Consider the following 60,948-nt stretch of genomic DNA (forward strand, 5'->3'; position numbering starts at 1 on the left):
GGTTAAGTGCCTTGCTCAAGGACACAACACGCTGCCTCAGCCAAGGCTCGAACTAGCAACCTTCAGATCACTAGACTGCCTTAACTATTTACATATATTTGCAAAATTTACATATTATTATTTAATTATTTATGGTTTTATAGTGCTATATTTATACTCTATTCTTGGTTGGTGCAATTGTAATGAAACCCAGTTTCCTTCGGGATCAATAAAGTATGTCTATCTATTTGACCACGCGCCAACACAAGAACCTATCAATCTCTGCTTTAAATGTACCTGATGACTTAGCCTCCACAACGGTCTGTAGGAATGAATTGCACAGGTACAGCACCTCTGACTCAAGAAATTCCTCCTCACGGCTGTTTTAAAGAGACAACCTTCCATTCTGAGGCTGTGCCCTCTGGTCCTAGACAATCCCACTATTGGAAACACCTTCTCCGCATCCACTCTACCTAGGGCTTTCATGGCTTATGAATAGTCATATTCCCAGCAGTGCTAAGGTCAATAACCAGATTTAGAATAGTTGGCAATAATATTAAAGGGAAAAAGAAGAGCATCACACACAAAATGCTGAAGGAACTCAGAAGGTCAGGAAGCATCTTTTGAAATGAGTAAACAGTTGATTTTTTTGGCCAAGACCCTTCTTCAGGACTGAGATAGAAGGGGGAAGACGCCAGAGTAAAAAGGTGGGGGAAGGGACAGAGGGTAGCTGGAAGGTCCTGAATTGAACAGCTGGTCACATGAGGAGCATCTGAGGGATCTAGGTCTGTATTCACCAGTATTCAGAAGAATGAGGGGTGACCTCATTGAAACCTATTGAATGCTAAAAGTCTTCAATAGAGTTGATGTAGGGAGGATATTTCCTATGGTGGGAGAGTCTAGGACCAGAGGACACAGCCTCAGAATAGAGAGGCGTCCTGTTAGAATAGAGATAAGGTGGAATTTCTTTAGCCAGAAAGTGGCGAATCTGTGGAATTCTTTGCTACAAGCGGCTGTGGAGGCCAAGTCTTTATGTTTATGTAAGGCAGAGATTGATAGATTCTTGATCGGTCAGGGCATGAAGGGAAACGTGGAGAAGGCGGGAGACTGGGTCTGAGAGGGTAAATGGATCAGCCATGTTGAAATGGAGCAGACCCGATGGGCCAAATGGCCTAATTCTGCTCCACTATCTTATGGCATTTTGGTCTCTGAAGTGATGGGTGAAGCCAGGGGGTTGGGAAAGGTAAAGGGCTGGAGAGGATGTAATCTGACAGGAGAAAGGGAAGGAGGAAGAGACAGGGGTGGTGATAGGCAGCTGGGAAGAGGTAAAAGGTCAAAGTGGAGAATAGAAGGAGAGTCTTATTTTCCACAGTGAGCTGGTGTGATGTGGAATGAGAGTGCCATCTCAATGATGAATACATACTCAATATCAAGCATCCCCGGAGGGAAGGCCCCAAAATCCCCGGCTTTGCCTGCTGCTGGCGACGGAGGCTGGGGTTGAAGCGTTCCGCAGAGATGGTGCTCGGTACTCGGTGTCGGAGGGCTGATCGGAGGCTCAAAGTTTTCGGACGACTCAGAGTCGGACTGTGGTCGGGCATGGCAGGGAGAGTTTTCTTTCTTCTCCCGTCTGCGTGAGATGAGGGACTTTTGAGAGACTTTGAACTTTTTCACTGTGCCCATGGCCTGCTCTTCATCAAGTTATGGTATTGTTGCACTGTTATAACTATATGTTATAATTATTGGTTTTTGTTAGTTTTTCAGTCTTGGTCTGTCCTGTGTTTCTGTGATACCACACCGGAGGAATATTGTATCATTTCTTAATTCATGCATTACTTAATGACAATAAAAGAGGACTGCGTGTCCTCATAATCTAATCTAATAGTAACTTCCAAAGTAGCTGGATAGATATTTAAAATATGAACCGTGAGGCTATGCAGGGGAATGTGACCAATTGGAAGGTCCTGCAGAGACATGATACAGGCACAGAGACTCACTGTCTCACATTGACCAGAGCAGTCTTCTGGCTTGGGGAATGGTCTGGGCAAAGGCCGTTGAAGGCTTTGACTTAGTATTTCATTTGGATGGACCACAGGTGAATATTTTCCATGCTTCAAAAAGTGCTTTGGATTCTGTTAGTCCAGCGAATGAGGGCAGAGGGAGGAAGGCTGAGGATAGAGGAAGGTGGGCTCATTCTGTCTGATGGTCTCGATTCAAACTTGAACTGTCTTGGAATGACCTTTTATATTCAGGAAGATGTCCTTTCTGCATTGGCTGACCCCGCACTGCCTCAGATGATCCAAAACGCAAGAGGTTTTGCAGATGCTGGAAATCTTCCACAACGCACACAAAATCGAAACAGTGAGCTGTTGACCTTCCCTCTTGCTGTGGTAGGAGTGAGACCTCTCTCTCCCTTGTTAGTGAGAGAAAGAGAGAGTCTGTCGAACTGTTGGATAGACAATAGTTTTTGAGGGACTCTAGATCATGGTGTCTGGGGGACTTTGCTATTGTTTGCTTGGTGGGTGTGTGGTGGTGGGGGTCGATGCTTTGGTTGAGGCAGATGGAGGAAGGGGAGGGGGGCTTTGGGGTTTTAATGCTTTCCTGTCATTCATTCCTTGAGTGTCTCCCTCTGTTTCATGGATGTCTGCAGAGAGTAAGAATATCAGGTTGTATATTGTATATATTCTCTGATATTAAGTAGAACTATTGAATCATTGAAATCCTGTTGAAGAGTCTCCGTCTAAAATGTTGACTGTTTCTTTTTCTCCATAGATGCTGCCCGACCTGCTGTGCTCCTTTAGCATTGTGTCCGAGCACCCAGAAGAAACCCATGTACACATGGGAAGAACGCGTAAACACGCTGACGGAAGACACCTGAACTGAACTCCGATACTCTGAGCAGTAATGGCAACGGGCTAACCTCTCCACTACCGTGGCTGCAGATTTCCAGCAGCTGCAGAATCTCTTGTTTTAAAAGGTGAGAAGATGATTTTGTGCTACAGTATGTAAATAAAGCGATTTGGTTGGCATAAACTTCTTGTCTCGGGAAAGCCGTTGAATAAAGGAGCGAATATAACGATTGCTGGCAGAATTTCAGATGGTGACAAGAGGGCGTACAGGAGCGTGACATATCAGCTAGTTGAGTGGTGTCACAGCAACAACCTTGAACTCAATGTCAGTAAGACCAAAGAACTGATGGCGGACTTCTGAAAGGGTAAGATGAGGGAACACACGCCAGCCCTCATCGAGGGATCAGAAGTGGAGAGAGTGAGCAATTTCAAGATCCTGGGTGTCAACATCTCTGAGGATCTACCCTGGACCCAACATGTTGATGCAGCTACAAAGAAGGTATGACAGCGACTATATTTCATTAGGAGTTTGAGAAGATTAGTTATTGCACCAAAGGCATGCGTAAATTTCTACAGATGTACTGTGGAGACATTCTAACTGTCTGGTATGGGGGAGGGACACTATTGCACAGGATCGAAATCGATTGCAGAGAGTAGCAAATTAGTCAGCTATATCATGGATACTTGCCTTCATGGTATCCTCATCAGCTTCAAGGAGCAATACCTCAAAAAGGTGGCATCCATCATTAAAGACCCCCATCAACCAAGCTATGCCCTCTTCTCATTGCTACCATCAGTGGGGAGGTACAGGAGTCTGAAGACACACACTCAGTGATTCAGGAACGGCTTCTTCCCCTCTGCCATCTGATTTCTGAATGGACATTGAACCAATTAACACTACTTTGCTACTTTTTATTTATTTCTATTTTCGCACTACTTATTTAATTTAATATATATATTTAAAGTAATTCACTGTTTTTTCTCTATTATTATGCATTGCATTGTACTGCTGCCGCAAAGACAACAAATTTCATGACATATTCTGGTGATATCAAACCTGATTCTGATTTGAACGGCAACTTTAAGCAAACACGGGTGCCCTCTATTGACTGTTCAGGGTAAACCTCCCCAGACAAAACAATCTTTGCCTTCAGATTCTTGGAACAGGCTGACACATGCTGGGTAAAATATTCAATTCTCCAGCTTAGTCTTCAACAGTGAGTTTCACTGCAGAGCCATTATCAGAATCAGGTTTAATATCACTGGCATATATTGTCAAGTTTGTTGTTAAGCAGTAGCAATACAATGCAATACATAACAACAGTAAATTACAGTAAATACACACAGTGTCTATAAAAATTATTCACCCCCTTGAAAGTTTTCATGTTTTATTGTATTGCAACATTGAATCACAACGGCTTTGACACTGATCAACAGAACAAGGCTCTTTCGTGTCAAAGTAAAAACAAGTCTCTAAGGAGTGATCTAAATTAATTACAAATATAAAACACAAAATTATTTATTGTATAAGTATTCACCCTCTTCAAATCAGTATTTAGTAGATGCACCTTTGACAGCAATTACAGCCTTGAGTCTGTGTGGATAGGTCTCTATCAGCTTGGCACATCTGGACACTGCAATGTTTTCCTATTCCCCTTAACAAAACTGCTCAAGCTCTGTCAGATTGCATGGGGATCATGAATGAACAGCCCTTTTCAAATCCAGCCACAAATTCTCTATTGGATTGAGGTCTGCACTATGACTACCCACTGCAGGACATTGACCCTGCTGTTTCTAAGCCATCCCTGTGTCGCTTTGGCTTTATGCTTGGGGTCATTGTCTTGCGGGAAAACAAATCTTCTCCCAAGTCGCAGTTCTGTTGCAGACTGCATTAGATTTTCCTCCAAGATTTCATAGAAACATAGAAAATAGGCGCAGGAGTAGGCCATTCAGCCCTTCAAGCCTGCACCGCCATTTATTATGATCATGGCTGATCATCCAACTCAGAACCCCGCACCAGCCTTCCCTCCATACCCTCTGATCCCTTTAGCCACAAGGGCCATATCTAACTCCCTCTTAAATATAGCCAATGAACTGGCCTCAACTGTTTCCTGTGGCAGAGAATTCCACAGATTCACCACTCTCTGTGTGAAGAAGTTTTTCCTAATCTCAGTCCCAAAAGGCTTCGCCTTTATCCTCAAACTGTGACCCCTCGTTCTGGACTTCCCCAACATCGGGAACAATCTTCCTGCATCTAGCCTGTCCAATCCCTTTAGGATTTTATACATTTCAATCAGATCCCCCCTCAATCTTCTAAATTCCAACGAGTACAAGCCTAGTTCATCCAGTCTTTCTTCATATGAAAGTCCTGCCATCCCAGGAATCAATCTGGTGAACCTTCTTTGTACTCCCTCTATGGCAAGGATGTCTTTCCTCAGATTAGGGGACCAAAACTGCACACAATACTCCAGGTGTGGTCTCACCAAGGCCTTGTACAACTGCAGTAGTACCTCCCTGCTCCTGTACTCGAATCCTCTTGCTATAAATGCCAGCATACCATTCGCCTTTTTCACCGCCTGCTGTACCTGCATGCCCACTTTCAATGACTGGTGTATAATGACACCCAGGTCTCGTTGCACCTCCCCTTTTCCTAATCGGCCACCATTCAGATAATAATCTGTTTTCCTATTTTTGCCACCAAAGTGGATAACTTCACATTTATCCACATTAAATTGCATCTGCCATGAATTTGCCCACTCACCCAACCTATCCAAGTCACCCTGCATCCTCTTAGCATCCTCCTCACAGCTAACGCTGCCGCCCAGCTTCGTGTCATCCGCAAACTTGGAGATGCTGCATTTAATTCCCTCATCCAAGTCATTAATATATATTGTAAACAACTGGGGTCCCAGCACTGAGCCTTGCGGTACCCCACTAGTCACTGCCTGCCATTCTGAAAAGGTCCCATTTATTCCCACTCTTTGCTTCCTGTCTGCTAACCAGTTCTCTATCCACATCAATACCTTACCTCCAATACCGTGTGCTTTAAGTTTGCACACTAATTTCCTGTGTGGGACCTTGTCAAAAGCCTTTTGAAAATCCAAATATACCACATCCACTGGTTCTCCCCTATCCACTCTACTAGTTACATCCTCAAAAAATTCTATGAGATTCGTCAGACATGATGTTCCTTTCACAAATCCATGCTGACTTTGTCCGATCATTTCACCGCTTTCCAAATGTGCTGTTATCACATCTTTGATGACTGACTCCAGCAGTTTCCCCACCACCGACGTTAGGCTAACCGGTCTATAATTCCCCGGTTTCTCTCTCCCTCCTTTTTTAAAAAGTGGGGTTAATTAGCCACCCTCCAATCCTCAGGAACTAGTCCAGAATCTAACGAGTTTTGAAAAATTATCACTAATGCATCCACTATTTCTTGGGCTACTTCCTTAAGCACTCTGGGATGCAGACCATCTGGCCCTGGGATTTATCTGCCTTTAATCCCTGTATTTTGCCACATTCATTTTACCCTCTACCTTCACAAGCCTTCCAGGGCCTGCTGCAGTGACGCATCCCCACAGCATGATGCAGCCACCACCATGCTTCATGGGAGGGATGGTGTGTCTTTGATTATGCTTGTCCTTTGGCTTACACCAAACATAGCATTTAGTCTGATGGCCAAAAAGCTCAATTTTAGTTTCATCAGACTATAGAACATTCCTCCAGCTGACTTCGGAGTCTCCCACATGCCTTCTGGCAAACTCTAGCCAAGATTTCATGTGAGTTCTTTCAACAGTGGCTTTCTCTTTGCCACTCTCCCATAAAGTGGTGAAGAATCTGGGCAACAGTCGTATGCGCAGTCTCTCCCACCTCAGCTACTGAAGCTTGTAACTGCTCCAGAGTTGTCATAGGTCTCTTGGTGGCCTCCCTCACTGGTCCCCTTCTTGCACAGTCACTCAGTTTTTGAGGACGGCCTGCTCTAGGCAGATTTACATATTCTTTACATTTTTTGATGATTGACTTAACTGTATTCAGTGACTTTGAAATTTTCCTGTATCCATCTCCTGACTTGTGCTTTTCAATAGCCTTTTTGTGGAGTTGCTTGGAGTGTTGTCTTCATGGTGTAGTTTTTGTCAGGATACTGACTCACCAGCAGTTGGACCTTTCAGATTCAGGCGTATTTTTATTAGTCAATTGAAACATCTTGACAGGTGATCTCTATTTAACTACTTATGTGACTTCTAAAACCAATTGACTGCACCAGTGATGATTTGGTGTGTCATATTAAAGGGGGTGAATATGCTTTATAGGCACTGTATATATACACACTGTACATATATACAGTTCCTATAAAAAGTTTTCACCGCCTTTAATGTATATATAGTTAAATTAAATAAGTAGTGGGGCCGTGTTCATGGGTTTAATGTCCATTTAGAAATCAAATAGCAGAGGGGAAGAGGCTGTTCCAGAATTGTTGAATGTGTGTCTTCAGGCTCCTGCACTACCCTGATGGTGGCAATGAGAACAGGGCATGACCTGGGCGATGGGGGTCCTTCGTGATAAAAGAAAAGATCCCAGCAAACAACATTACGACAGAGGAAAATAAAGCTGAACTTCGGGGGATGACCTGTTCTTATCAAGATGGGTGTACTAATAGATGTCGAAGAGCCATATTGTTTATTCTTACTTTACTATGTAAAACTTTGACAAACTTCTATAGATGTGTGGTAGCCTGGTATGGAAACACCAATGCTTTTGAATGGAAAATCCAACAAAAGGTAGTGGTTTCAGCCCAGTACATCACAGATAAAGCCCTCCCAACCATTGAGCACATCTATATGAAACACTGTCATGGGAAAGCAGCATCCATCATCAGAGATCCCCACCACCCAGGCCTCTTCTTGCTGCTGCCATCAGGTAGAGGATTCAAGAGCGTCAGGATGCGCGCCACCAGGTTTAAGAACAATCACAACTCTGCAGCCGTCGGTGGACAACAGGGGATAACTATATGTACTCACTTCCCCATCCATTGAGATGTTCCCACAGCCACTGATCTCACTTCCAGGGCTCTTTATCCTATTATCTCATGTTCTTATTATTTATTGCTATTTATTTATACTTGCATTTGCACAATTCGTTGTCTTCTGCACTCTGGTTGATCTTTCACTGATCCTGTTATAGTTACTATTCAATAGATTTGCTGAGTATGCCCACAGGAAAATGAATCTCAGGGTTGTATGTACTTTGATAATAAGATTTACTTTGAACTTTGAGCAGCTCATAAATGTTACAATACCAGTACAATAATTCTATTGTCCAGACAGCTGTGAATATACAGCAACACTAAGTGCTGGAGGAACTCAACGTTTTTGGCAGCATCTCTGGATGGAGGTGGACACAGCTGTGAGAAAAGTCCATACATCTTCAGAATTGTTTATTGCTCCTGCAGACGTTCAGTATCTCAGAAAGATGAAAACAAGATCTCACTGTTTTTTTTAATGTTTTCCATTCAGCCCAGCAGAGTAGTGTAATGGTCAGCACAACGGTTTGCAGTACCAATGACTGGGGTTCAATTCCCGTCACTGCTTGTGAGGAATTTGTACATTCTCCCTGTGACTGCGTAGGTTTCCTCAGGGTGCTCTGGTTTCCTCCCACAGTCTAAAGAACTACCAGTTGGAAGGTTAATTAGTCATTGTAAATCATCCCATGATTAGGCTAGGGTTAATCTGGGCAGCGTGACTCAAAGAGCCAGAAAGGCATATTCCACGCTGTATCTCAATAATTAAATACGATAATGTGGTTTTATTTACTTGCATTGTCTTCACTATTAATATTAAATACTCCCTACACAATAGGTAATCCCTGAAAATTGGTTTATTATTGTCCCATGTGCTTAAGTACATTTGGGGTGGCAGGGTGGAGATACGTCTCTACCGAAGGAGGTGTAAGGCACTCCTTCTCTCCGCTAGCCTGCAGGTCACCCTTCCACCTGCTTAGCCCCTGCGATCAGGGTCACGTGAAGCCATGAGAACAGGTGGTGGATGATCGTATCAGCAGCTGGTGCACATCACAAGTCCTGGTTACGCGACCACCGACTTCGTCGGCCACCTCTGCCCCAATTGCTTTTGGCTCGACGAAACGGTGGGTCTCCCCAATGTAGAGGAGACAAATTTGCAGGTGAAGTGTTGCCTCACCTGGAAGGACTGTTTGGGGCCCTGAATGGAGGAGAGTGTGCAGGCGCAGTGCTTTGGCCGCTTTCAGGGATAAGTGCTGGGAGGGAGATTATTGGGAAGAGATGAAAAAAACGATGGAATCACGGAGGAAGCAATCCCTGTGGAAAGTGGAAGTAAAGATGGCAGCAGCTTTGGAAATGAATAAACAGTCGACATTTCTGGTTGAGACCCTTCTTCAGGACTGGAAAGGAAGGGAGAAGACATCAGAATAAAGGTGGGGGGAGGGGAAGGAAGCTAGCTGGAAGGTGATAGGTGAAGGCTGGTGGGAAAGGTCAAGGGAACTGGTACAACCTGTAACCTGTGTACATACCAGATACCACAGACTCGCTCTTACATTCATTGCTGCCTCGGTAAAGCAGCCAACATAATCAGCCTAACCTATCTTGGGCATTCCCTCTTCTCCCTTCTATCAGGCAGAATACACAAGAACAAGAAAGTCTGCCGGAACTGGAAATCCAAAGCAACACACTCACTGAAAATGCTAGAACTCAGCAGCCCCCGGGCAGCATCTGCGGAAAAGAGTAAACAATCGACGTTTCAAGCCTAGACCCTTCCTCGGGACATGTTTTACTCTTTTCCATAGATGCTGTCTGGCCTGCTGAGTTCCTCCAGCATTTTGTGGTGCACTGCAGAAGATGAAGACTGAAAGCAAGTACCACTAGGCTGAAGGATAACTTCTACCCCACTGTCATAACGCGGAGGGACAAAAGTCAAGCAGCATCTGTGACGGCAAAGGGATGGTTGCTGCTTCGGTTTTAGTCTTAAAGCAGGATCACAACCATCCCCTTTGCCTCCACAGATGTTTCACCAGCAGTTTGAGAGGTTTGATTTTTAAGAGCACCCTTCAAAAGTACATTTTATTATCAAAGTACATATACAACCCTGAGATTCATTTTCCTGTGGAAAATCTATAGAATAGCAACAGTAAAGTAACAAGAGTGCAGAAGACAACAAACTGTGAAAATGCAATATAAACAAGGTTATAAATAAGAACATGAGATAAGAGTCTTTAAAGTGAGATCATTGGTTGTGGGAACATCTCACTGGTGAGCAAGTAGTTATCCTCCTTTGTCTCCTGATGGCTGCAGGATTCGAACTGTTCTTAAACCTGGTGGTGCCAGTCCTGAGGCTCGTGTGTCTTCTACCTGATGGCAGCAACAAGGTCTGGGTGGCAGCAATCTTTGATGGTGGATGGTGCTTTCCTACGTTTAGTGATGTGCTAGGAGGACTTTACCAGTGATGTACCAGGCTAAATCCACTACCTTTTGTAGGATTTTCCAGTCAAAAGGGCATTGGTGTTACCATATCAGGCCATGAAACAGCCAGTCATACTCTCCATTATGCATCTATAGAAGTATTTGTCATGCCCAAGTTTCACAAAATTTTAGGGAAATAATTCCAGAGGTTATATTCCAGAATACTGCTCATATTCCAGAGGTTTGCAATTTCCCCTCTAGAACATAAGACAGCAATAACCATCAGGCCTTTAAGCCTCACCCAGCATTAAATATGAACATGGCTGACCTCAGTTCCTCCCCCCGTCCCACTTCTCTGTATGTCATTATGTTTTACTTACTCCTAGTAATTCAGCTTCCGTTATTTCCAGGACAGAGAATTCCAGACTCCTGGTAAAAAAAAACCCTGGGCCAGTGTCCCCTTTGGCCTGATTAGACTAGTTTGATAGTGCAAAAGCAAAACACTATTGGTGTAGAATCAAGTGTATCCAATGACAAAAACACTCCAGAAGTACCAGCTGGTGCTCCATAAACAGCCACATATCTGCACCTTTGTTGTCCGCCTACTTTTGACAAACAATAGAAGGCATCTCATCTGGACGTATCATGGTTCAACATGGCAATTGGGTATGTCCCAGCTGCAAGCCTCAGGTCTATGGGCTCGTTAGTCCTGACGAAGGGTCTCGGCCTGAAATGTCGACTGCACCTCTTCCTAGAGATGCTGCATTCACCAGCAACTTTTATGTGTGTTTCTATGGACTAAACCTTGGTTCTGAAAGTTGTTGCTTGCTTTTATTTTTTTGCAGGGTTTCCAACCCCCCTCCCCAAACTCTGCACATTGGGGGTTGCATTCCCCCCCCCCCCAGTTCCTTTGTGGGTGCCTGGAAGCAGACAGATCTCAAGATTGTACAATTTACAGATACTTTAAACTGCTCAGCCTGTGACTGCAAGAAACAACATTCTCCCTCTCCGGACTGTATCTATACTGATGAATAGTCAGAGGCTTTTTCCCCAGGGCTCAAATGGCTAGCACAAGAGGGCAAAAGTTTAAGGTGCTTGTGTAGGTACAGATGTTGGGGTAAGTTTTTTTAAAAAATGCAGAGTGGTGTGTGTGTGTAGAATGGGCTGCTGGCAACTGTGGTCGAGGTGGATACGATAGGGTCTTTTAAGAGCCTCCTGAACAGTTATATGGAGCTTGGAAGAGTAGGCTAGGGGTAACCCTAAGTAATTTCACAGGTATGGACATTCAGCACAGCTTAGTGGGCCGAAGGGCCTGTATTGTGCTATAGGCTTTGTTTCTATATCTCTGCCTGAGTAATCAAAGACCCCTGCCGATCCCAATACCACCTCTCCTACTCCCCAATCAGGCAGAAGGTACAAAAGGCTGAAAGCAGACTCAGACAGCTTCTACCCCAGTTACAAAAAGTGACCAGGCCTCTGGTCACTTTAATAAGCAACACAAAAAACTGGAGGAACTCAGCAAGCCAGGCAGCACCTATGAAGAGTAAACAGTTGATATTTTTGGCAGAGACCCTTTTGGTTTAATAGGGTGGCCTTCTCTTCAGAAACTTATTTTGCACTGCTAGCTTCCTTCGCACAGCCTTTTGGCTAGCAGGTTGGAGATATTGTAGATGCACGGCATCCATCCCTCCACTAGCCTGCAGGTCATTCTTGGGCAAGATGCGTAGTACACTCACCTCCCTCAGATCAGGGTTGTGTGAAGCCATGGGAGAAAGTGGTGGGTGGTGCTATGAGCAGCTGGTGCAGATCACAATTCCTGCCTTATTTGACCACTGCAATCTCTAAAGAGTATTGATAATGGCCAGGGTCACCCACCCAACTTGTAGACACTGCCTAGAAGAAATATTTGCCAGAATGATTGTGGTCATGGAAAGACCATGACCACCTACTTAACAATGAACTACCTTAATACACTTACAATGAAAATTCTGTATTGATGGCATGCAGAACACTTTCTCACTGTAACACACACAATGTCATATAGTCAGTCATACTTTATTAATCCCAGGGGAAAATGCTGGTGGAACTCAGCAGGTAAGGTAACCACCTTTCTTCTGGCATCGTCCCCCTTTCCATGGATGCTGCCTGACTTGCCAAGTTCCTCCGGCATTTGGTGCGTTGCTTTGGATTTCCAGCATCTGCAGAATCTCGTTTGTCAACATTCTCACTGTACCCCAGTCCATGTAATAACCAATATACCAACCCGATCTAAATTCTTTCACGCTTTCTTTAACAAATTCCAGTTATTTTTTTGAACTCACTGGTATAAGTATTAAGTTCTTATTCCAAGTTAAAAACAAATCATTTTCTACTGCCGTGGTCTCAGCCTTTTAATGAGCTTGCTCTACTGCTCTGGAAGCCAAGAGAACCAGTGCAAGATTGTTACTCAGTTCCAGTAGAACAGATTCTGAATTCCAAACAAGTTCAGTTTGCATTATTTATTAGCACAACACTCTTTAACAGATGTACCAATTGCAAAGCAAAAAATAATTCAGGAAATTCAGCCACCATCCAGTCAGTGCTGCAGGTTAACAGCAGGTTTCAAGTGTGAACACACTCCATTCCGGGAATTGCTGCATACCTATAGAACCAAGAAAAACATGAGAAGTGAATCCAAGGCCACCATTCAGACAGTTTGCCTTTCTCTCAGATTTGAATCTGACTTTAAAATTATTCCTTCTGCAGAGGGCGGGAATGTGTAATGTGGAAGAAATGGCAACTGGGGATGATGACAGAACACAGGCAGCATCACTGATCTGAGTTACAGGGAGAAGATGGGCAGATGAGACTTTTATCCTGTCCTAGGAGTGACCTTACAGAGGTTTATAAAGTCAGACGGCATTCATTGCCCTAACCACCCCAAGGAAAAGGGAACTAAAGACTAGTGGATTTCAGATAATGGGTGAGGGGGAAGGATTTAACAGAGGGACAAAGGGGCAGTATGACTGTTAGTAATAGCAACACAGGCTCAATCACACCACTAAAGGGTGCTGGGGTCACCTATTGTCTGGTGCTCTCTACATTAGAAAGACCTGTCCGTGGCCAACTTTGTCGTGCACCTCTGCTCCATCCCATCAAAAGCAGAACTGGCCAAACATTTTAATTCTGATTCCCATTCCTACATGTCGGCCCATGGCTCTCTCATATGCCACCCTCAGGGTGGAGGAGGAGGAACACCTTGTATTCCATTTGGGTAGCCCCCCAACCTGATGACATTAACATCAATTTCTCCTCATTGAAATGTTTTCTCTCCCCTTCCAGACTCTGGCCTCACATCTTCTCACCTCCCCCTAGGTTCCCTTTCACCAATGGTCCACTGTTCTCCAGCCCTTTAACTTTCCCCATGCACCCAGCTTCAGCAATCAACTTCTAGCTATCCTCCTGGACTCCAGACTTCTTTAATGGTATTGGTCCATGGTTGTTTAAAAAAAAGGTTGGGAACCTCTGCTCTAACCTTTCCTATCCCCATACCTACCCAACTGAACCTGAACTACTTCATCTGGCAGGTTAGAGGAATGCAGACCAAATGGGACTAGCTTAGTTGGATACCAAATTGGGTGAAAGGGCCTGTTCCCACCCTGTAACTGCTACGAGCAGATCACATTGCAACTCTGCTGATCTCAGTCCCATATCCGCAGCTCTCATCCAGCAGTCCACAAAAACATGGGTTTTCATCAGTGATCAGCCATCCTCTTTTCTACAATACGGAACAAACTACTACAGACATTGTTGAGTTATATCAGTGAAGATCTAAAAATGTCCTCACCATTGAAGTCTTACGCCAACATCCAGTCACCTCTTCCTCAGCTTCAAATACCTATAAAACAAAAGGTAGAGTTAGTGGTAAACACATGGCAACTGGTGCAGGGCAGCCACTCCGCAGGATTGGAAAAGGCTGCTGGAAGTTATAAACACAGCCAGTTCCATCATGCGCACTAGCCTCCCAAGCAGTGAAGACACCTGCAAAAAGGCAGCCTCTCAGCGTTGATAATAAATGCCAATCTTGATTCACATGGATGCCCATCACCCAGAACATGCCCTCTTCTCATTATTACCATCAAGGTGGCGGTACAGGAGCCTTACAGCACACTCATTAGTTCAGACAACATTCCAGCATCTGCAGATTTTCTCATTTCTCAATAGTTCAGGAAGTTTCTTCCCTTCTGCCACCAGTTTTTCAGAATGCTCAATGAATGCATGCACAGTACCCATCTTTTGAACTGCATATTTAATATACATTTCTTATAGTAATTTATAGTTTCATGATGTATTGTACTGTACTGCTGCCACAGAACAAATTTCAAGACGTCAGTGATATTAAACCTGATTCACTGTGGATCAGTCGTGGACGAGAAATGCCAGCTATACCCAACGGACAAGGAGTTTTCTAAACATGCAGGTGATGGGGTTCAGATATGTCTACACCAAAGGTGGTGTAAGGTGCTCCTTCCCTCCGCTAGCCTGCACGTCACCCTTGGGCAAGATGTAGCACCTGCTTAGCCCCCCACCCCCCACCCCAAGATCAGGGTCACGTGAAGCCATGGGAGCAGGTGGTGGATGGTTGTATGAGCAGCTGGTGCACATCACAAGTTCTGGTCATGCGACCAACGATGCCAGGCAGACAATCTCTGAAGTGTATGGGGTCACCTGTCTTGTAAAGACACTGGCCAAATGGAGGCAATGGCAAACCACTTCTATAGAAAAATTTGCCGAGAACACAGACCACCATTGCCCACAGCACAATGCCTTAATGCACTGTTGTAATGAAAATTCTGCATGCAAAACACTCACTCAACTTCAGTACACGTAACAATAACCAATATACCAATTTAATCAGTCATGCAAGTAAATACTAACGAGCAGCTATGCCCAGTGGACAAGGTGGTTTATAAAGATGCATATTTAGCAGCAAAAACTTCAAAACCAATCAATTCAAGAACTGGCTTAATCTACAGAAACCTTAAGGAAACTGTAAAGACATGCAAGCAGGGGAGTTATAGTCAGGTAAATGCGAGCTGCGTGATTACCCCACTCCAACATGTGATTAATTGATCACATGGGTGTTATTCAGCAGTGTGGGCTCAGTGGGCCAGAAGGGCTGTTTTGCTAAATAAAACAAAATGAACAAACTTCTTGGGAAGGACAGTGAAAAACAACAAGCTGTCAGAGGAAGCAGTTCAGATAGTTGGGTAGAAATGGGGATAGGAAAGATTAGAGGCAGGGATCCACAGGCATTGGTCCGTGGCATAACAAGGCTGGGAATCCCTGGGTTAGAGGAATGCAGACCAAATGGAACTGGTTTAGGTGGACAACATGCTCGGCAGGGACAAATTCGATGAAAGGGGCCTGTCCCTACCCTGTAACCGCTATGAGCAGATCACACTGCATTCTCTGATCTCAGTCCCATATCCGCAGCTTTCATCCAGCAGTCCACAAAACATGGGGTTTTCATCAGTGATCAGCCATCCTCTTCTACAATATGGAACAAACTACTAGACATTGAGTTATATCATTGAAACTCTGAAATGTCCTCACCAATGAAGTCTTGCACCAGCATCTCATTACCTCTTCCTCAGCTTCAAATACCCTATAAAATGGAAGATAGAATTAGTGGCTGACATGGTTACTTTTGCCTCTCACATGTGGCACCCCATACGCAAGGGCCACTGTACAGAATTGCAAAAGGCTGCAGAAAGCTGTAAACTCGACCAGCAGCCTCATAGACGTCTTCAAAAGGTGATGCCTCAAAAAGGCAGCATCTCAGGGTTGTACACTGAATAAACAATTTGAATGATAACAACAGTACTTTGAATCTTGAATCATTAAGGACCCCCATCATCCAGAACAAAGCCCTCCTCATTGAACCTTTAAGACACACAATGCTTCAGGAACAGCTTCTTCCCCTCCATCAGATTTCTGATTGGACAATGAACCCATGCACACAACCTCACTATTTTTTGCTCTTCTTGCACTATGTGACACAGCATGTTACGAAGGAAATGCAGAAGCAAAAGGTTGAAAACCAATGGATTCAAGACCCAGCTTAGCCTACAGAAATCTTAAACCGAACGGAAAAGCCGTGCGAGTAGTGGAATTGTACCCAGGTAAATGCAGGCTACACGATTAAGCCCATCAAACATGATGGATTCCAACACAGAATGTAGGAGAGTCGAGTGGCAACAGAGGATAAACAAGATCCAAAGTTGTCAAAGTCTCTCCAATTCTATAGCATGCAGTTGGAGAGTCCACAGCTACCAACTGTGAAGCTGCGGCTCTTGGATGACATGCACAAGGTGATGCCCAACACCCACAAAGTTATGCACCGCTATAAAATGCACTACGTGCACATGGCTGGGTTTCTAGATGAAACTCACCAGTAAGGATCTTTCGTTTTGAGTCGTAAAACATTCGCCCATCGAGGACCTACTGTAAAAGGAGATGCAAAGTCAAAGCCCAGTTTACTGTCATATGCATAAAAGTAGTCATAAAAAAGTACAGAAAATCAGGCCCTTTGGCCCATCTAGTTTGTGCTGAGCCATTTAAACTGCCTACTCCCTTTGACCTGCACCCCTACCACCTGTGTACCAATCCAAACTCACTTTTAAATGTTGAAATTGAGCTTGTATGCACCACACATACTGGCAGCTCGTTCCAAACTCATGACCCTCTGAATGAAGACACTTTCCCTCATAATCCCCTTGGACTTTTCACCCTTAATCTCTCGTTTAGTCCCACCCAACCTCAGTGGAAAAAGCCTGTTTGCATTTACTCTAGCTATACCCCTCAATTTTGTATACCTCTATCAAATCTCCCTCTAATTGTCTACATTCTAAGGAATACAGTCCTAAACTGTTCAATCTTTCCTTACACCTCAGGCCCCTCAGTCCCAGCAACATCATGCACTCAACTTTATTTACATCTTTTCCTGTAGCTAGGTGACCCAAATACTCTAAATCAGGCCTCACCAATGTCTTATACAATTTCAACATAACATTCCATCTCCTGCACTTGGATTTATGAAGGCCAATGTGTCAAAAAGCTTTCTCAACAAACCTATCTACCTGAGGCCCATCTACTGGAAAACATACAGCAACCTCAGAACCAAATAACATCAGTTAAGCAGCATTCCTAAGTATAAAATCACATATAATTTTCATAAACACAGTGGTTGAACAATAAAGTCTACTTTAGTGAAAAGCGATTGAAGTGGCTAAATTGTAAGACCACAAGACACAGGAAAACTTTTAAGCTGTTCAGTCTGCACCACCATTCGACAGTGGTCTATTTATTTTCCCTCTCAACCGCATTCTCCTGCCTTTCATCATAACCAAGTGACTTAATGTTTTATTAGCTAGCCTAAGAAAAACATTTTGCTTCGCTTTACTTACTAAAGGTGCTGCAGCATCCAGAGATCCCCACCACCCCGGCCACACTCTTCTCACTGCTGCCATCAGGTAGAAGGACTGGCACCAGTAAGTTCAAGAACAGTTACTACCCTACAACCATCAGGTTCTTGAATAGAAGGGGAAACTATACTCACTTGCCCATCCATTGAGATATTCCCACAACCAATTATCTCATTATAAGGACCCCTTGCTCATTATTTATTGCTAAATATTTATATTTGGATTTGCAGTGTTGCCTTCTGCACTGTTCCACATCCTATTGATCCAGTTATAATTACTATTCTAAAGATTTACTAAGTATGCCTGCCAAAAAATTAATCTCAGGGTCGTACATGCATGTACTTAAAAGTTTACTTTGAACTGTGCTAACCTTGACGAAAGTGGATTTTACGAGCTTCCAAGATCACAGCTCGCCATCTTTACTCTCTGCGGAAAGGAATCAATGGTCTAACCAGCAGCGAAGTCCTCTCGGAAATCGGAGATGCCAAAACAATCCATCTGCAAGCGGGGGAAGAAAAAAAGTCCATTGAAAATCGCAGTTAGGAAGTTATTATGACTTGCTCAAGAGCATCGCAAATACATAAAGTAACGCACTAATGCAATAAAAAGATCTTGCGTGCCCTGCTGTGAATACACTATAGCAAAGCAACACACGTCAAAGTAGCTGGTGAACGCAGCAGGCCAGGCAGCATTGATCAGCTACTTTGATGTGTGTTGCTTGAATTTCCAGCATCTGCAGAATTCCTGTTGTTTACACTTGAGCAGAGATGGGCGTTATAGTATTGTCTTCCATATCAAATGTTGCCAGTCAAGACACAATTGAAGACTGACCAGCGACCGTCTATGGAAGAGAATTCACTCTGGGCACCTGTTTTGACCACATAAGCTACTTGTTTTAGCTGAACATGGCTTCGATCAGGGCCTCCTTGGGCAAATGCACTCCAACAAGACGTCTGGAGCAGAAAAGGAGAGTCCCATCACTCCAAGACTAAAAAAAAATACAATAGTTAAGAAAATAACCTTGAAATACAAAAGATAACTACCTTGGGAAGAATATTACGACAGCTTTAACAAGACAAAGGTAGTAGAAAGCAATGGATAGATTGCGATTGTACCTCCACCATCCACTGACCAGCAGCGACGACCAGCGAGAAAGAACAAAGTGGCGTGGGCATCTTTTATATAGTGACCGGTCTGCGCTCTGATTGGCTTATTTACGTCACGTGTCTATAAATCTCGCAACTGCGTATGCCGCAAGTATGTCGCTCTGCATTCAAAGTAATGGAGTCCCCAGCTCAAAAAAAAGATTTTTTGAAGCATAATCAGATGCAAAAGCATTTTAAAAAAATCAAAAAGTTATATAAATGACAATTCCAGCTCGTCGGTAGGCTGTTTTAACAGTTTCAGTAAGGGGAGTAGGATTGGGACTATAGATCCCAGAATGCTATGCGGTTCCGTCGGCGGTCACGTGAGTGGGCCTGCTCTACGGGCCTTGGGAGCCGGTGGCAATGTTACGGGAATCGGGAGGCGGCGACTCTGCCCAGTGGCAGGAGGCCACGTTGCTGGTGCCGAAGGAGGAGCCCGATGAATCGCCTCCCGGGCAAGGGGCGCCAACGGCCCGGAAGCCTGGGACTGGGCCCGTCCTGGAGCAGGCCAGAGGCGTGGGCAGTGAGTGCGCGGCGGGCGCCCGGAAGCGAACACATCCTCCACCAACCTCACCCTGGCTCCGATATACCCTCCCCATTCACCTGTCCCACTGTCCCACCGTCTCACCCAGCTCCTCCTCCTTCGCCTTAACACCCCATCCTCTCCCTCCTCAAAACGCCCAAATCCTGTTGCCCCTGAACACCCCACTCTGCCCCTCTCTAACACCCCAGCTGGCCCCTCCTTTGCTCATTAGCACCCTCCCTCCTCCTCCAACACCCTAACCCAGCCTCTCCACCCCTTAACATCCCTCCAACACCCCAAAACATCCCACCTTCTCCCTCTGTGCTTTAGCACCCCACTCTGCCCCTTTTCAGTTACCCAACCAGCCCCTCCTTTGCCCATAGCACCCCACCCTCCTCCTCCAATGCCCTAACCCAGCCCCCCCACCCCTTAACATCCCACCTTCCTCCTCAGCGCCCTAATCCTGATCCTCTTTTACTCCTTAACATTCCACACTCTCCCTCTCCAACAAACTTCCTTCAGCACCCTAACCCAGTCCCTCCTTTGCCCCAATACGCCCCCCCACTTCCTCCCTCTCCCTTCTCCCCCCCATGTCCCAACCTGCCTCTGTCTTTGCCCCCTTAACACTGCACCCTCCCAGTCTCCAATGCCCCAACACAGCCCCTCTTGCCCATCCTGCTTCCTACGCCCTCGCCCCAACCCACTCGGGGCAATCAGAGGCCCCTCACCCCCAGGGAACACAGTTCTTGCTGAGGAAATGGCGGGGGGGGGGTGAGGTGGTATAATTGGCACACATTAAGATCCCGTGGGCATACATAACCTGTGGGTGAAGTTGGACGCGGTCATAAACTTGTGGTGGCACTGGATGAGGCCATTCAGTCCTTTCAAAATCCCCGGCTCCTTGCTCAGAAACCCATTCAGACCCAAAGCCCTCCCCTGCCCCTTTAATCATTTCTCATTGAGTGACTGTCCACTTCTTTTTAGCTGCTTCCATATGGTATGTGATGGATTTTCAGCCCATTAAATCTATGGTGGCTTCATTGCCCAACTTAGTTCAAGAGTCAGAAACAGTCCTTTTGCCTCAACTGACCAGTGTATTTTTCTTAACTAGTCTTGATTTGCCTGTATACTGCCCACCTCCCACTGAGCCCTTCCTAGCTGTTGTAAGCGTACCTGCCTCTGGTAGTCTGGACTAGATTTCTGTCACCTACACTCGGTGTGTCAGATTTACCTCTTCAATCCCCTTTAAATTTTCCTTAGCTTCAGTTGCTCCAGGAAAAACAGTCCTGGCCTGTAGTCTCTCCTTTGACTCAAGCTCCGGGCAACATCCTTGTGAATCTTTTCTGCACTATCTTAACGAAATCCTCCCTATACTAGAGTAACCCAAGCTACGTGCAGTATTGTAGGTGCAGTGTGTCATCATCATTATGTGCTGTGTCGTATGACATGGGTGATCGTGGCCTTTCCATGACCATGATTGTTCTTGGCAAATTTTTCCACAGAAGTGGTTTGCCATTACCTTCTGGGCAGTGTCTTTACAAGATGGGTGACCCCAGCCATTATCAATACTCCAGAGATTTTCTGCCTGGCATCAGTGGTCGCATAACCAGGACTTGTGATATGCACCAGCTGCTCATACGACCATCCACCATCCGCTCCCATGGCTTCATGCTGAAAGTGAGAGCGACAAGTACTTCCCACTACACTACCACACTAGGTGCATTTCAGCAACCATTTTGACACCATATTTACCTCAAAATCGGGTTTAATATCACCAGTATTTGTTAACTTTGCAGCAGCAGTACTGTCTCAGTACTTTTGTATTTGTGTGTTGTAGCACTTAATTTTCATTGCAGTTATTTTGTAAATAACACTATTCTTCGCATTTCTGGTCAGATGCTAACTGCATTTCTTTGGCTTTGTATCTGTACTCGGCACAATGACAATAAAGTTGAATCTAATGTAAATACAATAAATATGGATAGAGAAAAACTGAATTACAGTAAGTATAGTTAAAATAAGTGGTTCCTCTGTCATTCCTCTTCTGCCTCTTTTCTAACTCCCTTTACTCACTGCACAGCACATCATCCCCTTTTCTACCCCTGTCATTGGTGTCGATGTGCAGGCTGACCTCTGGCTGCTCACCCTCCCTCCAAACAATCTACCGCAGCTGCTCTGACATCTTGGACCCCAACAACTGGGAGGCAACGCACAATCTGGTGTCTCTTTTGCAGCCACGGAACCTCCTCTCCATTCCCCCTGTCGAGTCTGCTATTACTATCGCTCTGCCTGACTTTACCCTGCTGAGCCTATAGTGGGGGAGTCGAAGACCAGAGGACACAGCCTCAGAATAGAGGGGCGGCCTTTTAGAACAGAGATGAGGAGGAATTTCTTCAGCCAGAGAGTGGTCAATCTGTGGAATTCGTTGCCACAGGCGGCTGTGGAGGCCAAGTCATTGGGTATGTTTAAGCAGAGGTTGTTAGATTCTTGATTAGTCAGGGCATGAAGGGGTACGGGGAGAAGGCAGGATACTGGAACTGATAAGGAAGGTGGATCAGCCACGATGAAATGGCGGGGCAGAGTGGATGGGCCAAATGGCCTAATTCTGCTTCAATATCTTGTGGTCTTACGGATGTTGCCTGGAGGGTATTAGTTGTAAGGAGAGACTGGATTGTTTTCCCTGGAGCATCGGCGTCAGGGGGGCAATCTCATGCAGGTATGTAAAATTACGAGAGGGTGCACGGTGAGAATCTTTTCCACACGGTAGAAATATCAAATGCCAAAGGCAAAGCTTTAAGCTGAGCAGAGAAGTTTGCAAAAGGTGTGTGAGGTGAGTTTGACTTTGCGCAGGAAGTGGTAGTGTCTGGAATGCACTGTTAGGGGAGGTGATAAAAGCAGATTCCACAGCAATGTTTAAAAAGCATTTAGACAGGCACATGAGCCAGCAGGGAGTAGTTGGGATTTGTTAAACTGCATTGGGGTTGGCACAGATATTGGTGCAAAGGGCTTGTACCTGTGCTGTGATGTTCTCTGTTCAAAGTACACTCAGTCACCACTTTGTTAGGTACCGGTGTGATCTTCTGCTGCTGTAGCCCATCCACTTCAAGGTTCGACATATTGTGTGTTCAGGGATGCTTTTCAACACACCACTGTTATAACACGTGGTTACATGAGTCACTGTCATCTTCCTGTCAGCTTGAACCAGACTGGCCATTCTGTGACCACTCTGATGAGCAAAGCGTTTTCACCCACAGAACTGTTGCTCACTGTATGCTTTTTGTATTTCACACCATTCTCTGTAAAGTCGAGAGATTTGGGTGTGAAAGTCCCAGGAGATCAGCAGTTTCTGAGAAGCTCAAACCACACTGTTTGGCACTGACAGTCATTCCACGGTCAAAGGCACTTCGATCACATTTCTTCCCCATTCTGATGTTTGGTCTGAACCTCTTGACCATGTCTACCTTCTTTTATGCACTGAGTTGCTGCCACATGATCGGCTGATTTGGTATTTGCATTAATGAGCAGGTATACCCGATAAAGCGGCCACTGTGTGTACAATGCTACCTTGTGAAAGGTGCACAATGTTTGTATTATCTATGATTGTGATCCTTGCTTTCCTTTGTGTCTTAACCCCTTTACAATTAACTTGATGTGGGGGAAAATGAAAACTGCACGCGTAAACTTATCAGGGCAAGGTTACATTTACCTGCTGCTGGTGCAGAAATTGACTGTGAGGAAGTGGGAATTATAGCAGGGTAAGTTCACCTGTGCAAAGAGTGGGAGGTAAGAATCACCTCCCAGTCTCTTACTTTATCCCCCTTCCCCCACCCACGTGTTATCACCTGTCACCATCTATGCCTTTCCCTTCTCCCCCCCCCCCAACCCCCACCTTCTTATTCTGGCATCTTCGTCCTTGCAGTCCTGATGAAGGTTCTCGACCCAATACATCGACTGTTTTTTTTCATTTCAATAGATTCCAGCATCTGCAGATTTTCTCTTGTTTGATGCTGTCTGACCTGCTGAGTTCCTCCAGCATTTTGTGTGTGTTGCTCTGGATTTCCAGCATCTGCAGGATCTCTTGTGTTTAAAGGAAATGTTGTTACTGTGGTTTAATAAAGCACAAAATCTGAATGGACTTGATTACTCTTTGTTGGATTAACAGTGTCCAACAACTCGACCTTTCTCCATTTGTCCCTCTTCACTCATCACCCTCCTAGCACTTACAGTGCCTATGAAAAGTATTCACTCCCCCCCCCCCGCAAATTTTTAGGTTATATTGTTTTACAACATTGAATCACAGTAGATTTAATTTGGCTTTTTTGACACTTGATCAACAGAAAAAGACTCTTTCTTCCGTCCCTCACCTTCTTAGTCTAAATTCTTCCCCTTTCCTTTCCAATCCTGAAGAAGTGTCTCAGATCGAAACGTCGATCGTTTACTGTTTTCCATAGATGCTGTCTAGCCTGCTGAGTTTCTCCAGCATTTTGTGTGTGTTGCTTTGTATACAAGTTAACCATCTAAAACTAAATGCATTGAGTAAAACCAAGTACAGTTAACATTTGTGTATTTTTTAATTACAGATTATCTGCGTAAAGTGGCTATGTCTGCTACAAAGAAAGTTTCCGACTCAATGAGAGAAACTGCCCAAACGATCAAGAAATCTGCTGAGGAGCATAAAATAGGCAATCTCCTTGATATGGTTTGAACAACTACAATATTGCCAGAAAATATCTGTTAGCACAAGGTTATGAGCTTTAAGTTGGATTTTCCACTGAGTGATAAAGCCAGTTATGTTAGTTCCCAGTGTATTTTACCTGGTGAGAAGTGTTCACTTGGTAAAAATCGGTTTTCAAAGTAGTGGTAATGTCATTATTAATACTGAGATTGAGTTCAATAGGGGATGGGTGGTTCAGACTCTGGTTCACTTGTTTAAAGTCAGAATTAGATACCAGGTTCATTAAATAGTGGACATAAATGCACAGGAAAGATTATTGACTTGATTTTTTTTTAATGACAGAAGTTTTAAAAAAAAGCTTATAATGAGATGGATAGCAAAATCAGTATATTGATTATTAAATATTAAGAATGTTGAAATGACTTGATCAGGGTTCTAATGTGTGCACTCACTTTACATGAGGGAGGTGTAGTTAAAACATAAAGCAGTACAGCACTGTACAGACCCTTCAGCCCACAATGTGCTGAACTTTTAACCTATCCCAAGATAAATCTAACTAGTCCTTCCCTCACAATCTTCCACTTTTCTTTCATCCGTGTGGCTATCTAAGAGCCCCTAACGTATCTATAGAACATTTGAACTTCACAGCACAGTGCAGGCCTTTCAGCCCATGATGTTGTGCCGAACTTTAAGCATCCTCCCTGATCAATCTAACCCTTCCCTCCCGCATGGCCTTCCATTTTTCCTTGATATCTGCCTATACAACCACCCCTGGCAGCACCTTCCATGCACCTTCCACTCTCTGTAAAAAATCTACCTCCGACACCCATCCCCTATACTTTCCACCTGTCACCTTAAAATCATCAGAATCAGCATATGTCATGAAATTTTTGTTGTCTTTGTGGAAGCAGTACAATGCAATAAATATAAGAGGAATAGAGAATAATAATAGAGAAAATGTGAATTACAGTAAGAATATATGTTAATAAGTTGTTCAAAAATAGAAATAAAAAGTAGCGAGGCAGTGTTCATGGGTTCATTGTCTATTCAGAAATCAGATGGCAGAGGGGAAGAAGCTGTTCCTGGATCATTGAGTGTGTGCCTTCAGGCTTCTGTACCTCCTTTGTAGAACAACAGTACAGCACAGCACAGGGACAGGCCATTCGGCCCACAATATTGTACCAGACAGCAAATCAAAACCACCCAAATACGAATCCCTCCTACCTACACCATGTCCATATCTCTCCATCTTCCTTCCCTCCATGTGCCTATCCAAACACCTCTTAAAAGCCTCTAATGTATTTGCTCCTACCACCATTCCAAGCAGCACTTACCCGGCATCCATGACTCTCTGAGAAAAAAACTTCCCCCTCACATCCCCCTTGAACCGACTGCCTCTCACTTCCAATGCCTGCCCTCTGGCATTAGACATCTCAACCCTGGGAAACAGATACTCCTTGTCTACTCTATGCCTGTCATCATCTTACAAACCTATATCAGATCTCCGGCACTCCAGAGAAAACAACCCAAGTGTATTTAGCCTCTCGTGATACCACGTACCCTCTAAACCAGGCAGTATCCTAATGAACCTCTTCTGCACCCTCTCCAAAGCCTCCACATCTTTTCCTATCGTGGGGTGACCAGAACTGTACACAATACTCCAAATGAGGCCGAACCAGAGTTTTATAAAGTTGCATCGTAACCTCCTGACCTTTGAACTCAATGCCTTGACCAATGTTCCAAAAGCCTTCTTAACCATCTTATTGACCTGTGTAGCCAATTTGAAGGAGTTATGGTCTTGGATTCCTAATGGTAGCAATGAGAACAAGGTATGACTTGGGCGATGGCAGTCCTTGGTGATGGACACGGCAATTTTAAACTCCTTTTATCATGCCCCTTTCATGGTGTGTTAATTTTGCTGAATTGACACAAGCAACAGATCTGTTACAGCGTTTCTTGCAGCTAATCCCCACCATCCAGGCTACTGCCATCGGGCAGGAGGTTCAGGAGCCTTGGGTTCCAAGCCACCAGGTTCAGGAACAGTTATTGCCCCTCAGCCATCAGGGTCCTGAACCGGCGAGGATTCCTTCACTCCCTGAACTGATTTCACAAACTTTCAAGGCCTATTTAAAACTTACTTCCTCAGTATTTTTTTTTATTTGTGCGATTTGTCTTCTTTGCTCATTGTTTGTCAGTCTTTATGTATATAGACTTCCATAAATTCTATTGTTCTATTATTTACTTGGACCCTTAGCATAGGCCATTGATGACCTCCTGTCTCCCATCATCCTCTGAAGTTGATGGTATGGTTGGAGTTCATCAATGCTTCTGCAATCCATTGAGTCCACTGGACAGGGGATTAGCCTGTACAGCTTCACTAGAACCCTGTTGGCCAGTCTTACCTGTTTCCTCCTCTCACGACAGCGATGTAGGGTTGGACTTTTTGAGAGGCATGGTATATCTTTATTGTTCTGAAAATGCCCGCAAGAAAATGAATCTCAAGGTACTATATAGGAACATATGCATAATTTGATAATAAATTTATTTTGAACTTTGACTTCAAACAGCTGCAACACTTGATGCATTTATGAATAGTCATTAATGTGTTTTTATAGTAAAAAAAAATGCTCAGATCATTGGAAACCTAATTGGTAATTGACATTATTCACGTTGGATTGGGGTTTTCAATTGTTTCTGCCTGTGTGTCGTAGAAACTATTTTCCCAACATTCAGGTTCAAAATTGTTGTCATCTGGCTGTATGTATACAACCAAATTAAACAATTCACCTCCCGACCACAGGCCACTCCAATTCTCCTTGGAGCAACGGAGGATGAGAGGTGACCTGATAGAGATGTATAAGATGATGAGAGGCATCGATCATCTGGGTAGCCAGAGGCTGAAGTGGCTAACACGAGGGGCATAGTTTTAAGGTCAGGGGTAAGCTTTTCACACAGAGAGTGGTGGGTGCGTGGAATATACTGCTGGCAATGGTGGTGGAGACAGATACAATAGGGTCTCTGACGAGACTCTTAGATACGTACATGGAGCTTAGAAAAATAGAGGGCTATGTGGTAGGGAAATTCTAGGCAGCTTCTAGAGTAGGTTACATATTCGGTACAACATTCTGGGCCGGAGGGCCTGTAATGTGCTGTAGTTTTGTATGTTCGATGTAAGACATCTATCACACACAGCATATAAAACAAAGTATAACCACAAATAAGTTCTTTATTGCGATACAGTGCGGAATAGGCCTTTCTGGCCCTTTGAGCCACGCCGCCCAGCAACTCCCGATTTGACCCTCGCCTAACGACCGGGGAATTTACAATGACATCCAGTATTCCTTTAGATTGTGGGCGAGAAACCAGGTTGCCCAGAGGAAACCCACACAGTCACGGGGAGAACATACAAATTCTTTACAGTCAGTGACGGGAATAAAATATAGTTAAAATGCATGTGTAGTGTGCAACGTATGTAAACAGCTTGTTGTCCTAGAGACGAGACCTCGGTGGCAGCAGGGTATTAGCTATTTAGTTATTGAGGTACAGCACGGCCCCCCCCCCCCCCAATTTAACCGTAGCCTAATCACGGGACAATTTACAATGACCAACCGATATGTCTTTAGACTGTGAGAGGAAACCAGAGCACCCACACGTTCCAGGGAGAGGTCGTTCGGACATTGGAATTTATATCCGAACCCCAATGCCCCGTGCTGTAATAGCGTTGTGCCACAAGGAACAATGACAGCAACAGCGTGTGTAATGTGGTAATTCTCTGGTATTGGTATTTTGGATATGTACTGATCAATGAATATGCTGGACTGGATGGCCATTAGAGAAACCCTTGCCGAGTCTTTTTTTTTTCGGTTTGAAGTTCTTGTTTGTTTAAGAATGACAAATTAACTCAGTACAAATGAGTCACTGAACCTGAGCCTGTCTTAATGGCTCACTATTTCTTTCATCACTCAGTGCTTTACCCAACTGAGCTGTTGGGTTGGTTTTCATAGGGCGCGTTGCAGGTAGATGAGTGTGTAAGTGGAGAGAAATTCTCTCTCTCTCTATCTCTCAGCAGCAGCTCTTTCAATAAGATCAGCATTATTCCATCCTCTTCTCAAAGTTCAAAGTAAATTTTATTTTCAAATTACATCTATGTCACTATATACAACCCTGAGATTGGTTTTTTTGATGGTTGAGGGGTAGTAACTGTTCCTAAACCTTGTGGAGCGAGTACCTTCTTCCTGTTGTCTATCGTCTAATGGCAGCATCTTCTGCCCACTCCATTACCTAAACTGGTTCAGCCATCAAGGGCTGGCTTCTTTTGGACCTCCCAAAATCTGAACTTCAAATATCGTTAGATTTGCTAATAAGTTGCCGCCTTCTAGATTGAAATATCCCACTGCAGGCCCCATGCATTGGGATCCTCAGTAGGTGTCAGATTAGGTGGTGCCTTAATGTGAATGGAACAGTGTGATGGACAGGCATGACTCCCCACCTGTTGAGTAGCTTTAAACTTTGTCTGGATAGTAATAACTACTGTAACATTACACTGGACAACAAATTTTTTTGTAAGTGTTGCTTCCTCAGAGTTTTTTTTTGTTTATGATCGTCCACTTGAAGCTGAATACAGATATAATTTCAGACTACCTTTATCATGGGTGGAATTTGGAGAAGCAAGCAATTAACTTTTATTGAATAGAATGTGCTTGATTGCATAATGGTTCTGATGCTTTGCACTGGTTCAACTCAGCTAAAAATGTTTTGCTGATGATTTTATACTCAATATCTGAGGCTTCCCACTTAGGTGTCCAATAATAATCAGCCAGCATTAATGGATTCCAATTCCCATGATACCTTTTCTCCATGACTGCAGTGTCCTGGTGAAATCTTTCGTCAATGACAGCACCAAGATTGGCAGGGTAGAAGTCTAAATGGGAATGCAGAAAATAAATAGTTTGTGACATGTTGAACTTCATGGTTTTGTATGCTTGAAGCATGTTGCCAACCAGCTGCACATAGTTTGGTGTTCTGTAGTTGCCAAGAAAATTTTCAACAACATCCTTGAATGCCTTCTATGAGATGTTCTCCAGGTCCACTAGAGGCTCTGATATTTGATTTGTGGACCAATACAAATGGCTTTCTTAATCTTGGCAAAAGTTATTCTGACTTGAATTATGAATTGAAATCACTAATATAGACAATTCCCAAAAAATGGTGCATGATAGAGAAATTTCATGGTCATCCACTCAAAATCAATAAGATGCACCAACAATATTCAGTAAGCAAAATCTTTGTTGTCCAGTGTAAGTTGCCGCCTTCGAGGTTGAAATATCCAACTGCAGGCTCCATGCATTGGGAGCCTTAGTAGATGTCTGAAGATGTGTGTACATTACTGTTTTAATTTGGATGAGACAATATGATGGGCAGACATTACTCCCTACCAGATGAGTGGCTTTAAAATTTGTCAGTGGAACAATAAACACCATAATATTATTGGTCAAATCCATTTATAATTCAATTACGATCATAATACGTTTGGTTCTTGAAGGTCAGGTTATTTTAATGAGTTTAATACTTCTCATTTCTTTGCTACTTGCAGACAATCATTGGAAACTTCAATAAGGAGCAAGAAAAATTTATGAAAGAGCAAAAATCAAAGAAATCAGGTACTTAATTTAACATAACATTCATGTCTGCTTTTGAGTATAATTCTAACCAATGGTTCAATTTAATATCAGAGAATGTGTACAGTATACAACCTGAAATTCTTGCCCTTCGCAGACATCCACAAAACAGAAAATAAAACCTAAAGAATGAATGACAGAAAACAATGGAACCCCAAAGACCCCCCCAACTCACAAGCAGCAACAAAAACGTCAAACCGCCCCTTCCCCCTCCCCCCTGCCCCAGCAAATGCATCAACACCCCCCCCATCACCCCCCATGCAAGCAATAGCAAAGCCCCATAGAGACTGTGATCTAGAGTCCATCAAAAACTACTGTCCATCCCATCATTTTGACATCTCAGACAGGCTCTCGCTCTCACTAGCGAGGGAGAGACTTTCCAATTGCTGCACATACCGCCTGCTGTCCCGATGTTTCAATCTCCCATTTCGCTTCAGTCAGTGACATCCCTTCTAATTTTGGCTTTGTTACAGTTTCAGAATCAGAAAAAAGCTAATATTCCATCTGTTTCTCAAATTTAAATGGAGAGTATTATTTTGAGAGTGGTCTCATTTATGTCCTTTGTTATATAAGTTTCATAAACAGGAAAGATTGTGCTGGAAATTTTTGAACAAGGCACGCATAACATGCTGGAGGAACTCAGAAGTCAGGTAACTTCTATGGAGGGAAGTAAACTGTGTTTTGAGCCAAGACCCTTCAGGACTGGAAAGGAAGGGGACAGAAGCCAGAATAAGAAGGTGGGGGAAGGGCAGGAGTACAAGCTGGTAGGTGATAGGTGAGACCAGATGAGGGAGAAGCTAGGTGGTTGGCTGGGGGAGTGGGATGATGAAGCTGGGAGGTGATAGGTGGAAGAGGTAAAGGGCTGAAGAAGAAGGAATCTGATTGGAAAGAACAGTGACAAGAGAAATTAGGGATAGTATCAATTCCAAAGAAGAAGCATACAAATTAGCAGAGAAACTGGCTCACCTGAGGACTGGGAGAAATTCAGAGTTCAGCAGAGGAGGATAAAGGGCTTAATTAGGAAGGGGAAAAAAGATTATGAGAGAAAACTGGCAGGGAACATAAAAACGGACTGTAAAAGCTTTTATAGATATGTAAAAAGGAAAAGACTGGTAAAGGTAAATGTAGGTCCCCTGCAGACAGAAACAGGTGAATTGATTATGGGGAGCAAGGACATGGCAGACCAATTGAATAATTACTTTGGTTCTGTCTTCACTAAGGAGGACATAAATAATCTTCCAGAAATAGTAGGGGACAGAGGGTCCAGTGAGATGGAGGAACTGAGCGAAATACATGTTAGTAGGGAAGTGGTGTTAGGTAAATTGAAGGGATTGAAGGCAGATAAATCCCCAGGGCCAGATGGTCTGCATCCCAGAGTGCTTAAGGAAGTAGCCCAAGAAATAGTGGATGCATTAGTGATAATTTTTGAAAACTCGTTAGATTCTGGACTAGTTCCTGAAGATTGGAGGGTGGCTAATGTAACTCCACTTTTTAAAAAAGGAGGGAGAGAGAAACCGGGGAATTATAGACCGGTTAGCCTAACGTCGGTGGTGGGGAAACTGCTGGAGTCAGTTATCAAGGATGTGATAACAGCACATTTGGAAAGCGGTGAAATGATCGGACGAAGTCAGCATGGATTTGTGAAAGGAAAATCATGTCTGACGAATCTCATAGAAATTTTTGAGGATGTAACTAGTAGAGTGGATAGGGGAGAACCAGTGGATGTGGTATATTTGGATTTTCAAAAGGCTTTTGACAAGGTCCCACACAGGAGATTAGTGTGCAAACTTAAAGCACACGGTATTGGGGGTAAGGTAATGGTGTGGGTGGAGAATTGGTTAGCAGACAGGAAGCAAAGAGTGGGAATAAATGGGACCTTTTCAGAATGGCAGGCGGTGACTAGTGGGGTACCGCAAGGCTCAGTGCTGGGACCCCAGTTGTTTACAATATATATTAATGACTTGGATGAGGGAATTAAATGCAGCATCTCCAAGTTTGCGGATGACACGAAGCTGGGCGGCAGTGTTAGCTGTGAGGAGGATGCTAAGAGGATGCAGGGTGACTTGGATAGGTTGGGTGAGTGGGCAAATTCATGGCAGATGCAATTTAATGTGGATAAATGTGAAGTTATCCACTTTGGTGGCAAAAATAGGAAAACAGATTATTATCTGAATGGTGGCCGATTAGGAAAAGGGGAGGTGCAACGAGACCTGGGTGTCATTATACACCAGTCATTGAAAGTGGGCATGCAGGTAAAGCAGGCGGTGAAAAAGGCGAATGGTATGCTGGCATTTATAGCAAGAGGATTCGAGTACAGGAGCAGGGAGGTACTACTGCAGTTGTACAAGGCCTTGGTGAGACCACACCTGGAGTATTGTGTACAGTTTTGGTCCCCTAATCTAAGGAAAGACATCTTTCCCATAGAGGGAGTACAAAGAAGGTTCACCAGATTGATTCCTGGGATGGCAGGACTTTCATATGAAGAAAGACTGGATGAACTGGGCTTGTACTCGTTGGAATTTAGAAGATTGAGGGGGGATCTGATTGAAACGTATAAGATCCTAAAGGGATTGGACAGGCTAGATGCAGGAAGATTGTTCCCGATGTTGGGGAAGTCCAGAACGAGGGGCCACAGTTTGAGGATAGAGGGGAAGCCTTTTAGGACCGAGATTAGGAAAAACTTCTTCACACAGAGAGTGGTGAATCTGTGGAATTCTCTGCCACAGGAAACAGTTGAGGCCAGTTCATTAGCTATATTTAAGAGGGATTTAGATATGGCCCTTGTGGCTACGGGGGTCAGGGGGTATGGAGGGAAGGCTGGGGCGGGGTTCTGAGTTGGATGATCAACCATGATCATAATAAATGACGGTGCAGGCTCGAAGGGCGGAATGACCTACTCCTGCACCTATTTTCTATGTTTCTATGATATAAGTGGACAATGGACTATGGAGGAGGGAAACCAGAGGGGGGTGATGGGCAGGTGAAGAAAGAAGTGACAGGGTAACCAAAATGGGGAATGGAAAAAGAGAGGAGGAGGGAGTTGAGAGAAATTACTGGAAATCGTAATCGGAATAGAGGTAATCGACGTCTATAGAAGGAATATGAGGTGTTGCTCTTCAACCTGAGATTGGCCTCATCAGAGAATTTTTAAAATAAAGCTGGATACTAGGCTTAATGTGGCAAATCTTTTAATTTAGCATGGTATCATGGAGAGTCCACGTATGGAACTCTGAATTACAAGGAAATCAGCTTATGTTTACACTCAGTAGTGGACAAGTGAGAAAAACCAGCACCTCCCCCCACCCTTTAGATGTCAAAGGCTTGACGGTCATAGAGTCTCTTCATAATTTGTGACATCTTTAACTGTGCTTATCTTGTTTATGCAGCTATCTTATTTCTCTAAGTATTAGTGCCTAGCACCATAATCTTAGTCATGTAGATTTGCAACTTAATTAAAAGAAGATTCAGGATGTCCACAAGATCATTTTAGCAACACACTGATCTTTTAACCCTATATTTGAAATTTTCATCCACACCTCATCATGGCAGTGGAGGAGGCCAAGGTCAGACAGTCATGTCAGAATGGGAAGTCAAACTGAATCTTCATTTCTTTTTGAGAGTTTTTGTGTGTTTGGATACTTGCAAGCTTAGAAACAAGAATCCTACACTTTATTTTAGCAAGTCTGAAGAATTTGAAGGCGTGAGGGAATTTGGATTTATGGAGCTATTTTATGCTACTGAAGAAATTAAAATGTTAGAAGTAGTTTGGTAGTAACGTTGGCAAATCAATTTGTGATTGCATTTCTGTCAAAACTATTATGCGAGAATTATTATTGTTTTAGTGATGTCTGTTGAAGGGGAACTATTGGCCGGGTCACAGAGATATCACCTCTGCTTTCCTTTGACATTTTTATTATCCTTGCAGTAGATGGCCTTGGTTTAAAATAGGGTGGTGCGGTAGCACAGGGGTTAGCACAATGCTTTACAGTACAGGCAAACCTTGGTTCAGTTCCTGCTGCTGCCTGTAAAGGAGTTCGTATGTTCTCCCCATGACTGTGAGTTTCTTGCAGCTGCTCCAGTTTACTCCCACAATCCAAAGATGTACTGGTTGATAGGTTAATTGGTAATTGTAAATCGTTCCCTGATTAGGCTAGGATTAAATTGGGGGTTGCTGTGTGGCGTGGCTCAAAGGGCCTATTCCGTGTTGTACCTCAATAAATAACTATATCTCATCCTCTGGAGAGCACCGGATTTCTCAGTGCTTCAGTACATGGACAATAGATTAGGCTGTTGTGCTCATCTCACCTCAAGCAGTTAATCCTATAACCATCTGACTCAAGCAACGGAGGTGATTTATCAACTCTTATGTTTATTTACTAATGTTTTAAACCTGTCGTGTGTGTAAATATTTGTTATTCACTATTGACATGGGATGAACTCTGACAGCCATTTTACATACAGTGAGGTCTCAGACCACACTGAGTCATATTAAGCAACAAATAAATATTAGCTAGTATACTGCCCTCGCTGAGGTGCCGTAACATCAACTAGACAGTCAGTCAACTGACATGAGAGTCGGAGTGTAGCCTCCAGGCTCCTTGTGTTTATTGCAGACTCAATGGCGAGACATAGTGATTGAAAAACAAGAAAATACAGTGTAATTACTGCATTGTTCTATTCGCACAAGTAAATATTCACAGATAAGTAAGAATTTAGTTAACTTTTCTCCATTATAAGATTATAAGATTCTGACAAGTAGTTACAGGTAAATAATATGTGTAAACCATTAGCATCTAGGTCAGTGTCTAATAGACTCAAAAATAACATTCTATTTCAGCCTCACCAACCTTATTCTATTTCATTATCAACAACCTTATTGTCTCTGGGGATCTCCCATCCACCGCCACCAACCTCATAGTTCCCGCACCCCGCACCTCCCATTTCTCCCTCCTACCCAAGATCCACAAGCCAGCTTGTTCCTGCCCCACTGAACTCATATCTGCATACCTCAACTCTGTTTTATCCCTCCTAGTTCAGTCCCTTCCTATTCACATCCAAGACACTTCACATGCTCTGGATCATTTCAATGATTTCAAGTTCCTTAGCCCCCATCATCTTATTTTTACTATGGATGTCCAGTCCCTATACACTTCTACCCCCACCAGTAAGGCCTCTTTCTTGACACCAGATCTCACCAGTTCCCCTCCACCACACTCTCCTCCACCTAGCAGAACTTGTCCTCACTCTAAATGATTTCTCCTTTGGGTCCTCCCACTTCCTTCAAACAAAAGGTGTAGCCATGGGTACTAGCATGGGTCCCAGCTATGCCCACCTGTTTGTCGGCTACATGGAACAGTACGTTCCAAGCCTACACTGGTGACCGTCCCACACTTTCCCACGCTACATCAATGACTACATTGGTGCTACTTCCTGCACCCATGCTAAACTCGTCAACTTCATCCACTTTGCCTCCAACTTCCAACCTGCCCTCAAATTTACCTGGTCCATTTCCGACACCACACTCCCCTTACTTGATCTCACTGTCTCTATGCTTATCCACTGATGTCTGTTATAAACTCATGGACTCTCACAGCTACCCGGACTATACAGCTTCCCACCCTGTTACTTGTTAAAACGCCATCCCCTTCTCTCAATTTCTCCGTCTCCACCGCTTCTGCACTCGGGATGAGGCTTTTCACTCTAGAACGAAGAAGATGTTCTCCTTTTTCAAAGAAAGGGGCTTCCCTTCCTCCACCATCAACGCTGCCCTCAGCTGCATCTCTTCCACTTCTTGCACATTTGCTCATACCCCATCCTCCCACCACGCTACCAGGGACAGGGTTCCTCTTGTCCTCACCTACCATCCCACCAGCCTCTGCGTCCAGCATATAATTCTCCAAAACTTCCACCATCTCCAACGGGATTCCACCACCAAGCACATCTTTCCCTCCCTCCCACTTTCTGCTTTCCGCAGGGATTGCCCCCACGCGACTCTTTTGTCCATTTGTCCCTCCCCACTGATCTCCCTCCTAGCACTTATCCTTGCAAGCGGAATAATTGCTACACCTCCTCCCTCACTACCATTCAGTGCCCTAAACAGTCCTTCCAGGTGAGGCGACACTTCTGTGTGTCTCTTGGGATCATGTACTCCCAGTGCTCCCGGTGTGGCTTCTTGTATATCAGTGAGACCTGATGTAGATTGGGAGACTACTTCACCAAGCACCTGCGCTCTGTCGGCCAGAAAATGCGGGATTTCCCAGTAGCCATCCATTTTAATTCCACTTCCCATTCCCATTCCGATATGGCTACCCGTGGCCTCCTCCACTGCCGTGGTGGAGCCACACTTAGATTGGAGGAACTTCTGTTTGAGTAGCCTCCAACCTGATGGCATGAACATCGATTTCTCGAACTTCGGGTAATGCCCTCCCCCCACCTCTCCTTCACCATTTCCCATTGCCTTTTCCCTCTCTTACCTTATCTCCTTGTCCGCCCATTGCCTTCCTCTAGTGCTCCTTTCCCCTCTTTTCTTTCTTCCATGGCCTTCATTCACGAATCTTTGCCCAGATCTTTACTTCATCCCACCCACTTAAGGTTTCACCTATGACCTTGTGTTTCTGTCTCCCCTCCCCCCACCTGTACACCTCAGCGTTTTTTCTCCAGTCCTGCTGAAGGGTGAAAAGAGTACATTGACTGTACTCTTTTTCCATAGGTCCTGCCTGGCCTGCTGAGTTCCTCCAGCGTGTCGTGTGTGTTGCTTCTATTTCAGCAAAATCTCATTGATACCTTTAGATTAACTTCTAAACAATATAACATCAACTCGCAAGCAGTGTTCTGCTGGGGAAACAAAAGGATGGCTTTAGATAGAAACTTCTTTCACTCCTAACATAAGTCTTTGGCCTTCTACCAGCCAATATGCTCTCCTTTTTCCAATTTCTAATGTAATCTAATACAGATCTGAAACTGCTCATTTCAAAATAAAAGCCGAATATGCCTAATCACATAGAAAAAAACATAAATTAATTACCTGAAAGGCAGAACAGCTAGAATTGGGAAGCAGTTCAATAAGACATCCATGTATCATTTTAGCAAAATGGCTACTCCTTTTAAATGGGTTGCGTGATAAATGTCATTGGGTTATTTTATGGTTAATAGTAACAGGCCCAGGATTAATAGGATTTTGTGTGTGTTGCTCAAGATTTCCAGCATCTACAGAATCTCTTGTGTTACTAAGTGAACCAGTAAAAATCAGATGAAAAGGTATAAAGCTGTGTACTAATTACTAATGATTTTATTTCCAGGATCAGCCCTTCCACCATGGGCTGGATATAATGAAGAGGAAACTGTGAAGAAGCAAGTTCTCTCTCTGTCCACAGTAAGTACCAGGGATATTCTCTGGGTATACTTCAGACACATTGATAGATTTCTATGTATTAAGAACGTAAACACAACAAAATCTACAGATGCTGGAAGTGGGTCCTGAAGAAGGATCTTGGCCCAAGACATTGACTGTATATTCATTTCCATAGAAGCAGCCTGAAGAGAATTGAACGATGTGGGATTAGCACAGGAAAGTAGCAATGGCACAGGCCATGGTCGTCTTGAATGATGAAGCAGCTACAAGAAGCTAAATAACTTTTGCCTGCTTCTGTTCCTTATGACACGTACCATACCTTGCATAGTAGATACTATCTTATTTCTTGCCCATTATGTCGCTGGCATTCAAAGGTTCATTTACTGTCAAAGTATACAACTCTGTAATTCTTCAATTCTGTTGGGTAGCCATGAAGCCAAGAAAAGAAAAGAGAGGTGGCAAGATCATCAACCCCAAAATACCCCCTCCCCGCACAAAAAAATGAATGAAACAGAACAGGCACGTCGACCTCCAAATCCCCCCTCCCCGCACAAAAAATGCAAAACGGAACAGGCACGTCGACCCCCAAATGCCTCTTCCCTGTTCACACAGACGAACAAAACTGAACAGGCACATCAACGCCCAAATCCCTCTTCCCGCACAAAGAAATGAACAAAATGGGACAGGCACCTCAACCCACAAATTCCCCACCCCATTGGATAGAAGGTACAAGAGCTGAATACTTCCAGAATTAACAACACACATCGAAGTTGCTGGTGAACGCAGCAGGCCAGGCAGCATCTGTAGGAAGAGGTGCAGTCGACGTTTCAGGCCGAGACCCTTCGTCAGGCAGAATTATTTGCTTTTAGTTCAGATCTCCAGCATTTCAGGTATTTTGCTCTTGAAGTTCATTAAACTAAGTTAACTGATATTGGTGGCATAGTAGAGTAGGGGTTAGCGTAATGCTTTACAAGGCCAGCTGTCATCCAGTTTCAATTCCCGCCACTATCGGTAAGGAATTTGTGCGTTCTGCCCATAACTACATGGATTTCCTCTGGGAATTCCAGTTTCCTCGCACCTGCCAAAGACGTACAAGTTAGCCTTAGTAAGTCATGAGAATTCTGTGTTGGCGCTGGAAGCGTGGCAACACTTGTGGGTTGCCCACACCACATTTCGGACCGTGTGGTCTTCAATGCAAAAGAACGTATATCACTAAATGTTTTGATGTACATGTGACAAAAATAGCTAATCTAATCTTCTGGGCGGCGGGACGGAGATGCGTCTCTACCTAAGGAGGTGGAAGGTGCTCCTTCCTTCCACTAACCTGCGGGTCACCTGTGGGCAAGGTGTAGCACCTGCTCAGCCCACCCCCTCCCACCGATCTGGGTCATGTGACCACGGGAGCAGGTGGTGGATGGTCGTACGAGCAGCTGGTGCACATCACAAGTCCTGGTTATGTGACCACTGACCCTGGGCAGACAATCTCTGAAAAGTATTGATAATATCTGGGATCACTCATCTTGTAAAGACGCTGCCTAAAAGAAGGCAAAGGCAAAGGACTTCTGTAGAAGAATTTGCCAAGTACCATCATGATCATGAGACCACGATCACCCTTGTCATATGACGTGGCACATGATGAAAATGATTAATCTAATCCGATGGACGAAAGCCAATAGCTATTTAAACTCTTTCATTGACCTATACATTATGTGGTGTGTATGTGTGGATAGGCTAGGTGTGATTGGGTAAGAAAAGGCAGTTAATTTTTGTAAATTTTTCCTTAATACTTATTCCAGACTCACTATTGCCAAGCTCCCAGAGTGGTAAATTATCTACTTAACCAAGAAGATTCTGGGCTTGTAAGAAACTGAGTGCTTCCTTTGCTTTCCTAGGATCGCCGGAACTTTCTGCAGGACCCTCCCGTAGGCGTACGATTTAATTTTGATTTCAACGCCGTGGCGCCTGTTGCCATGGTGATGCTCCGGGAGGACGAGCTGCTGAGCAAAATGCGTTTTGAGCTTGTCCCTAAACTGTAAGTGAACAGAAATGTTTGCGCTTTCCCTATCGTAGACCACAAGACAAAGGAGCAGAATTAGACCATTCAGCCTCTGTTCCATCATTATCCCTTTCAACCCCATTCTCCTTCCTTCTCTCCATAACCTTCGACGTCCTTACTAATCTGGAACCTACCAACCTCCGCTTTAAATATGCCCAATTACTTGGCTTCCACAGCCGTCTGTGGCAATGAATTCCATTGATTCACCACCCACTGGCTGAAGAAATTCCTCCTCATCTCTGTTCTAAAGGGACATTCTTCTATTCTGAGGTAGTTCCCCATGGTTCGAGATTCCCCCACATAAGGAAACATCCTTTCTACATCCACACTATTTAGGCCGTTAAATATTCCATAGGTTTCAGTAAGATCCCTCCCCTCATTCTTCTAAACCCCAGTGAGTACAGGTCCAGAGCCATCAAATGCTGCTCGTACACTAACCCTTTCATTGCCAGGATCATTCTCATGAATTTCCCCTGGACCCTTTCGCCAATGCCAGAATATCCTTTTGTAGATAAGGTTCACCATTTCCCAAGTGCAGTCTGACCAGTACCTTGTAAAGCCTCAGCATTACATGCTTGCTTTTATATTCTAGTCCATTTGAAATGAATGATAACATTGCATTTGTCTTTCTTACCACCAACTCAACTTGGAAGTTAACCTTTAGGGAAACCTGCACTAGGACTCCCAATTCCCTTTGCATCTCTGATTTCTGACTTTGCACCCCGTTTAGAAAATAGCTACATCTTTATTTATTCTACAAAAGTGCATGACTATACAGTTCCTTACATTGTATTCCATGTCCCTCTTTTTTGCCCTTTCTTCTAATCTGTCCAAGTCCTCCCTGCTTCTTCAACACTGCCTGCGCTTCCACTTATCTTTGTGTTATCTGTAAACTTGGCCAAAGTGCTGTCAACTTTGTCATCTAAATCACTAACCCATAACATGAAAGGAAGCGGTCCCCATACTGACCCCTGAGGAACACCACTAGTCACTGGCATCCAAGCAGATAAGACCCCCTTTATTCCCACTCTTTGCCTCCTGCCAGTCAGCCAATCTTCTCTCTATGCTAACACGAGGAAATCTGCAGATGCTGGAATTTCAAGCAACACGCATCAAAATTGCTGGTGAACGCAGTACTCCAGGCAGAATCTATAGGAAGAAGAGGTACAGTCGACGTTTCAGGCCAAGACCCTTCGTCAGGACTAACTGAAAGAAGAGATAGTTAAGAGATTTGAAAGTGGGAGTGGGAGAGGGAGATCCGAAATGATAGGAGAAGACAGGAGGGGGAGAGATGGAGCTAAGAGCTGGAAAATTGATTGGCAAAAGAGATATGAGAGGATGATGGGACAGGAGGCCTAGGGAGAAAGAAGGGTGGGGGAGGGGAAGCCCAGAGGATGGGCAAGGAGTTATAGTGAGAGGGACAGAGGGAGAAAAAGGAGAGAGGAAAAATAAATAAATAATGGATGGGGTACAAAGGGGAGGTGGGGCATTAATGGAAATTAGAGGTCAGTGTTCATGCCATCAGGTTGGAGGCTACCCAGACGGAATATAAGGTGTTGTTCCACCAACCTGAGTGTGGCTTCATCTTGACAGTAGAGGAGGCTGTGGATAGACATATCAGAATGGGAATGGGACTTTTCAGCTCTTAGCTCCATCCCTCCCCCTCCTGTCTTCTCCTATCATTTCGGATCTCCCCCTCCCACTTTCTAATCTCTTGCAAGCTCTTCTTTCAGTTAGTCCTGACGAAGGGTCTCGGCCCGAAACGTCGACTGTACCTCTTCCTAGAGATGCTGCCTGGCCTGCTGCGTTCACCAGCAATTTTTATGTATGTTGTTTCTATCTCTGCTATTATTTTTCCTGTGATACCATGCACTCTTCTCTTATTCAGCAGCCGCGTGTGCGGCTCCTTATCAAAGGCTTTCATCCACATCTATTGCTATTTGTGTCTCCTGCTTGCATTTGCTCCAGGCATGAATAGCCACTCTTAATCACTCTCTCTAAGTCAGCAGCAACAATTTCTTGTGCTGGGTGACACAGGGCTCAAGCTAGTTACAACTGCAGATACAGGGCCACAGATGAGACAATAGGCAGCAACACGGAAAAGCAGGAGGAAGGATCATGACCTGAGATGTCGATTATCCATTTCGTTCAAACACCAGAGGTGCAAAGGGACTTAGGGGTCCTCGTGCAAGATTCCCAGAAGGTTAATTTACAGGTCGGATCTGTAGTAAAGAAGGCAATTGCAATGTTGGCATTTATTTCAAGGGGAATAGAATAGTAGGTTTCAAGGAGATAATGCTAAGCCTTTATAAGACTCTAGTTAGGCCGTACTTGGGAGTATTGTCAACAGTTTTGGGCCCCATGTCTCAGAAAGGATGTGTTGTCATTGGAGAAAGTCCAGAGGAGGTTCACAAGGATGAGGCTGTTAACATATGAGGAGCGTTTGGCAGCTTTGGGCCTGTACTCACTGGAATTTAGAAGAATGTATGGGGATCTCATTGAAACCTACCAAATGTTGAAAGGACTAGATAGGTTGGAGAGGATGTTTCCTGTGGTGGGGGTATCCCGAACAAGAGGGGCCCAACCTCAAAATTGAGTGGTGACTCTTTAGTACAGAGGTAAGGAGGAATTTTTTTAGCCAGAGAGTAGTAAACCTGTGGAATGCCCTGCCTCAGACAGCGGTGGAGGCCAAGTCTGTGTGTATATTTAAGGCAGAAGTTGATCGTTTCCTGATCGGTCAGACCATCAAGTGTTATGGAGAGAAGGCAGTGTATGGGGTTGAGTGGGATCTGGGATCAGCCATGATGGAATGGCAGAGCAGACACGATGGGCTGAATGGCCTAATTCTGCTCCTGTGTCTTATAGTTTTCCATACGGCGACATGGTAGTGTAGTGGTTAGTGATTGGCATAATATTATTATAGCACCAGTGACCAAGGTACAATTCCTGTAAAGAGTTTGTACATTCTCCCTGTTACTGTTAATGCTTAAACAACAAAGACAAGATTTTCTTTCTTTTTAACAACTTTACTTTCTCCATTCACACACATTCAGTACTCAAGCGCTGCCATTTTCTTACCCTCAATCCCCTTCATATCATCATACACTTGCCCATAACAGGGAAAGTGTGCATCCCAGCTAAATGCTTATGTAGCCCAAATATACAGAACTTAACAGTGCCTGTAACCACCAGGAATTCTGCAGATGCTGGAATTTCAAGCAACACACATCAAAGTTGCTGGTGAACGCAGCAGGCCAGGCAGCATCTCTAGGAAGAGGTACAGTTGACGTTTCGGGCCGAGACCCTTCGTCAGGACTAACTGAAGGACCTTACTAGCTCTTCTTTCAGTTAGTCCTGACGAAGGGTCTGGGCCTGAAACGTCGACTGTACCTCTTCCTAGAGATGCTGCCTGGCCTGCTGCGTTCACCAGCAACTTTGATGGTAACAGTGCCTGAGTGGGTTTCCTCCCATGGTCCGAAGATGTACGGTTTAGAAGTTGTACGGTGTAGCGTGGTGTCCGTGCTCGGTTGGGGGCTGGCCTCCCCTGTTGGACATTGATAATATAAGATGCCACAGGCCTGCTTCCCTTATTTATATATAGTTATTTTTTTGCGAGACTTTTTTTTCTGCCTGCTATTTTGAATATGCTCTGAATGTTTTGCACCCTGGCCCCAGAGGAACTCTATTTTCTTTCAGTTGTATTCATGTAAGATTGAATGATAAGAAACTTGATTTGATTTGACAATTAGTTACATGGGTGTAATTGGCCAGCATTGGCTTTTGGGCCAGTAGGGCCTATTACTGTGCTGTATCTTTAAAATGAAAAAGATGCTGGGTGACCTGCTGAGATCCTCCAGCTTTTTATGCATTGCAAATACTAGAACAATAACCTCGTGATCTCAGTGACCTGGGTCCAATCCTGGCCTCCAGTTCTATTGTCGTGTATCTTTTGCTACGTCTGATAACAAGGCACCAAAACAAAACACAGTGTTTTGGTTCAAAGACGTGTTTACTGATAACAATGATAAGAAGCACCTCCACTACTCATGGATGGAGGCTGCTTCTGATTTACAAATTAGAAAGTTCCATCTTTTTATACAAGTTTTCAGGCTGGGCTTTGGCTGTTATCTGTTTTGCGAGGTCAGCTTCAGTACAGCTGCACTTCTCAAGGCCAGCTGTATATCAACCTTCACACATCAAAGTTGCTGGTGAACGCAGCAGGCCAGGCAGCGTCTCTAAGAAGAGGTACAGTCGACATTTCAGGCCGAGACCCTTTGTCAGGACTAACTGAAGGAAGAGTTAGTAAGAGATTTGAAAGTGGGAGTGGGAGGGGGAGATCCAAAATGATAGGAGAAGACAGGAGGGGAAGGGATGGAGCCAAGAGCCAGACAGGTGATTGGCAAAGGGGATTGACCTTTGTCCCCCTTCGCCCACACCTCAGCGAGTTCCGTGTTCGCCATGATGCGGAACTCTTCTTCCGCCGTCTCTGAGCCTACTTCTTCGGCAAGGACTCTTCCACCCCCACCGATGACCCCTTCTCCCATCTTCAACCCTCCTCTTCTTCATGGACACCCCGCTCTGGTCTTCTGCCTGCTCTGGATCTCTTTATCGCTAACTGCCGACGGGACATCAACCGTCTCGACTTCACCGCACCTTGTTCCCATTCCAACCTCACTCCTTCGGAACGCTGTGCTCCCCACTCCCTCCGCACTAATCCTATAGCCCTTTGCCAATCACCTGTCCAGCTCTTGGCTCCATCCCTCCCTCTCCTGTCTTCTCCTAACATTTTGGATCTCCCCCTCCCACTCCCACTTTCAAATCTCTTACTAACTCTTCCTTCAGTTAGTCCTGACGAAGGGTCTCGGCCTGAAACGTTGACTGTACCTCTTCCTAGAGATGCTGCCTGGCCTGCTGCGTTCACCAGCAACAACTTTGATGTGCGTTGCTGGAATTTCCAGCATCTGCAGAATTCCTGTTGTTTGAGTATATCAACCTTCCCTTAGTTACACAATGAACAATGAGTAAGACAGTACATGCCTCTGGACACGTACTATGGGATTATACGGGTTCCATTTTTGTCACATTACAAAATTGAATGCAAAAAAAATCTCAAAAGTTTTGGATATATTTCACACTATTTTGAGTTAAGTTTGCACACGCTCACTGTGACTGGATGGATTCCCTCCAGCATCTCTGCTTCTGGTTCATCCCAGAAGTGTAAGGATTAGTACTTTAATGTAAATTGTAATCCCAGTGTGTCATCCTGAGATAGGGAGGGATAGGGAGGTGTTGATGAGAATGTGGGGTGTATAAAATAGCCTAGGGTGGGTTCTAAACATGAGATCCTGTAGATGCTGGAAATCCAGAGCAACACATCCATAATGCTGGAGGAACTCAGCAGGTCAAGCAGTACCTATGGACAGGAATAAACAGTAGGTGTTTTGGCCTGAAACCTTTCAGGACTAAGATAGGTTCACTGTTTAAAAAAACAGGATGGGATGAAGATCTTGTCTCCGTCTTTTTATGGCGTGGTTTGCACCCTGTCCTGGGCATTTCTTCTGTTATATCAATTTTGTTAAAGAAAATATGTACTCCAATTAAGATTTTTCAAGGTCCAGATATGCAGTTCAGATCTGTTTATCTCTGTTGTATAACTAAGATTAGCTGTTGCTTTGTTTAGCATTGGCAAGAGTATTCTCGCATTGTCATTGGTAAATGCAGCAAACTTGCCAGGATAAATCCTTATGTGCCAACAGTCTTTGGCCTAGATTCGCAAGTTGTTCATTTCAGTGAGACAATTCAGTCAGCTGGCCGGTGGTGTAGTGGCATCAGCACTGGACTTTGAGGCTAATGGTCCCAGGATCGAATCCGGCACGCTTTCCATCTGTGCTGGTTTGAGCATTGAGCCTCGTAAAAACCAGGAAACGGCAAAAAAAATGCCGCCTGATGCACTACAAAACATGAAAAGGAATAACAAAACAACAAACAAACACGGTCATGGACAGAGTCCTTACTCATTTATATAGGCATTGTGTTTTGTAAATTGTGTGCAGTTTTGGTCACCTACCTACAGGAAAGAGTACAGAGGAAATTTACAAGGATGTTGCTGGGTCCGGAGGACCTGAGTTACATGCAAAGATTGAATAGGTTAGAACTTTATTCCTTGCAACTTAGAAGACTGAGGGGAGATTCGATAGAGGTATACCAAGTCATGAGGGGTATTGATAGAGTATGTGCATGCAGGCTTTTTCCACTGAGGTTGGGTGGGACTATAACTAGAGGTCATGGTTTAAGGGTGAAAGGTGAGAAGTTTAAGGGGAGCATGAGGGGAAACTTCTTCACTCAGAGGTGGTGAAAGTGTGGAGTGAGCTGCTAGTGCAAGTGGTGCATGCAAGCTTGAGTACAACGGTTAAGAGAGGTTTTTTATAGGTACACGGGAGGGCTATGGTTCTGGTGCAGGTCGATGGGAGTAGGCAGTTTAAATGCTTCGGCATGGACTAGATGGGCTGAAGGGCCTGCTTCTGTGCTGTACTTTTCTATGACTGTGACACGTCGATGGGAATATACATACTGAAGTATACAATCTTGTGTGGCAGAGAAGAAATAAGTTCCCGGCTGTTACTGGAAGGGGGAAAATATTTTTATTAAAGAAAAAAGTTTAAAGTAAATTTATTATCAAAATTCATATGTGTTATCATATAGTACTGTGAGATTTATTTTGCAGAGTCATAGGAAAGTACAGCACCGAAACTGACCCACTGGATGAAAAACCTGATTCTGATATGGCTCTTTGCTGTGGATTGAGAATGGGAAGGGGTCAGGGAGAGGGGTATTCTGGTTGGGAAAAGGGGGAGGGAGAGCGGAGAGAGCAGGAAGCACCAAAGAGACATTCTGTAATGATCAATAAACCAATTGTTTGGAATCAAAGGACCTTCCCTGGTGACTCAGGGCTGGGTGTGTCTGCATTCGTGCCAACCCCACCCTGGCATCCTTCTCTACCACCTAACCCACACCCCTCCCACAGCGCTCCACCCTCACTGTTCCCAGCATCTTTTGCTCTCGCCCGATTTACAAACTCACCTTCCGCTCCACGTTAACAAATACAGTGCTGTGCAAAAGTCTTAAGGCACCATAACTATATATATGTGCCTAAGACTTTTGCACAGTACTGTATGTTTGGAAAATCATGAAATTATACAAACTGAATTTTTATTTCTATAACTAGACGTATGTTTTGAACTAACTCCATTTCTTTCTTTGCAGCATAAAGGAAGAGCAGTTCTGGAGAAACTACTTTTACCGAATCTCTCTCATTGAACGATCAGCACAGCTCTTGTCTTTAGCTGCTGGGCAGCCTGTAGGCTCCAGAGAGGAACCAAATCATTTAGAAAGCAACTTTCCCACTACAGGTGCTCCATTTTTGAATCAGTATAACAAAATGGATGACTTTTCTCTGCATGGTTCAATATTGCGAGTGAGATTTCACAGTCTCTTGCTTTACACAAACCAACTGCAGTCTGTCCTTGAATGAGAAATAAATTAAACAATTTGCACTTTTAAGATACTTCAAACTTCAGTCCATGTTATATACTGTACATCTGCTTTGTTTCTCTTACATTCAGTGCTTTCCAAGACGTCCCCAGGGCCAATGAGAAAAACCGAGGAATCTGTAGGGGTAAGTTTTACGAGATTGTCTACCCTTCTTGTGCATCTTAGAATTTGTTTTAATCGATTTTCATGAAAAAATCAAAGGGTATAATGAATTTATTTGGGGTGTAGTGATAAACACAACACTTTACTGTACCAGCAATCTCGCTTCAATTCCCACTGCTGACTGTCAGAAGTTTGCGTATTCCCCCGTGACCGAGTGGGTTTCCTCCCAGTCCTTCAGCTTCCCCCCACGGTCCAAAGACGCACCAGTCAGTAGGTTAATTGGTCGTTGTAAATTGTCCCATGATCACTGCTTGCTGTAGAAACACTAATGCCTTTGAATGGAAAATCCTACAAAAGTTAGTGGGTTCAGCCCAGTCCATCACGGGTAAAGCCCTCCCAATCATTGAGCACATCTACATGAAACACTTTCATAGGAAAGCAGAGTCCATAATCAGAGATCCCCACCACACAGGTCATGCTCTCTTCTCGCTGCTACCATCAGGCTCTTGAATAAAAGGGGAAAACTACACTCACTTGCCCCATCACTGAAATGTTCCCACAAACAATGATCTCACTTTAAGGACTCTTTACCTCATTATCTCATGTTCTCATTATTTATTGCTATTTATTTATATTTGCATTTGCACAGTTTGTTGTCTTCTGCAGTCTGGTTGGTCTTTCATTGATCCCATTGTAGATACTATTCTATAGATTTGCTGAGTATGCCTGCAGGAAAATGAATCTCGAGGTTGTATATGCTGGCATAAATTTACTTTGAATTTTGATTAGGCTCGGAGTAAATTGGGGGATTGCTGGGTGGTACAGCTGGAAGGGCCTATACCTCATTGTATCTCAAACAATCGATCAACAAATAAATAAATAAATTCTGTTAACCAAGCAAATGTGTCATTTGAACAATACTGCCTTGCAACTCTGATTCCAAATTTGCCAGAGATGAATACATCTGATCCAGCTGTAGAGAAGATTCTGCACAGAGTTCCCACATCATGTTAAGATTGAGCCCAGCTCCTGTCATTAGTTTTTCCCAACTGGACAGCAAGGATAGGATTCAGCTATCCATACACATCCTGTCAAAGAAAGGCATTTGCTGTGAAATATTTATAAATTCAGTTATAACTAGTTTTACTAGTGATCATCATCATTATGTGCCGTGTGGTATGACATGGGCAATCATGGTCTATTATCGTGATTGTTCGTGGCAAATTTACCTCTCCTGTGGTTCCTTAAGGTTGTTATAGTTGGGGGCAGTAGTGGAGGTAAGCTCCCACTACCTATTAAATGCTCCCAATGGCGTGCAACTCAAATAGCCTCTGACAACCAAGTCCAGCTCCTGGCCTTCACGTGTGGCTTAGTTACGAAGCCTGGTGGATCCGTTTCTACCAACAGGCGAAGTGGCAAAGGCGGGTTACTGGCGCCTTAAAACTAGTTGCTTTGACAGCTGGGGCTCGTAGGCTGTGGCTGGCAGCTCATCTAGGAGAAGGAAAACTCTGATCTCAAACCCCCACTACCCACTCACGGGGAAAGCTTCAGGAGTAAACCCTGAGGGAAAATTCTGGAGTTGGAATTCCTAAGGCAGTCCTACGTTGAGTTCAGCACTGACTGGCAACTCAATGCGATGCTGCTGGTGCCAAACTGTATCTGTTCCTTTGGGTTTATCAGATGTGTGGAGAGGGGAGCTTGCTACATGGGCACAGCTTGCTGTCCATATTGTAATGCCCTGGCTTGCATGTCTAGACATCTAGGACTCAACATCCATGGTCGACCCTGATGAACGAAGGCCTCATCATTACTCTTCTGCCCATCTGCCTATCACCTCCCCCTGGTGCCTCTCTTCCTTCCCATTCTCCCATGGTCCACTCTACTTTCCTATCAGATTCCTTCTTCTGCCCTTTTAATGTTTCATCTATCACCTCTCAGCTTGCTGTTTCATCGCCCTTCCCCTTCCACCTTCTTATTCTGTTGTCTTCCCCCCTTCCTTTCCTGATGTAACGTCGACTGTTTATTCCCCTCTGCAGATGCTTCCTGACCTGCTGAGTGCGTCCAGCATTGGGTGTGTGTGTTCCTCTGGACTTCCAGCATCTGCAGTAACTCTTGTGCATTAATTGGTCATTGTAAATTGTCCCGTGATTTGGCTGGGTTAAATAGGGGGTTTCGGGCAGTGCAGCTTGAAGGACCAGAAGGTCCTATTCCGTGCTGTACTTCAATAAACAAATAAAATAAAGACTGACAAACAACCAATGTGCAAAAGACAAATGGTGTAACAAATAAGACTGCGATCAAGAGTTGTAAATAATCCTTGAAAGTTGCTCTGTAGGCTATAGAGTCAGTTGAGAGTGGTGGTGGTTGAGTTTTCCATGCTAGATGGTTGTAGGGTAATAATTGTTCCTGAGCATGATGGTGTGGGTCTTAAGGCTTGTGTAGAGGTGAGAAGAGGGCATGGGCTGGATGGTGGGTGCTACTTTCTAATGGCAGTGCTCCTTGTAGATGTGCTAAATGGTGGGGAGGGATTTGCCTGTGATGGACTGGGCTGCATCGACCTCTTTCTGTAGCCTTTTCCATTCCTGGGCATTCGTCATCCCATATCAAACCTTGATGCAACCAGTTAGGATACTCTCCACTGTACATCTACAGTCCATGCCAACCCCATCTTCTACCTAATCTCATCTACCTGCACCTATACATAAGAAATAGGAGGAGGAGTCAGCCATCTGGCCTGTCGAGCCTGCTCTGCCTTTCAATAAGATCGTGGCTGATCTGGCTATGGACTCATCTCCACCTACCTGCCTTTTTCCCATAACCTTTAATTCTCCTACTATGCAAAAATCTATCCAACCTTGTCTTAAGTATATTTACCAAGGTAGCCTCATTGGGCAGAGAATTCTGCAGGTTCTCCACTCTCTGGGAAAAGTAGTTCTTCTTCGTCTCCATCCTAAATCTACTCCCCCAAACCCTGAGGTTATGTCCCCTGGTTCTAGTCCCACCTACCAGTAGAAACAACTTTCCTGCCTCTATCTTATCTATCGCTTTCATAGTTTTATACGTTTCTATAAGATCTCCTCTCTCCTGGACCTTATGCCTCCAGTCCCTTCCCATCCATGTACCAATCCAAACTTCCCATATACCTTTCTATACGTTCCATCCGCACGCTGAAAATAAACCTGTTTTCCTTTATAGATCCACCCTTCAGAAGAGTTTTCAATAAGCCCAACCGCTAATGAATTTGTGAGTGATGCGTACGGCACATCGTTGCTGAATCAAGAAGACGTCTTGAGGGAGATGGATCAACTGGGCATGAGTGGTGGTCAGCCAGCACCTGTTGACAACGGTACGTAGAGCAAGAATACATATCGCATCTGTTTTGTTTTAGCTGTACTTGTCACATAAAGTGCATGGAAACGTAAAGTGGAATACGTCATTTGCATCGACGGCCTGTGCAGTCCAAGGCTGGGGGCAGCCCGCAAGTGCCGCCATGCTTCCGGCGCCAACAGCGCCTGCCACCAACTTACTAACCCTAACCAGTATGTCTTTGGGACGTGGGAGGAAATCCATGTGTTTATGGAGTTATGCTAACCGCTACGGCACCATGCGGCCCTACGAGGGGCACAGTAGTGTGGCTCACAGCTCCAACCACCTCGTGTCATTCTAGACCTCAGATGCTGTCTATGCGGAGTTCGCATGCTAAGTTTTTATTTTTTTTATTTCATTGAGATACAGCACGGATTAGGCCCTTTGAGCCACGTCGCCAGCAATCCCCGATTTAATCTTAGCCAAATTATGGGATAATTTACAATGGCCAATTAACCTACCAACCAGCGAGTCTTTGGCCTATGGGAGGAAACTGGAGCGCACAGAGGAAACCGATGGGGTCACAGGGAGAGCATACAAACTCCTTATAGGCAGCGGCGGGAATTGAACCAGATCACTGGTACTGTAAAGCATTGTGCTGACCACTACGCTACCCTGTTCTCTCTATGGCCATGATGCTACAGTTTCCTCCCATTGTCAGGCACTGTAAGTCGCCCCTTGTTAATGCTCCTTATGGCTATATTTCATTAGGAGTTTTGGAATGTTGCCTAAAGCGCTCGAAAATTTGAGAACCATTCTGACTGGCTGCATCACCGTTTGGTTTGGGTGGGGTGGGGGGCGTGTACTACACAGGATCGAAATAAACTGCAGAGAGTTATAAAATTAGTCGGCTCCATCATGGGCACTATCCTCCCTAGAATCCAAGGAGCGATGCCTCAGAAAGGAGAAGCACATCAATAAGATCTCCCATCACCCAGGACATGCCTTCTTCTCATTGCTACCATCAGGAAGGAGATACAGAAGCCTGAAGACACACACTCAGTGATTCAGGAACCCCTTCTTCCCCTCTGCCATCTGATTTCTGAATGGACATTGAACCCGTGAACACTACCTCACTACTTTTTTATTTCTGTTTTCAAGGATCCAATGAGTAAAATAGGTGACACAGATTTTAAAATGGGTACATTAACGATATATTTAAACATTAACAGTGAAACACTAAACTGGGCTTCTAGTTAAGCAAGTGTTCATTTAAACTACACAAAACCAGAATACTGGACGTTCAGTTACCCTTTACTCTAGTCCTGGGTCCTAGAGCAAGGAACAAACTGATGTTTGGATGGTTTAAACACCAGGCCAGATAGATTGAAAAAACGGGGTGTTGGGGCCAGGGGCGAGGGTCAGGCCGGTTCTGCTCACTACTCCACTCTGTGCTAAACTGAGCCTGAGGCTGTGGCCTGCTCCGGCTTCTCCAGGCTTCATGTCTGAAGGCTCAGTGTTCAAAATGCTGTTTGCTTACTTTTATTGTTTGCATGCTCCGTTTTTCATTCTCTCTCTGCACATTGGGTATTTGTTTTTTTTTAATTGTTCTTTTGTGTTCCTTTGATTTGTGGCTGCCTATAAGGAGACAAATCTCTAGGTTGTATAATGTGTACATACTTTGATAATCAATGTTCTTTCAACTCTGAACGTGTCAGTGTCAATCTTACTGGAAGATAAAAGACTTTTCTCTTCCAGTGGCATAATATTTTGCATACAACTCCTTAAACGATTATTTCGTTTCGTTAAAGCTGTGGGCGTATCATTATTTCTCTGTCAGAACATGTGTTATCTTATTTATGTTTTCCAAGTATATAGTGTCATTCCTTAATTTTTCGTTCATGATTAAAAATGCAAGTGCACAATTCCTCATTTTCTATTTACAACCATTGTTGCATTTTGTTCAGCATGGTTCTGAGGTTGAATTACATTTTAAGATATTTTGAGGAAAAAAGAGGTTTACAATAAGATAAGACCATAAGATACAGGAGCAGAATTAGGCCATTTGGCCCCTCAAGTCTGCTCCACCATTTCATCGTGGATGATCCATGTTCCCTCTCAGCCCCAGTCTCCTGTCTTCACCCCGTATCCCTTCAGGCCCTGACTAATCAAGAATCTATCAACCTCTGTCTTAAACATACGTAAAAACTCGGCCGCCACTGCCGTCTGTGGCAACGATTTCCACAGAGTCACCACTCCCTGGCTAAAGAAATTCTTCCTCATCTCCGTTCTAAAAGGATGCCCTTCTATTCTGAGGCTTGTGTCCTCTGGCCTTAGACTCCCCCACTGTAGGAAACATCCTCTCCACATCCACTCTGCTGAGGCTTTTCAACATTTGATAGGTTTCAATGAGGTCGCCCCTCATTCTTCTGAATTCCAGTGAGCAGAGGTCCAAAGCCATCAACCGCTCTTCATATGACAAGACTTTCAATCCTGGAATCATTTTCATAAACCTCCTTTGAACCCTCTCCAATGTGAGCACATCCTTTCTTAGGATGTGCTGTTTATAGTCTGAAATACCTTATGGAAATTGTTCTCTAGTATAACTCAGATGGCCAACAAAACCTGAAGTTCAAAGTATGTATGCAATATTCAGCACTGAGATTCGTCTCCTTATAGGAACTCAATAGAATCCATTAACAGAAATAAGACTGTCAAAACATCCTATGTGCAGGGGGAAAAAAATAAATTGTGCAAACAATAAAAGTAAGCGAATAGTATTCAGAACTGAAATTGACAACAGGGAGTCCGCAGACCTCAAGCCAGGAGCTCATTAGTTGCAGGCCACAGCCTCAGTTCAGTGTAGAGGCAAGTATACCTCGCAGAGCAGCGACTTGAATGAGCCAGTCCCTCGCCTCCGGCCTCAACACCCAACCTTTCGATCTGGCCTGCGCTTAAGTCGACCAAACCTCGGATCGGTCATTCCTTGCTCCCGGACCTGGGCCCCGAGGCCCGGCTCTCGTCACTTCAGTTTGGCTGGCCCGTACCTGACCTTTCCGATTCGATCCAGTGCTTAAATTGATCAATGTTCCCTCGCTCTCAGGACCAGGCTCTGCCTCGACTCTGCTCACCTCACCTGGATTCTTCCACGTCAAATTGTCTCCATGTCCGCTCCAGCAATGGCCAAACATTAGCTCATTCCCTGCTCTCGGGCCCGGGCCAAGCCGCCTGGATTTGACCGGTACACGCCACGCTTCAGCCTTCCTGCAGTTCCCACCGCAATAATGCCAGGTCGTGCAGGTGGTTCCAGTGCTCAACTCCGAAAGGGAAGTTACCAACTATTGATTGCTGTGATGGTTTACCAGAAAAAGTGTGATTAATAAAGTAGGTAGTAGTTAGCACTAGGTTAGTAGTTAATAACCTAAATATTAGTAGCAATTATTTACAAGCTAAATATGCTTATAAATTGTACGGCATTTTCAATACCTCAGCAATCAGACACACATCTTTTTGCAGTTCCACCCTCTTTCCTTAAACAAGCCGTTTCTCAAAGCTAAGTACACAGTTTTCCAGTTGAATCATGCAGTGACTTTTGTTCAGTCCACCCTTGCCTGAAGACAGTTAAACAAACTGGAAGAACTTGGTGAGTCAAGGCGAATCCATCAGAGTTTCAGGACGAAACCCTGCTTCAGAATTAAATGGGGAGATGGCTGGTATGAGGAGGAGGAGGGGAGTGAAGAGGCAGTTGGCTGAGCTGTCGGCCATCTCCCCTCTCTGCTCTCAGTCCTGATGCAGTGTCATGACCTGAAATATGGACAATTCCTTTCCCCACAGACACTGCCCGACCTGCTATGTCCCTCCAGGAGATTGATTGTTGCTCCAGATTTCAGCATCTGTAGTCTCTTGTGTCGCTGATAAAGAGCATTTCAATAAAGTTGCATTATAGGACATCTTCATGTAATGTCAAACTATGTTTTTCCAAATGCTGGAGTGAAGTATTGAAGAGTCTCGTTATCAATCGAAATCAAATTCGTTAACTATATGTATATTAAGTAGCTAAATAAATAGTGCAAAATAGAAATAAAAAAGTAGAGAGATAGTGTTCATAGGTTCAATTCCCATTCAGAAAGAAAGAAGGTGTTCCTGAATCTTTGAGTGTGTGCCTTCAGGCTCCTGTACCTCCTTCCTGATGTAACAGTGAGACAAGGCATGACCTGGGTGATGGGGCGCCTTAATGATGGAGACCACCTTCCTGAGTATCGGTCCCTGAAGATGTCCTGAATAAGACCATAAGACAAAGGAGCAGAAGTAGGCCATTCGGCCCATCGAGTCTGCTCCACCATTTTATCATGAGCTGATCCATTTTCTTCTATTTAGTCCCACTCCCCCGCCTTCTCACCATAGCCTTTGATGCCCTGGCTACTCAGATACCTATCAATCTCTGCCTTAGATACACCTAATGACTTGGCCTCCACTGCTGCCCGTGGCAACAAATTCCATAGATTCACCACCCTCTGGCTAAAAAACTTTCTTCACATTTCTGTTCTGAATGGGTGCCCTTCAATCCTTAAGTCATGCCCTCTCGTACTAGACTCCCCCATCATGGGAAACAACTTTGCCACATCCACTCTGTCCATGCCTTTTAACATTCGAAATGTTTCTATGACGTCTCCCCTCATTCTTCTAAACTCCAAGGAATACAGTCCAAGAGTGGACAAACGTTCCTCATATGTTAACCTTCTCGTTCCCGGAATCATTCTAGTGAATCTTCTCTGTACCCTCTCCAACGTCAGCACATCCTTTCTTAAATAAGGAGACCAAAACTGCCCACAGTACTCCAAGTGAGGTCTCACCAATGCCTTATAGAGCCTCAACATCACATCCCTGCTCCTATACTCTATTCCTCTAGAAATGAATGCCAACATTGCATTCACCTTCTTCACTACTGACTCAATCTGGAGGTTACTACGGAGGCTAGTGCCCATGATGGAGCTGACTGAGTTTCCAACTCTCTGCAGCTTACTTCGAGCCTGTGCAATAGCCCCCTTCCCCTCAACCAGATAGTGACACAGATAGTTGGAATGCTCTCCACAGTACAACTGTAGACATTTCCAAGTGTTTCAGGTGACAAACCAAATCTCCTCAAACTCGTGATTAAATATAGCCATTGTTGTGCCTTCTTTGTAGCTGCATCAATATATTGGGCCCAGGATAGATCCTCAGAGATATTAATACCCAGGAACTTGAAATTGCTCACTCTCTCCACTTCTGAACAATGTGCAAGACAAGCTTTTGACTGTATCTCAGTGCATGTGACTGACAATAATAAACCAATTCCAATTCCAGTATTGGTCAGGATACTGTCTCGACTTTATTTATGAAGTAATAATGTGGGATATTTTATGTAGAGCGGACAGGGCAAGGGATATGTGTATATTTTTATACTCTATTTCCTGGTCTGTCAGATCTTAATGAAATGGTCTTCTGTAAATTTTCTAATGAGGTGTTGGCACTGGGTGGTAGAAGTCACAACTCTTGTATAATTAATCCACATTCAACAACATTTTATCGATGCAGATCAAAACTTTGACATAATTTAGGCTCGATTGCCACGTTTAAGAGAAGTTTGGACAGGTACATGGATAGTAGGAATATGGAGGGCTATGGTCCCGGTACAGGCTATTGGAAAGACGCAGTTTAAATGGTTTTGGCATAGACTAGATGGGCCAAAGGGCCTGTTTTTGTGCTGTTCTTCTCTGTGACTCCACACTGACTCTCTGTTAGTGGTTATATTTAATTTTTATCTGTACATGTTCACAAATTATTCGTGTTTTCCCTCTCCCAGCAGATGACATCCCCGAGTGGGAGAAAGAGCTGCAGAGAGAACTGCAGGAATTTGAAATTGTTCATGAAACAATAAACGTTAGTGAAGCCTGGGAGAAAGAAATTGAGGCATTGCTTCGAGAAGAGGACTAAAGGGCTTGCAGGAGGAACCTTGTTCCCATAATACATGTTCTATTGACCCAAGGAAGCAATATTTGATGAACTAATTTTCTCAAACTATTTTCAATGAGATAAAGAATACTTTATTTGGTTCATAGTAAGATTTAAGCTTTAAACATCTCAACACCACCAGCTTAATAATAATAATCTTATTTATCGAGCACTTTCCATACAGCTGATATAGTTCAAAGTGTTTTACAATGGGATAAAGTGCAAACATGAAAATAAAAGGCAGGATAATTAAATAGGTGATCTTTTCTGCCTTTTCATCATGGCCGATCCATTTTCTCTCTCAGCCCCAATCTCTTGCCTTCTCTCCGTATCCCTTCATACCATGCCTAATCAAGAATTTACCAACCTTTGCCTTAAAAGTCACAATTAAGTCTGCATTCCTTATAGTTTAAGATGTTGAATTCCACAGTTTAGGAGCATGGTTCAGAAAAGCTGACCTGTCAATTAGCGTTTGAAGGAGGTTGTTTAAATTTAAGAGACCAGCGGTAGACAAAGCTCGAGCAGGGGTTATTAAACCAAAGCAATTCTGTGATGTCCTTCAGTCCCAGATCATAAAGAGCTTTAGAAACAAAGAAGAGAACTTTATAATCAATTCTGAAAGGTACAGGAAGCCAATGTAGTGTTCTGATATGAACAGAGTCACCAGAGGGACACTGAACTTAGTGGATATAGAATTGTTTTATTCACCAAAAATGAGCAATAGGCATCATATTGAGACACTCTTGGAGGAAGAGGCCTCCTCGATCCAATATTACGTGACATTTTGAATGCTAAAGATCAAGGTTAACAGCATGACAATTCTATAGTTAAGTATTTACAATGCTTCCTTTGAATTACATATAGTTTTCAGAAACACCACCTCTTTTGCACCCACACTCTAGACACCCAAAATGAATGTTAATCTCCTCAGACTTCATGCATATGCATGCTCCTGGGGTCAAATGGAAGGCCATGCTCAGAGCTGCATTTCAATTCAATCTACTGTCCACGCTCATGTTTGATGCTGTTAAAATTAATATTTGACATAGGGTACATTCTGGAGTTATGGTCTAACAGCAGAGTAGCTAGGACATCTTCCCTGATCCTGGTTTTAGTTTAAAGCTTAATTAGCTGAATTTTAGCTTAATTACTAATGTTCTCAATGCACTATCTGTTTTTTAATGGTTTTTTATTGTTAATATATTCTGTATAATATGAGAAAGAAAAGGATCCATATGTGCTTAGATTTATCTGTGGTTATCAGCTGCAACCAAAAGGCAGATAAATTTGTTTCTCTGCAGTATTTCACCTCCCTCTCTAGAAAGGGGTGTGAAACCTGCCTCTTTCCTCTTCACGGCTGACACTCAGGGTGCCCAGAAAGGGTCATGATGGGCTGCAATGCTTGTAGTGTGGTAGGTCACCAAAGTAAGGCATCGAGAAATCCCACAATTCCTTGCAGGCCAAGCTGCAGACACCCAGAGAGCCAGTTAGTCAGAAGGGCCTTTCTGTGCATGTGGTAAACCTTCAGGGGAAGATGCTGGTTTGTTCACTTCATCCCCTCAACAAATGCAATGTGTCAGCAGGAAAGCAAAGAAAAATTTGTCTAAAGGCTGAAAATTAGGTAAATATTATTCAGATAGTCTTATTGTGAACCATTTAATCAAAACACCTGGTAGAGTCTTCAGAACTGGCCTTTTAAAAGAGTCTATATCCCCCTCAGATGTTCAATCATTGCTTCTACAAATAAGGATTGAAACATGCTCAGAAATAGTACTTAAAAGTATAAAAGTAAGTTTTATCAAAGTACATATATGTCACCACATACAATCCGGAGAGTCATTTTCCTGTGGGCATACTCAGCAAATCTATAGAATAGTAACTATAAGAGGATCAATGAAAGATCAACCAGAGTGCAGAAGACAACAAACTGTGCAAATACAAATATAAATAAATTGCAATGAATAGCAAGAACATGAGATAAAGAGTCCTTAAAGTGAGATCCTTGGTTGTGGGAACATCTCAACTGATAGGCAAGTGAGTGTAGTTACCCCCTTTTGTTCAAGAGTCTGATGGTTGAGGGGTAGTAACTGTTCTTCAGCCTGATGGTGCAACTCCTGAGCCTCTTGTACCTTCTACCTAATGGCAGCAGCGAGAAGAGAGCAAGTCCTGGGTGCTGGGGATCTCTGATGACAGATGTTGCCTTCCTACGAAAGCATTTCACGTAGGTGTGCTCAATGGTCGAGAAGGCTTTACCTGTGATGCGCTCGGCCAAATCCACAATCTTCTGTAGAACTTTCTGTTCAAAGGCATCCTACCTTCCCAGAATATGGACAGGAATTTACCGGTAATCTGCCGTTTGTCTTATATTAAGAAAGGAATCCTAGAATGCTGAGAGATCAAGTTATTTAATAGTATTGATATATTTTGTTTATTTGAGGTGGCTGTTGTGAAAGCGTAATATACTTGAAGCGTAAAGGTCTCAAAGCTTCAAAGATAGACTATAGTACAAGAGTGAACTAAATGTATTTAATTGATTTTTAAAAATTCTATTAATGCCTTTTTTATTCTGTTAATGCCTTACATAAATTGTATTATGATTGGGTTGATTTGTTCTCCAATCTTGGGAATTTTCTTGCAAGTCTTTCGTCAGCACGTGAGGAGACGTGATCAGCGCGCCGTTGACTGGGGTGTGCCCTCCGAATGGCTGGCCTTCACGTACTTTTCAATCAACTGACTGGACGTTGTTGTGATGTGGGGAGGAGTGCTCATCGCTGAGTGGTTGTGTGGCGACCTTCATTCGCTGTGGTCTGGACTTTTGCCCGCATCGGCTCATAAATAGGATCAAGGTCTACATATTTGATTATAGACTTGTTCCTGGAAGACCACACTTGTAAGAATTCCCTTTCATGCCACATTTGCTTGCATCGTGACTTCCACTGCTGCTCAGTATTATGTTTATGGTTACATTTGAAACTTTGTTTTATAAATTGCATTTGTATACATGCTTTCACCCAGATGTTCTCAGTGAAGATTACAACTAACAGCAAGCAGAAATGGAAAGGTAATCGATAAGGGAAGTTGCTAATTAATGAATGTATCTGTATTCACAAAGTTTTGATATCAGACTGACTCAGAGAGTGGGCTATATGGTGTCAAGATGAATAAAGTATTTTTTTAGAGATGAAAATCACAAATGACTGCTGCACTTTGAAACTTTTTTTAGTCACTTTTTTGTTTAACCTGGAGTAATTTTGAATTGTTACAGGACAGAGATGTTCAAAGTATGTATAGATTATACAACCTTGAGTTTCGTCCCCCTCCAGGAAACCACAAAACAAGAAACCCCAAAAAAACGGTTATATTTTAAAAAAGACTAACAGACACCCAATATGCAGAGAGAGAGAAAAAAACATGAGTCGTGCAACTAATAATTAAGCAAGCAACAGTGTTCAGAATGAAGGTGAAGCCGGGAGGTGGCCCTCAGCCTCAGTTCATCCCACAGTGGGAGAAATTGTCAGGAAGCTCTCGGACCCAAAGCCCGGAGCAGGCCAGAGCTTCAGCTCCAGTGCCACCGAGAGCAGAGTAAACGTCACAGAGCAGCGAGCTGGTGTACCAGTATAGTTATTCCAGTTAACAAACATATGCGCTAAGGATTGGTCATTGTAGAATGCAAGTTATGGACTGGGGAGAAGAGTCATAATTAAAATCAAAAATTTATTAAATTTGTTATCCTCATTGTGGTCTGGAGGCTTGCGTGCTTCAATGACCTGGAGAGCTGTGTTGGCTGGAGTCAGGGCTTTATGCTTTGGCTCTTGTTGGGGTCACCCATGCCAAACAGGTCAAGGGGTAGAGGTCAGACTAAGAGTGGTCCAGGTTTGGGGGTTCAGCTCAGGGCTAACAACCCTGACTGGTAAAACAAAACTGTTGTGGGAACAGCAATGAAGAATCCTTCTACATCTGAGTGTGACGGTATTTCTGAGTCTCCACCCGGGGCTCGTTTGACTGACGGTAGTGAAAACCGAGAGGAAGCTACCGACACGATGAAGGAAGCCCTGAGCCCCACCAGAAATGAAAGACCTTCATTGCTACCCTAAACACCAGTGGCATAATCGGCAGATAGTACATTTATTATCAACATACCATTTGCTACCCTGAAATTCATTTTCCTGCCAGCATTCACAATAGCACAAAGAAATGAAACTGTATCAATGAGAAACTATACACTCAAAGACTGACAAACAACGTGCGAATACAAAAAAGCACAAATAAATATAACAAACAATTAAATAAATACTGAGGACATGAGTTATTGAGTCCTTGAAAGTAAATCCATAGGTTGTGGAATCAGTTAAATACGTTGAGGTGAGTGAAGTTATCCATGCTGGTCCAAGAGCCCGGTGGTTAAAGGATAATTCATTTGTATAGAAACATAGAAAATAGGTGCAGGAGTAGGCCATTCGGCCCTTTGAGCCTGCACCGCCATTTATTATGATCATGGCTGATCATGCAACTCAGAACCCCGCCCCAGCCTTCCCTCCATACCCCCTGACGCCCCGTAGCCACAAGGGCCATATCTAACTCCCTCTTAAATATAGCCAATGAACTGGCCTCAACTGTTTCCTGTGGCAGAGAATTCCACAGATTCACCACTCTCTGTGTGAAGAAGTTTTTCCTAATCTCGGTCCTAAAAGGCTTCCCCTCTATCCTCAAACTGTGACCCCTCGTTCTGGACTTCCCCAACATCGGGAACAATCTTCCTGCATCTAGCCTGTCCAATCCCTTTAGGATCTTATACGTTTCAATCAGATCCCCCCTCAATCTTCTAAATTCCAACGGGTACAAGC

The 60,948-nt window shown here is 44.0% G+C and overlaps 1 protein-coding gene, 1 long non-coding RNA gene and 4 other non-coding genes across 10 annotated transcripts; 1 reads left to right on the forward strand and 5 right to left on the reverse strand.

Moving 5' to 3' along the window:
* Positions 1 to 12,296: 12,296 nt before the first annotated feature.
* Positions 12,297 to 18,890, reverse strand: LOC134339144 (uncharacterized). Of its 2 annotated transcripts, none has more exons than XR_010016346.1 (6): positions 18,839 to 18,866; positions 18,094 to 18,221; positions 16,692 to 16,743; positions 15,853 to 15,904; positions 14,084 to 14,134; positions 12,297 to 12,898 (listed from the first exon to the last, which is right to left on the reverse strand). It is a non-coding gene; the product is annotated as an uncharacterized LOC134339144 (long non-coding RNA). The 2 variants fall into 2 exon arrangements; XR_010016347.1 differs by having other exon boundaries at positions 12,298 to 12,898; positions 18,767 to 18,890.
* Positions 13,930 to 14,003, reverse strand: LOC134339186 (small nucleolar RNA SNORD99). The gene has a single exon (XR_010016361.1). It is a non-coding gene; the product is annotated as a small nucleolar RNA SNORD99 (small nucleolar RNA).
* LOC134339187 (small nucleolar RNA SNORD99) lies at positions 15,707 to 15,780 on the reverse strand. The gene has a single exon (XR_010016362.1). It is a non-coding gene; the product is annotated as a small nucleolar RNA SNORD99 (small nucleolar RNA).
* On the reverse strand, positions 16,474 to 16,607 carry LOC134339183 (small nucleolar RNA SNORA44). The gene has a single exon (XR_010016358.1). It is a non-coding gene; the product is annotated as a small nucleolar RNA SNORA44 (small nucleolar RNA).
* LOC134339182 (small nucleolar RNA SNORA16B/SNORA16A family) lies at positions 18,504 to 18,649 on the reverse strand. Its single transcript, XR_010016357.1, has one exon. It is a non-coding gene; the product is annotated as a small nucleolar RNA SNORA16B/SNORA16A family (small nucleolar RNA).
* Positions 18,891 to 19,087: 197 nt separating the features above from the next.
* LOC134339139 (synapse-associated protein 1-like) lies at positions 19,088 to 59,291 on the forward strand. 4 transcript variants are annotated; one of them, XM_063035491.1, is made up of 9 exons: positions 19,088 to 19,391; positions 23,972 to 24,090; positions 29,660 to 29,726; positions 37,043 to 37,116; positions 38,988 to 39,127; positions 46,415 to 46,560; positions 46,774 to 46,826; positions 50,000 to 50,150; positions 55,956 to 59,291. In XM_063035491.1, exons 1-9 carry the CDS (start codon positions 19,232 to 19,234, stop codon positions 56,084 to 56,086), a joined length of 1,041 nt encoding a protein of 346 aa, XP_062891561.1. In that variant the 5' UTR covers positions 19,088 to 19,231; the 3' UTR covers positions 56,087 to 59,291. The 4 variants fall into 4 exon arrangements, with proteins under 4 accessions (XP_062891561.1, XP_062891565.1, XP_062891564.1 ...); XM_063035495.1 differs by lacking the exon at positions 55,956 to 59,291 and adding an exon at positions 53,945 to 55,948 and having other exon boundaries at positions 19,089 to 19,391; XM_063035494.1 differs by having other exon boundaries at positions 19,090 to 19,391; positions 58,744 to 59,291.
* The last annotated feature ends 1,657 nt before the right edge of the window (positions 59,292 to 60,948 follow it).

This window comes from Mobula hypostoma, chromosome 28 (genome assembly GCF_963921235.1).
Source record: "Mobula hypostoma chromosome 28, sMobHyp1.1, whole genome shotgun sequence".
Lineage (NCBI taxonomy): Eukaryota > Metazoa > Chordata > Chondrichthyes > Myliobatiformes > Myliobatidae > Mobula > Mobula hypostoma.

Bases quoted from the DNA above. Each gene is read 5' to 3' on its own strand.
- LOC134339139 (XM_063035491.1), top strand. From the start codon at position 19,232: ATGTTACGGGAATCGGGAGGCGGCGACTCTGCCCAGTGGCAGGAGGCC. The intron at 39,128-46,414 runs GTAAGTGAACAG...CTTTCTTTGCAG, and splicing joins TTTGAGCTTGTCCCTAAACT to CATAAAGGAAGAGCAGTTCT. The intron at 46,827-49,999 runs GTAAGTTTTACG...TTTCCTTTATAG, and splicing joins AAACCGAGGAATCTGTAGGG to ATCCACCCTTCAGAAGAGTT.